This window comes from Lactuca sativa, chromosome 5 (assembly GCF_002870075.4).
Source record: "Lactuca sativa cultivar Salinas chromosome 5, Lsat_Salinas_v11, whole genome shotgun sequence".
NCBI lineage: Eukaryota > Viridiplantae > Streptophyta > Magnoliopsida > Asterales > Asteraceae > Lactuca > Lactuca sativa.
Window position 1 is genome coordinate 149,725,529 of NC_056627.2, and position 72,089 is coordinate 149,797,617.

Genomic DNA, 72,089 nt, shown 5'->3' on the forward strand with positions numbered 1-72,089 from the left:
GATGCTGGTTTCTCCAATGATGGTGTGAGTTTCGTTCCAAAAGCCATCAATACTTTTACCTTGGAGTCTCCCGTCATTCCAAACTTGGTGAGCAAAGTCTTGGTATATGCTTCCTAATTAATAAAAATGCCTTCGGGTCCCTGTCTGATATTCAATCCATGAAAGAAATTAATTGGACCCATTGAGCTCATCTCAAACTTAGTTTCCATCAACTATCTGAATTCAGTTGTTAAGCTAGGATTCGTGGAGCCAAAGATGATGTCATCAACGTAAATTTGGACTATCATAAGGTGGCTACCTTCTCGCTTACGGAAGAAGGTTGGGTGAACCGAACCTTGTTTAAATTTAGACAATTTTAAGAAACGAGTAAGAGTTTCATACCATGCTCTGGGAGCTTGTTTCAGGCCATAAACAGCTTTGTCGAGGATATAGCAGTGATTAGGATACTTCTCGTTCACAAATCCCGGCGGTTGCTCAACATATACGGTTTCTTCAAGTTCACCATTAAGGAAGGCACATTTGACGTCCATCTGATAGACTTCAAAGTTCTTATGAGTAGCGTACGCTAGAAAGATACGAACAGATTCCAATCTAGCCATTGGAGCGAAGGTTTCTTCATAATTGATTCCCTCTTCGTGACAATATCCTTTGACCACCAGCCTAGCTTTATTACAAATAACATTTCCTTCTTTGTCCATCTTGTTTCTGAACACCCATTTGAGACCGACAACCGAAGCATCCTTTGGTATTGGAATAAGACGCCATACCTTGTTTCGTTCAAACTCATTTAGCTCATCATGCATGGGTTGAACCCAGTCTAAATGATCAAGAGCTAAATTAACAGTCTTTGGCTCGATTTTGGACACGAATGAATTGAACATACAAAACTCGACTTTTGAAAATAGAGCATTCTGTTTCGCTTTGATTTCAGATCGTGTCAACAACTTTTCAGAGGATTCCCCAATAATTTGAGTCTGGGGATGATCTTTCGTCCATTTCACAAGTGGAGGAAAATTTGGATCATAGATGGGATCCAATTCAGCATTGACTTCTTCTTCGAGTTTAGACAAATTGTCATCTTCACTAACTGTTTTCTCCCCCTCGAAGAATGATTCCTGTTCAGGACAAGCATTTGTACCTCCTTCATTTGTTGGAGTTTCAGTGGAGGTGGATGTATCTGTGGATGAGTCCTCCCCCTGGAAAGAAGAACCTTGATCATGATGAGGAGAAGAACCCTCCCCCTCGACAGTAGGATGGTCACTAGAAGGTTCGCTTCCGTCTGCACTTTCGGTTCCTTTGGATTGATCATCAGCCATTTTTCTAGCAGCATTATCTATAACTTGTTTTATGTTGTCAACTTTGTTGTCTTTCGCAGTTGATTCTGATTCAATTGCTTTTTGAGACTCATCAAACAAGAGCATGAATTGGTCGAAAATATTTGAGATGGAGATAGTAACCTGACCATTCTTTGGAGTTCAAGGAGTAACCCAAGAAAATTCCTTCGTCTGCCTTAGCATCGAACTTGTTTCGATTATCTTTGGAGTTGAAAATAAAGCATCTAGAACCAAACACATGAAAGAATTTCACGTTTGGTTTTCGATTATTCAGAATCTCGTAAGGAGTAATGGAGAACTTCTTATTCAAGTAAGATCGATTTTGGGTATAGCATGCAGCCGCAATTGCATCAGCCCAGAAGTATAGTGGCAGGGATGCAAAGCATAACACGGTACGAGCAGCTTCACACAAGGACCGATTTCTCCTTTCAACAATGTCGTTTTGTTGTGGAGTATAGGGGGCTGAGAAATTGTGAGTTGTCCCCTTTTCAGCAAGAAAGCTTTCAAAATCTTTGCTTTTGAATTCCAGGCCATTATCGCTCCTTATATTACGAACAATCTTTCTGAGTTGCGTTTCTGTCTGTTTAATGAAGAGCTTGAACTTTGTTACAGCTTCAGAGTTTTGCTTGAGAAAGAAGGTCCATGTGAACCTTGAGAAATCGTCTACTTGAGAAAGAAGGTCGATGGACGATGGACCACATAGATCAATATGCAGTAACTCCAATGGTTCTATTACCTTAGTGTTGATTATTGAAGGATGGATCCGCCGACTCTGCTTTCCCATTTCACATGCTGCACATAGATGTTCTTTATCGAATTTCAGAACTGGCAGCCCTCGAACATGATCGCCCAAAACTAATTTGTTGATGTCTTTGAAGTTTAGGTGAGAGAGCCTTCTATGCCATAACCAACTTTCTTCGGAGTGCGCCTTTGAAAGTAAGCAGATTGCTGGTTTACCTCTTATCGGATTGAGGTTCAGCGGATACATTTCTCATTTTCACTTGGATCTTAATAGAACATTGCTAGACTTCTTCTCGACAATTTCTGAGCCTTCATCATCGAATGATACTTTTAACCCGGTACCAACCACCTGCTGTGATACACTGATGAGATTGTGTTGGGGCCCTTCAACGTATGCAACCTTCCTTATGGAGAATTTGCCGTTTGTGATCATTTCGTAGTCTTTAATAGTTCCAAAAGAGTTGTTGCCATACTTTACAATACCGCCATCTTTTAGAGAGCGAAACTCCCTTAGTTCCTCCTTCCTTCGTGTCATGTGATGCGAGCAGCCACTGTTAATGTACCATTCTTCGTCAAACTGCTCGTCGCGTATAACCTGCAAAAAATTAAACAGATTTATTAGGAACCCAAAGTTTCTTGGGTCCTTGTGAGCCTTTTACAGGACATGGTATAGTAAGAGAAATATCAACCATATATGTGTGTTTAATTAAAGATGTTTCATCTTTTCTTTTGATAGTGAAAACTTTAATTTTTGTTGACTTAGGAGGGCTAGGGCTTTTGACCGAAGGACTTGAATTTAGGGATTTGGAATTAGGAGAGACGTTAGGTTCTTGGTTTTTGTGATCAGTCTTGTAGGCTAGAGGACCGAAACCTTTATTTCGGTTGGAGTTGGATGAGGGGCCGAAACTTCTCTTTCGGTTGGAGTTGGATGAGTGACGGAAACTCTCCTTTCGGTTGTTTATGGATGAGGGACCGAAACTCTCCTTTTGGTTGTAGTTGGAAGATGAACCGAAACCACCCTTTCGGTTGTTGATGGGTGATGGACCGAAACCGCTCTTTCGGTTGTATTCACTTGATGGACCGAAACTACCCTTTCAGTTGCAATATTTTGAAGGACTGAAACCGCTCTTTTGGTTCTTATTGTAACTGTGCTTCTGGTTCCTTGAGTTTTCCTCCAATTTAGACTTTCTTTCAATCCTTACAAAATCAGGATGTTCAGAGTTCCAAAATCGTTTTCTTTCAAAGAGATTCTTCTTGTATCTTACGTTCCGTTGATGCTTTCGATCGGTGACCTGTTTGGGATTTCTATGAATGTTGGCCTTTTTTTTAGACGCATGAGCACATCATTCACTCCTTGTTGAAGAAGTGTCACTCGTAGTTTTCATCTGTTCATCCACATATGGTTTAGTTCCACTTGTGCTCGACACATCGTAATTTGTAGGCTCATTTAGTGGTTCAGGTATATATCTACCTCTCACTCTCCATGAGGTTTTCTGAGAGAGACCCTTCATCTCGTCTGCGTTATCGATTGGGGCTGACCAAAAGTATTCATCACATCCACCAGCATTGTCTTCTTCTACCATCGCAGTTAACTCTGTAGTTTGTTGTGGAGTGACCCCCGGCACAGTGTAAACTTGATTTGGGGTAGTTTGAACTTTTTGGTACACAACAACTTTAGCTTTGAGAGTTTTGGACTTGTCGGTAGAGGAACGAGCAAACTCAACAGAGTTTTCAGAAATGAGTTTCTTATTGGACTTTGGTTCATTCTTGGCTAATTTGGAACACTCTACCAAATCTTCTACATAAATTTCACTCATATCATCGTCCTCATTAAGTTCAGATGTATTTTCAACATCAATTTTATTATCTGAACTTAAGTTGGCATTCAATGAGTCAAATTTTTGTATAGTTTCGGCCCTCAGTTTCAATCTGTCATTTTCATCTAGTAGATTTTTGAGCATGTCCTTGTGGTCCTTGGACTTTATGTAAGATTCAATTTTGTCCAGACCAATCTTATATGCTGGAGACACTTCGTCAGAGGACACAACACTTTCACAGTTGTATGCTTCTGCATCGATTTCATCCTCCTTTAATTCAAGGAAAGGTAAAATCATACGATGAATTTTCTTCCTTATTTCACAATCAAGATGCAACTGAGTAATGTTAAAATAAAGCCTCTTAGCAATTAAACAAAAAACATTTCTCTGTTTGAGAAGTTTAAGATTGTCTCTTTGCAAATAAATAGAATCATCTTTTGATCTAATTAATTCCTTTTCCTTTTGCTCAATCCACATTCTTCGTTCCTCACTCTTTGAAGCAATCCTGTTGATTTGATCATTTAGGTTAGAATTGGTGACACGGGTTTGGGTGAGACTGCTACTTATGCTAGAGAATTTAGACTTCAAATTATTTAATTCCTTTTCATAATTATTAGCAGGTATTTTTAGAGAAGCAAGAATATCTTGTACCTTTTTTATCAACTCATCGCATTCATTGATCTGAGCACTGATTGGCTTGGCAACGAAACATTTGTCCTCTCGCTCTCTTTCTTCTTCCACTCCCCCATCAGTTGTGTATCCTCTCATTTGGGACACACCCTCGGTCACTGCAAAACATCTTCCCATTGACTGTTCTGCTTTTTCCATCATCGCTTTTCCATGAGTTGGCTTCCTAACTTCATCATCCTCTGAATCTGTGGACCAGACTTCCATACCTCCAAACTCGTCACTGTTGGTTGAACCCTGCACAATTAAAGCATTCATTGTAGAGCTATTAACAACATACTTCCTTTTCTTTATCTCCTCCAATCTTCTCAGGAGGCTCGCTTCCTCATCATCTTCTCCTGTCTTCTCTTCTTTCTTTCTCAGCATGCAGTCTTTGGCAAAATGATTTTTGCCTCCACAGTAATGACAATCAAATCCTGAGTCGCCTCCAATTTTTGCTTCCTTCTTTGACTCTTCGGATTTTGATCCCATCTTCGGTTCCTCCTTGACCCGTTCGGCGCTATCACTTCCCTGCCAATTTTGGTTTTTGCTGGCTGGGAATTTCTTCTTGATGAATTTTCTGGGGTTTGACACCATCATTGCATATTCTTCGCCGGTTAGATCAAAGTTAGCAAGATCAAAGGGAAGAGTTTTGAACTCATCAATTGGCTCTGATACCAATTGATGAGTTCAAAACTCTTAGATCGTTTAGATCTTTCACAAGTACGATAAAAGAATCCTAACAGTTAAGAATAAATTAAGAACGAACACAGAACAGAGTCAAATATGAGATTATGATTCAAAACTGTGTCACGCCTCAACAGAGCTCGATGAAGAACTTCCGCAGTAGAGGCGAGCTAGGGTTTACAAGCTATGAAAACAAAAACAATAAAAGCCTATCTTCTAAGTCTGCATGTATGCAGCTTATATACTAAACCCTAATGCAAAATAATGCACGGCTGGACAGGCCCAATACCGGCAACTAAACTAGGCTATGGACCGAGCCCATGACGCAATCCAATAGACTCAACAATCTCCCCCTTTGCGTCAAATGAGGCGAGAGATTATTTCTTCTGAGCAGGTCTCACCGTCTTTATAACTTTAAACACCATCATTTTATATTCTAAATGATCCAATTGATGAGTTCAAAACTCTTTCCTTTGGAGACAAGAGCCAGAGAACCAAGACCCGAAACTACATTCGTTTCCTTCGATAAGGCATTCTCATGGGATTTTAAAATACCCACAAGTTTTGCCAAAGAGTATGATTTGAACAGTTCATGAGCTTTAACAGTTGACACAACGACCATCCATTCAGGACTGAGACCATTCATGAAAGTGACCTTTTGTTCAATCACCTTTCTTTCAATACCATGCTTTATCATCATGCTCAAAAGATGATTGAAACGATCGAAAGTTTGGATAAGCTTTTCTTCAAGCTTTTGCTTAAAATCACCAAACTCTGATAATAGGAGGGTTTGAATAGAGTGTTCCAGATCTTCATCTGTGGAATACAATTCCTTCAATCTATCTCAGATCTCCTTGGTTGTAGCACATGAACTAACCAAACGAAATGTATCCGATTGCAGCGCAAACCTGATCATCCTTAGAGCTTTGATGTTGCAATGGAACTTCTCTAATTCATCCTGAGGAATGTCTTTGACGTCATTAACAAGCTGATTGTATTCCTTTTGCATTTTAACAATCTTTGATGTGCTAGAATGAGCGAATGGGCCTGAAGTGATTGCTTCCCGGATTAGATACCCATTGTCTTCTGATACAGTCACGTAGTCTTCAAAGTGATCCGTCCAGACTTCATAGTCTTGCTTATACAAGATCGGGATTCTTGTTGTAGACCCTATGCTGTTGGAGATATTGATCGGATTGGTTTGAGAATCGTCCATTGACATCCTTATTCTTTTGATCGAAAACCTGCAAAAGATCAGACTTGTAATTTTTCAATTAGGGTTAGACTAACAATTAATGAGATACGCCAATAAGGAATAAAGGCTCAATAAATATCAATCAATGCAGAATAAAAACCCTATGAACTTCTTCGACAGAAGAGGTGTGTATAGATTACACAGTCTCCTGCTCTGATACCAATTGATGAGTTCAAAACTCTTAGATCGTTTAGATCTTTCACAAGTACGATAAAAGAATTCTAACAGTTAAGAATAAATTAAGAACGAACGTAGAACAGAATCAAATATGAGCTAATGATTCAAAACTGAGTCACGCCTCAGCAGAGCTCGATGAAGAAATTCCGTTGTAGAGGTGAGCTAGGGTTTACAAGCTATGAAAATGAAAACAATAAAAGGCTATCTTCTAAGTATGCATGCATGTAGCTTATATACTAAACCCTAATGCAAAATAATGCACGGTTAGACAGGCCCAATACCGACAACTAAACTAGCCTATGGACCGAGCCCATGACGCAATCCAATAGACTCAACAAATTCCATATGGTTCAGCTTGTAAAGTAGTTGTAATAACTGCGTTCCAAGATTGTTGCTTGCTTGGGAGTTTGTTGAGGTATTGGATTCCCGGGGTTTTCGAGGATTGTGAAAGTCTTCTTATATTGTAAAACTCAGTGGCTCAAGGACTCGTTATTGGTCGGGGTGCATGAGTTTCGTTAAGATTGGGTTAAGGATAGTAAGGGAAGGTAGTCCCCTGAATGAGCCCACTTTTGTTTCAGATCAGGTTCCAGGGAGAACCGTCTGAGTAGCCCAAGGTGAGATGCGAGATCACTACCCTTAGTTGCAACAACATACTTCGAGGATGAAGTCTGATTTAAGTGGGGGAGAATTGTAACATCTTGATTTTCAAGTATTTATCTTTTAACCCTCTTAGTATGATAATTGTTTGCATTTTGGCCCTTTGTGACGTTTTGGTGATTTTGGCTAAGGACTTAGTATGTGGGGCATACCTTTTATATGTTCGGCGTTCTTGGGCGGATCTTAGTATGAATTATGATGGGGGTACTCCGCATACACAGGGCGTACGTGGTGGATCCTCAAACCCTAAATTTTAGGGTTTGGTCCTTATATATATACAACATTAACTGCTCATTTCTCATTCACCCTTCAGCCTCCATTTGGAAAGTCTTTCCTTAGCCTACCCTAATCCTATCTAGTGTATTTTTGAGCTTTGGTGTATATTTTGGTGTCCTTGAAGGAGCAAGTTGGAAGAGAAGATCATCCTTGAAGAGTGGAACACTTTGGATCCAGGATTCCACACTTTTTTGACACCCTTTGGGGGTATAAAGTTCTAAACTTGATGTTGATTTTATTTAGATCTTGTTAGCCTTAGATTTATAGTTATTTTGGTCCTGTGAGCTTCATATTATGAATATATGGTACTCTAATCCTTTTGAGCTATCCTTTCAGACGATAAGGAGTGTCTTGAAGCATAAAAATGTGATCTTGAAGGTGATATGTAGGCTATGCATGTGTTAGAGGATCTTAGTAGGTTAAGAACATAGGGTTTGCACACTAAGCACATACTAGTCGTGCAAGACCATAAATTTGGAAACTTTATGGCTAAGGATGCTAGTTTAAGGTTGGATCTAGAATTTGAGCAAAAGGGATTAAGGAATAAGCTCTTAATGGATGAATGGAGTATAAGCAGCATACGCTAGGCGTAACCCAGGTACGTGTTAGGTTTTATACAAACAATCATATGTGTGCATGCAACCCTAATTGGATCTATGTTTTCACTATTAAACATACAACTTTATGAACACAAAAATAAACCTGGCATGCTTCTACAATTTTTGAAATTCACATAGAAGAATAGAATACATACCTTTTGTTGTTATGTAGTAATAACAACTTGTTTCTTGAATCTCCTTAGCTTTGAAAGCAAGTACCACAAGTGTAGTACCTCTAATAGCTCACAAACACACTTGAGTGAAAGGATGAATAAGAGAAAGTGGTTTGAGGGTAACAAAATCGGCTCTGCTAGGGTTTCTCCAAGGGGTAGCCAAGTTTGAGTTCCTTAGAGTGCTATTTATAGTTGAACTCAACTAGGGTTTCAAGGTGAAAACCCTAATCCCTTAGCTTAGGGCCTAAGCAAACCCATGGACTCCTTTCCTTAAGCCCTTGGCCGAAGACTCCTAAATCCTTCTAGGATTTTCGGCCAAGCCTTAATAAAGGTGATCCAATAGCCTAAAGTCTCAACTATCAAATAACTACAAAACAACCCCTACACTATTAATTAATTCCTTTAATCCCAAAATTAATTCCAAATTATTTTCTGATTAAATATTAATTAATAATATGATTTCAAATTAACATTAATTAAATATTAATTAATATTATTCATGTAATATATTAACAAATCATATTTATACCGCAATTTATTATTCTTAACAATAAGTCAGCCTCTCTCCTTAATAATCATCTTGTCTAGTCACCAGTGTGAAGGCAACCCAAAAGGACCATGCTACAAACGGATCAAGTACATATATCAAATATAGTTATGGACATAGACACTACTCCAATAGTATGTCGTGCGTACCGATTCAACCAACCCATAATTTGGGTCAACACTCATGTATGTGGGGCATACGAGCTGAGTATGTTGGGTGTACTCCGAAGCATTGACCAAATTCGACTTTTGATTTTCCGACTTTAACAAGGGTTGACCAAGCTTCACTTAAGGGAATTTTGGGTATTCTGAGCCATGATTTAGCTTTGGTGTCTATCCGTTGAATAGGTGACATGTAGATAGGCATACTCAATCAACCATAGACTTTGACTTTTGTTGAATATGTTGATCGTTGACTTTTGACCAACGTTGACGTTAAGTCAAACTTGAGGGTTTTGGCTGGATATTAAGATTTTATTGATTCTGATGTTAGTGGATCCACAGGAGCAAGCAGTGTAGTAGGGAACATATCGTCGTGCTCTCAGGTATCTTCATTTCAGATGACTTTCGCCTCATTGTACCATGGGTCAAAGGCATTAATGTCGGCCCACTAGTTTTGGTTATCTACTTTTAGAGTGATACCTTAGGGACTGTATATAGTCTTGTAGGATAGACTGAGGACTCTTGGTCTATGCTATCTTACTTGTTCCTTGTTTGGTTGTGGTTATAGAGTAGGACCATCTGTCTGGGTGGCTATCTCACCTCTAAATATATACGGACATGCATTCCGTGGAGTTTGATACTTAGTATGTTTCTATGTTGTAGTGATCTGTTAGATTTGTATCTTGGTATCAAGTATGTTGTTATGCTGTAGTGATCTGCTAGATCGGTATCCTCTTATCAAGTATGTTGTTGTGCTGTAATGATGTGTTAAATCTATATCATGGTGTCGAATATGTTTCATTGCCATAGTGATCTGTATAACCCGATGTTATATGTACTGGTTATGCTCTGGTGGAGTGCCCTAGGGACTATCTGTTGTCATGTAGGATAGCATGTGAATTCTTGATCTAGGCTTTCTTGCATGTTCCTTGTTTGGTTGTGGCTTTAGAGTATGATCATCTGTTCGGGTGGCTATCTAACCTCTGGTTACTTATGGTTATGCATTCCATGGAGGATTGTTGGTAACATTACTGTATGTTGTGAGAGGGCTTGTAGCCGGTAGTGAGTTGTAGGTTTGATGTTTTCCTGTATTATGTGCCTACTTCATCCTTGTTTTTTTATATGTCAACATATGGTAGTGGTAGGTTCAGGTGGTCTTGCTTTGTGCTGTAGGCCAAGATACCCGATGCGGCCCGACTGTAAGCTGGAGGCTCGAAGGTTCTGGAAGAATGGTTGGGTTGAGGCAGTAGACTAAAACAAACCTGAAATATTTCAATCCGATGGCTAATTATATCTGTTGCATGTTGGCATTCCAGTCCAAGGGACTGATTGGGCCTGAGCATTCCAACTGGGAGGTGGTGCGCCATTATACATGCTTGTATTTTTATCATATGGGGTATTTTGGGGAAAAGTCCCCAAGCTTCATACTTAGTCGGTTGTTTATTGTTTCAGGTATCATCAGTGATTATATGAAGGCGAAGGCAGGACTGTACACACTCATCAGCAACAATGAGGATTTCATGTTCTTCATAATACTCTGATTTTGAATAAATCTAATTTAGAATAAACAATTTTCTAAATAATGAATTTATAAATTGGAAAGTTTTACCTTAATAAAAATGAAAATTTTGGTTGTGAAAATAGGACGTTACAAGCTAATATCAGAGTCCTGGTTTGAGTGAATTGGAGAAACACTTGCGTGAATCCAGTCTGAAACTAGGATCTGAGTGTTTTTTCAAAACGTTTTTGAAAAAGAATTTATAATAAAAAGGGTTGGGTTAGGGACATAGGCTCGGTCTCTTGTCATGTTCTTGTATGATTTTTAGCTTGGGATCGGGTCGTGGGCTTTGACTTAACTTTGACTTTTTCAGGAAGACGCAGTATGTATAGTCAGCCAGAGCCCGAACAGAAGAGTGGTTCCCAAAATACCCGTACTTGTTATGTTTATTGAGTTTTGATTTTGCTGATATATGAATTCTTTGAGAAAGCATGCTAGTGGATAAGGTTTTTTTAGAAATTGTTGGATAGAAATGCCTCATTATGTGATGCCTTATGATATAGGAAGCTGCTTGCTTGATTTATATTACTTGATTGTGAGATTGTTCCTTGTATATTGATTAGTTGTATATGGTCGGATTGAATAGCCATAGAATGATCCACTTGGCCTTACTTCTTCTTCATAGTTTGGTTGTGGACTTACGGTAGATTTGATTATTCGACAATCAATTTGATCTTGTATTATGTACAACAAGCATGCACAAAAGCAACCGGTGGTGTAGGAGCGTGGATAATCCCAGGAAGAGTACCTCTGAAGTTAGTTGTAGCTCATAGGAGAAGTAGGTGTTAGCACACCTAGTAATGGTCTAGTGAAATGACTTAGGACCTTGGGATGAATTCTAAATCAACTATAGATAGGTGTGGAAGGTAGTATGGGTCAGTACTACTTAAAGCACGGGATCCGTAGAGATTAAGGCAAAAATTTGAGGCTGCTAAGGAACTAATAGGAGTAGGACCTGGTGTGTTGAGCATTGTATTATGATTTTTGATATTTCCTTGATATATTTTCAGCATGGCGACTATTAGAGGTTATGGGTCAGGAGTCGGAGTTGATGGCTAGGATGGACCAGGATTGACAGAGGACCAGGTTACAGAGATCATTCGTGAGGAGGTTGTTTCTATTGTCTGGGAATAGATACTGGAGCTGGTTGGGTCTATCAAGACTGCTATGGTGGAGTTCTTTGATGATCGATATGTTGCACTTTCTGATATTGCCGCTGATGCGGCTACCGCGACCGTCGCTATGGTCGGGGTTCGTGCTGTGAGAGTGTTCTAGTAGTGGGACTTCAACAATATAAAGCCATCGGTGTTTGGCGGGGTTCAGGATCCAATCAACACCATGAGGTGGTTGTCAGATGTTGAGGGATGTTTCTTTACTTGCTCTTGCCAAGCTGACCAGAAGGTCAAGTTCGCTCTAAACAGTCTTCAATCTGGAGGGAAGGATTGGTAGAGGTTGGTTACTAGTTCATACACCCCCAGAGCACCGAGTTGCGATATCATGGGAGTAGGTCTCTGAAATGTTCCCCACAAGATATGTCCCATTGGTGGAGCGAGAGAGACTGGCTTAGGAGTATTTAGATCTGAGACAGGGTACTCAATCGGTGACGAAGATCCCCAACATGTTCATAAAGAGAGCTTTGTTTTTCCCTAAGTTTGCTACTTCTGAGCAAGCTCAGATGACTCGGTATTTATGCATGCTCAAGGAAGATATTCAGGACTTTGGCTCCATCCAGCGCTACGGTTTTCTCGTTGAGCTTTAGGGTGCCTCAAGGAGGTGAGCAATTAAGATAAAAACAAGGACAAGGGAGCAGCGTTAGGCTTTTAATTAGTCCAAGCCTGCAGTGAAGTGGTTCAAGTTCGCCGGTCAGTGTTCGGGATCAGTAGGAGGGAGGTGTCGATCATTTGTATGTCGCAGGTGTGGTGAGGAGGGTCATTTTAAAAGAGAGTGCAGGCGGAGTGTATGAGTTTATTTTGATTTACGATCAGGAAGGCCATATCAAATCTCATTGTTCTTTTCTAGTTTTCGGTGAGAAGTTGGATCCTACACCCATAGCTTGACAGTTGCCTGATGGTCGTCATGGGACGGCCGAAGTCCTGGAGACCGAGAGTTGAGTTGGCAGTTCTTCTTTTAGCAATTATTGTGGTATTGGTAGTAATCAAAAATTATTATTTGTGTTTCAAAGTTTAGTTGTAATCTTCAATGGTTATTTGAAAGGAATTATTTTAATCAACCTAGTTGAATTTGACTTTTATTATGAATTGATTAATTATTATTGTTGTCAGATTGTATGTGGTGAGATTTTTGAATGTTATGTAGGTTCATATTTTTACTGCGTATTGGGATATTAGTGATTGGGATCAAGTGTTGGAGTTCAGGTTAGTCAGGGAATCGACGGATTTTAAAGTTGTCAGATTCTAGCATAATTTAAGTGGGGGAGAATCGTGATACCCCCGTTGTGCCATCGTAGGTTGTTCGACCAAGAGTGCCCACTTTTTAGCCGTCCGAGAGAGCTCTTTGGCCGAAAGGTTGACCGATGTGTCTATTCGGGAGTGGTTAAGAAAACCCACATGAACCAACTTATTTGGATAAGTGAGCAGTGAAGGGTTATTGAGAGTATCAGTCATGCCTCAGAATGTCTCATGTGGAGTGGTTGCGTTATGAATATCCATCCTAGAATACGGGTTATAAAGTTTAGATCTGATGGGCTTCTGTTTCAGAAAGTATATTGATAGAGTTGATTTAGTGATTGTAGTTTCGAGATTCCCTGGCTCTGTGGTTTTTGCTAGAAGTTAGGTCTTATGGTTAGGAAGTTATGGGATATGTTGGCATTGTATGTGTTTTTCTGCAGCAGTTATTTGGCCGAGGCTCATGTTGGGAGTCGCCATGTTTTTGGTGAAGGGTTAAATCGCGGTGAATGGTTAGTAGTTTCATTTTCCAATGGTATCAGAAGTTACTTCAGGTTTGAAAGCATTCCATACGGTTCAACTTGTAAAGTAGTTGTAATAGCTGCATTTTGAGATAATTTCTTGCTTTGGAGTCTGTCGAGGTATTGGATTCCGAAGTTTTGGGAGGATTGTGAAGTTCTTCTTTAGTTGTAAAAGTTAGTGGGTTAAGGACTCGTTATTGGTCGGGGTGCGTGAGTTTTGTTAATATTGGGTTAAGGATAGTAAAGGAAGGTGTTAGTGTCAAATTTTTTGTAATGTGTTGAAGTATATCTTAGTAGTTTCGAATAGTATGTTATCTATTTACTAAGGCATTTTATGTCTCGAAGTCTAGATGCTTAGTCCTTAGTATTCTTTGTATGCTTTAATTTTTTCCTATAAATAGGAGTTGTTACTTAGAGATAGATAAGAAGTTCAAGTCTGTTTTGTCTATTTTCTCTCTGTAACTGTGAAGCATAATATGAGCTGAAACAAGATCTTATTTACTCATTGTGTTCTTAATTCTCATTACTCTGATTTTGTTTTGACTTCTCGATTCAACACTTCATCAATTGGTATCAGAGCGGGAATCATATCTCTACAATCTGATTTTCATTTTAATCAAAAGGCTATTGAATCAATTCTGGATTCAAAAATTTTCGCACCTTTTGTTTTGAAAATTGTTCTTGATCTACGGTTGTGATTCAATTCTACAACTGATTTGTTGATTCGAATGTTCTGCTTAAAATCGTTGATCGTTTTAGCTATTTTTTCCCAAAATCTTTGAAGTTTTTCTAAAAAAAAATCATTCATACATTCATGGCTAATTTTACCATGAATTCAATGACTTCTTACTCTCATTTGCTAGGATCTTCAACAAAGATTCCTATGCTCATCCCTGAATATTATGATCAATGGGCTGATCGTATGGAAGACTACTTGAACGGGCTTGATGAGGAGCTTTGGTCATGTATTATTGGAAATGGTATTCCTCCACCAAATGTTAAAAAAATTGGATCTTCATCTGGTACTGCAAGTGTTGTTGATCAATCTGATAGACTGAAGAAGAATGAGAATAGTTGTATGAGTGAATTGCGTGGTGCATTGCCTCCTGTGGTTAACAACTATGTCAGAAGCTGTAAAACTGCAAAAGACATCTGGATCACTCTCAAAGAAAATTTCAAGGGAGTGAGAAGACTAAGATCAATTACATGAAACACTGTTTGATTGAATTGAAAGAATTCAAATAGAAGGATGGCGAATTGATTGATGGATACTACGATCGATTGAACGAATTTATCTACAAGTGCAATCGCCATGGAATTACTTGAAAAACTATGGAATTCAATCTGACCTTCATCATGGGTTTGCGTAAATGACGGAGGAATGTGACACTAATTGTGAAAACTCAGCAAAGCTTCGACACACCAATGTTAAATGACTTGTATAATCTACTAAAAACTCATGAAGGAGAAGTAAATGAAGTTGCAGAGGAGGTGAAAATGAGCCTTGGAGGACCATTAGCTTTGATGTTGAAAGTTAATGAGAATGAATCTGTTGAAAAGGAAGATTACGATAATGAAGGATTGTTGATAAACTCTGACGATGAAGCTAATTCATTTTACTCGGATAATAAGGTAAAGAAGTTCTTCAAGAAACCGTTTAGTTCAAAGTCGAAAATTGGTGATGGAAAAGGAAAGTTTGTTACAAAAGTTGGAGGAGAAGAGAAAAAGAAAAGCGAGAAGAGTGATGTAAAAGAAGAAGAGGTGAAAGTTGAGAAGAAGCTTACAGGAGACTCGGGAATCGATTGTCACTATTTTCATGGTGCAAACCACATGGCAAGTGACTGTATGCTTCGAAAGAAGGAAGAAAAGAAAAACAAGGTGAAAGATGAAGCATACTATGTTGAACGTTTGGAGGAAGTTCAGGCTAAAGCAAAAGGAATTTGTCTTGTGGAAAAAGGTGAGGATGATGAGGAAGGAACTTACCAAATTTGGTCTTTGGGTTCAGATGATGAGGAAATGCATAATCCTACGCATGGAGCTATGTATGCAATGTTTGAGGAGGAAGATGATGAAGTGGTGACTGGTCGCTGTTTTATGACCAAAGGAGGAGACAAATCATCAATGACGACAAAGGTACGTTCTATTCTTCAATCTTTCAATATTCCTTTAAATATTTACGATTTTGAATTAATTGATTTTGATGATACTGTTGCTTATTTCGATACTTTGGTTATCTCTGCTAGTAATGAGGCTAAAAAATACAACACTCAGTTACTTGAGGTTCAGAAGCAGTTAGACTCCAAGAAATTAAAAGTTGAATATCTAGAGTTACAGATTACAACTATGATGTGTGATAGAGATTCGTTAAGTAGTGAAGTAAAGTTGTTGCTGGCACGACGAAACATCTATTGTAATTTTGCTAAACGACTTTATGAAAAACTGACTGTTTGGCATCATTCATCTGATATTAGCAAGGACCAACATAGGAAATTACTACCTTTTCTAGCCTATGAAAGAGAGAAGGTTGATAATATTTCTTATGATTGTGAGAAAACCATCGCTCAATTTGATAGAATTCTTGATGATAGGTATGCTTATGGAATTGTGAAAATAGACGAATATCTTGATGCAGATGAATTAGTTGATATTGTGAATGATACCTTGACCAAAAATAAACAAATTAAAATTTTGAAAAGGACTGAAAATTCTACATATGATTCTCAATCTAATTTTGCTAATATCAAAGATAATTCTGATAATATTACCAAAATTAGTGATATTGAGCATGTTGATTGTTCTTAGTTGTCTATTGTTATTGTTACATCTAAGTCTAAAGGAAAAGAAAAATGTAATGATTCGGTGGTTAAGATTGACACTGACAAACCCTCAACTTCAAAAGTTTGTGATTTCGATCATGTGAGTGTCAGAGATACTCAAACTGAAAGCAGTGATGTTGAAAGTGATGATGAAGTTTCGCACAAACCAAAATCAACAAACAACAAAAATAATTTTCAAAATCTATCTTCTCAAAACACATATGTTGAAACCAATGTTAAAAATCGAAAAACTGAAAAAATTTCGTCCTAAATCAAATGTTGATTTTACTCCACAACGTTCAAATTTACCAAATCCATATGGGAAACAAAATTCGAAAGTTTCATACACTAATGGTTTATCTAATGTGAAAAATATAGATCATTGGCTTGAAGAAATAGGAAATATGTTTCAATCACGAAAGTTCTCACAACAACAAATTCAAGAAGCTTATGAGAAGTATCTGAATGATTCTTCAAAAGGAAGTTCATATTCGAAAGAATCAAATATTTATGTGAAAGCTTGGAAACCAGTTTCGAAAGATAAGCCAGTTGAAAAACAAACAGAGAAGAAAAAGGCGAATGTCAGTGGCAATACTAAACCTTCGAACCTTTATGTTTCTGTTCCTTTATCTAATGATGTGGACTTAATCGATACTTTCAGATCAAAAGTTCGTGATTGATTTTTAGGTTCTTCATTTCACTCTGTCTTTAAAACTAATTACGAAGGAACCAAATAGCCTTGGGTACCTAAATTCTTTCATTAATTACAGGTTTTATGTGACGAGCAATATGATGATAAACGGTACAATGATAGTGGTTGCTCTCGTCACATGACTGGAAAGGATGAGAATTTGTGTGATTATCGAAGTTTAAAGAATGCAGGACTGGTGAAGTTTGGAAATAAATGTGTCATGCCAAAAGGATATAGCAAAGTCAGGAATGGCAAGTTTAATGTTATAGAGTAGCATATGTCGAAGGTCTTCAACATAACATGGTAAGTGTTTCACAACTTGTTGTGGGAATTGGCAATCAAGTGTTGTTTAATGAAGTAGGTAGCATAATTTCGAATGTCAATACACCATAAATTTTGCTCAAATCCAAAAGAAAATGTGACATGTTTGCTCTGGACATCAATCCTATTATTGGTAAACCTTCAGTGTGCTTACTTATGAAAGCTTCATCAGATATTAGTTGGCTTTGGCATCAAAGACTTTCACATTTGGACTTTCGAAATTTGAACAAATGGGTGGTTCAAGATCTGGTAAGAGGTTTACCATTTTAAAGTTTGATAATGATACACTGTTAGCAACGTGTAAACAAGGAAAACAGCATAAACAAGGTCATCCGATTACCATCGATTCAAAAATTTTCGAATCGTTGGAATTACTTCACATTGACTTATGTGGTCCATCGATAATTGAAACTCTCAACAAGAAACGGTACATTCTAGTTATTGTTGATGATTTTTCTCGATTTACTTGGGTTTATTTTCTTAGGTTGAAATCCGAACTTGCTCAAATAATGATTGATTTTATCAAAAAGATGGAAACAAGCTTAAAGAAGATAGTTCGAAAAAGCAAGAGGATAATATTTCCAAATTTAAGAACAATGTTCTTGATTCGTTTTTAGTTGACAACGGAATTTCGCCTAATTTTTCGTCACCCTACACACCGTAACAAAATGGTCTTGTTAAAAGGCAAAATCGATATCTTTACAAAGCAGCACGAACAATGCTCATTTATGCCAACCTTCCTCAATATTTATGGGTTGAAGCAGTCTCTACTGCAAGTTTTACTCAGAACATATCTTTTATTCATCGAAGATTTAACGTCACTCCTTATGAAATTATCAATAACTGAAAACCTAATGTCAAATTTTTTCATGTTTTTCGCTGTAGGTGTTTTATCATGAATCTCAAAGATAATCTTTTGAAATTTCAGTCCAAACCCGACGAAGGAATTTTCTTGGGATATTCTCATAATTCGGTAGCATATCGAGTGTTGAATAGACGAACAAGGAAAATTGAATAAACTTTCAATCTCACGTGCGATAATTATTATATCAAACAAGCTGACAAATGTTTCGAACAAAAACCAACACTTAATGAATCAAAAGATCCATCTGCAAGTCTAGATTCATGTGATTTTGATTATGATTTAATTTTTGGTGCTCCTGACAGGGCTGCGGATACCGAAATAAATGTTCAAGATAATCAAATTCCAGATTTGTCAAAACATTTTGATTTTTCGACATCTACTCCAGATGTAGCTAATGAACAATTACTATCATCTTCTTCTACAAATGGCAAAATTATGCTTAATCATCAAATGGATGGTAGCACTTGCATTTGAATTCTCATGTTGAGGGGAGCATTCTTTCGAGGGGGAGAATAGAAGAATGGATGATAACATCGAGGGGGAGCAACATATGTCAAATAACAATCAGGATGAAACTTTTCATGATCTACTTGATAATGTTTCTGTTACAGGTTCTGAAACTGAGGATATGTTCGTGGATGCACCTTTAGATTTTGATCCAACATATCTTGCAATGGATAGATGGGTTAAAAGTCATCCTAAAGAACAAGTGATTGGGAATCTTCATGAAGGAGTAGTGACAAGTGCTCAAATATGTGCAAAGAATGAGGTAGTCAATACTCATCAAGAGTTTTTCATGTTTAATGTTTTTATTTTGAAAATTGAACCAAAGTCAGTTATGGCTGCAATGGAACACTCTAACTGGGTTGTTGCAATGCGATTTGAATTTGCTGAATTTGAAAGAAATTAGGTTTGGAGATTAATTCCTAAACTAAATGATGTTTCAATTGTCGGATTAAAATGGATTTTCAAAAATAAAACTGACAAACCTGGTAATATTGTTCGAAATAAAGCTAGGTTTGTTGTAAAAGGTTATTCACAACAAGAAGGTATGGATTAGGAAGAAACCTTTGCCCATGTCGCAAGACTCGAGGCTGTTCGAATATTTTTAGCCTATGTAGCTGATAAAGATTTCGATGTTTATAAAATGGATGTCAAATGTGCATTTTTAAATGGTGAACTCGAAGAGATAGTGTATGTGGAACAACCTCTAGGTTTTATTAATGAAGAATATCCTGATCATTGTTACATTTTAGATAAGGCAGTATATGGGTTAAAACAAGCACCAAGAGCATGGTATGGAACATTAACTTCTTTCTTAAAACAATAAAAATTTAAACAAGGATCAGTTGATTCGACTCTCTTTCGAAAGAAAGTTGGGGATCATCTAATACTCGTTCAAATTTATGTGGATGATATTATTTTTGGCTCTAATGACCCTTCTTTGTCTAGTGAATTCAAAAATATGATGAAAAGCAAATTTGAGATTAGTATGATGGGAAAAATTAACAACTTTCTTGGATTGAATATTTGTCAAAGTAGAGAATGAATCCTTATAAATCAAGAAAAATACACAAGGAATCTGCTTGAAAATTTTGGATTGACGAATAGCAAAAAATTACTAGTGCCAATGGTTGTGGGAACAAGGCTCACACTTTCGTTAGATAAACCTGCAGATGATCTTACTTTATACAAAAGCATCATAGGTCCGTTACTTTATCTAACAGCAAGTCGACCTGAAATTATGTTTTCTTTTTATAATTGTGCTAGATATCAATCGAATCCACGAGAACCACATTTAACAACAGTGAAGAACATTTTTCCATATCTCAAAGGTTGTATTTCGTTAGGATTGTAGTACCCTTCGATAATCGGATTCTTCATTCAAGCATATTCTGATGCGGATTTATGGATAAGCAATCTGCATAGAAAAAACACAAGTGACGGATGTCAACTACTTGATGGGAAGTTGGCAAGCTGGCAATCGAAAAAGCAAACACGCATTTCGATTTCAACGGAAGAAGCAAAATATGTTGTTGCTGCAGCTTGCACTTCTCAAATTATTTGGATTCAAAGCAAATTACGCGACTATGCAATCAATATGAAGAAAATTCCTTTGTATTGTGATTATCAAAGTGTTATACAAATTTTTGACAATCATGTGCAACATTCAAAAACTAAACATATTGCTCTTTGATATCATTTTATAAAAGATCATGTTGAGGATGGAAATATCAAAGTTCATTTTGTGAAAACAACTGATCAACTTGCTGATATTTTCACAAAGCTACTTGATGAAAAATCATTTGTTTGAATTTTAACAGGATTAGGAATGATCGAAGGAGGTTCAGTTCCAGGATGTGATTCAAAAGAATGATAAGGTGAAAAAGGATGACAGTTGTCGGAGTCAATGGTTACGGTTCATACTCAATGCTTCGATACGCTTCGCATTCGACATCTTGGTGAATGACTACAATGAAAATCTTCGCGAGTTTAGTACATTTAATTTGACTGTTTTCGATTTTTTTTCTTTTCGAAAAATCATAACCACCAAAAAGATTTTCCTTTTGTTTTTTAATTTATATTTCAAAAAATCAAAAATACCAAAAACATGCTACTTTTGTTTTGTCTTTATTTTTTGAAAAATTCAAAAATACCAAAAATATTTTATTTTTGTTTTGTCTTTATATTTCGAAAAATTAAAAACTCCAAAAAGATTTTCTTGTTTGTTTGTTGGTTTTTTTTCTAATTATTATAACAACTTAATGTGAAGATCATTGATGGTTCTTGCTTGTAGTTCTAGGGTCAGGTATATTTTCGAAAAACTTTGTACTAGTTAGAGTGTCCCTAGAAGCATGCTGCAACATGTTGACTCAAGTTTCCTTTGACTCCATGTGTGATTTAGAAGCCTTAATGAAGTTTTCATCATGGAAATTTCTACCCAATCAGGTTGTATTCACATTAGTCCATGAGCTACCATACTCTACTCAAATGAGTTAAGAGTAATCTGCTTGGTCCAACAAATAGCAGTGGTACATTCAAACTTCTGTAACCAATATTGTTCATCCCAAACTCTTACACTTTCACACACAATGACATATGCTCAAGAGATCTCTGGTACAACTAATCAGGATTTAGACATATCAACATTATGTGTTAATGATCTAACATCATGAGATCGTGATGAAAGTGAAACCCTAAATTTAAAACTCTTTAAGGAATTAACAGGGAACATTGTTCCGGATTTAATGAAACATTTTTTTATGTAGACATCTTCGATACTCCAAATCATATTCAATCGTTTTAAGTGGTCTTAATCAAATGTTCGAAACCCACGACATTTGTTTCCTAACAAGATCCAACTAATATTTTCTTATCTTAAATATAATTTTCGTGTGAGTATTATTTGTTTCTTGAAGTTACTTACAAAATTTTTTCCAAAGCCTACTTGTCACTGACTATACTGGTCAAACAAGTAATTTCTGTTACAATTACTCACATTTATGTTAAGTGTTGATATGTAACGAAATATTAAACCACCCATGAAGCTTATTAGAAAGAGGCTATTCGATATTTCTTAACAAGTATTTGATTGTAATTCACGGGACACCACACAAGTTGTTAGTCATCTCTCTTGATGAATAACAGAGCAATCTTTGCCTGGGATTTATCTGCTTTTATGTCTAAGATTTCATGTTTCGACATCACATGTCCAAATTTTTCTTTATTTGCTTCTAATCTTTTTCTTTGATACACTGCTCTCACGAAAACCTTAAGGTTCTAAGTATTACCAACTCAGGCTGATGATTTCGACAGTATGGCATATGACTTCACTTTTCCACCCAAAAGTGAAAGAGCCTTGCCTCCATTTCGAAGGTTTGTGACGGTTTTTATTCCATTGGGGCATGTTACCAGGCTGTATGACTAGACATTTTGTAATACGTCTGGGTTTCAAGGAGAGGTGATGTTCACTTTATCACGCATTGCTACTTAATCGGCGTATGGGTGCATTTTTCAAGGTGCCTTATCAGCTTTCATTTAATGTTGATCCCGCTTCAATTTCAAATCCAAGGGTCGCCTATAAAAGGGGTTTCAAGGGTTCATTACACGGTTACACTTTCTGAAAGTTCCCAAATCACAAAAGAACTATTTGATCATTCATTCATCTTCAAACCCTAATCATGGCTAATCCCGCTACAGTTGATGCACTATCTCAAACCACAGAAGATGTTTCTTCCCAACCCATCATGAAACTTCAGATCAACAATTATCAAGTAAAAAGTGATGTTACAGTTTATCCTGAAGAACTATAGATGTGATTGTGGCTCTACAACATTTTATTTTGAAGATGACGATGTTCAGTTCTTATGACTTTTGATGTCTTGGTTATCACTAGCAGGTTCTACGGCCACATATAGCAAAACCTTAGATCACATCACCTTCAATTTGATCAATGATAAGAAGTTCCGGTAAACTAAGAAGCTTTCTGTCAAATACCAAAAATACCTAACTCACCTCCTTTCTACAAAGTCACCAATGAGCAAGTTTTACACATGTTCAACGAGATGGCTTATCAACCCACTCTTACAAAGATTAGTGAATTCAAGAAATCCAGCATTCCTTGTATTTGGATTTTTTTTGGACTTTTATCTTTGATGTCTTACTAGCCGGAATGTTGGATTGGATAAAGGAAGATTAGAACTTTATGCCATGGTGGCTGGTATCTATTATGATCTTTCTTTAGATTATGCTACACAGCTGTGGAGGGAGTTTCTCAAGAGTGTGGAAAACACCAATGTATTGGATGGAATTTCATGTGCAAGATACTGGAGTTTAATTCTTCAATTTGCATACGAAAAGGAAGGAATACAAGTACCTGTTGATGAAGCCACAACAAAGTTATTAAAGTATAATTTTCCAAAGGTTGTTGAGGATAATGCTGAGGAATTTCCTAGTGTTGCTAGGATTCCTGTCACACCCCCAAAACCAAGAACGGAGGAAACGTTCCGGGGTGGAGGACGTCATGTGAAGTATCATAACAGTGTAAAGTAGTAAACAAGCAACAACATCATCCATTGCATTAAAAGTAAAGTTTTAATACATGTGTGTTCTTTCATAATGAACAACAATAAATCGAATAATCAAAATAAGACGAGTCTTGTCTGTGCTCCGTCTTCTCAAAACCTGGCCATCGTACCTGTCTAACCGGTGACCTGAGAATACAAGTTATTTTGAAAGCGAGTATCAGCCTAAAGCTAGTGAATTCATAAGTATTTGTCATTGTCTTGTTTTGGAAAGCTGTTATGAATGCCATGTAAATCTTTAAATGAAACAGTTGATATAAGTATGAAAAACCCTAGAAAATCCCATGTTTCCTACTAGTATGAAATGTAGTCTTTTACCAAGACCCGAATGTTTTGTTATGACAATGTAGTCTTCTACCGAAACCCAAATGTTTTGCTATGATAATGATAGTTTTTCCTTCTTTTTGACTATTACAAACAGTACTTAGTCTAACTCATCGTTTATGTGAATGTATCACAAAATAAAGTAAATAGGAAAAGAATATAATAGTCTTCTACCAAGACCCAAATGTTTTGCTATGATAATGATAGTTTTTCCTTCTTTTTGACTATTACATATAGTACTTAGTCTAACTCGTCGTTTATGTGAATGTATCACAAAATAAAGTAAATAGGAAAAATATAATCATGTAAGTGTTACCCTTTTATATTAGGATTAACATGACATCGCGATTTGCGAAATGTATAACCTTTGAACATCCGTAGATTGTTCAATTTTCCTCTGTAGCTACAGCAGGTGGGAGGAAGGGTTAGTCCCGTAAACAATTTCCTAATATAAGTATTAACTGTAGGCATCCGTAGATGTTCATCAACCTCTGTAGCGAACAGTAGGCTCGAGGAATGGTTAGTCCCGTAAAAGTATTCTAATATAAGAAATAACTGTAGTCATCCGTAGATGTTCATCAACCACTGGTGCTAACAGCTGGGCTTCGGAATGGTTAATCCCGTCTAGATATCCCATTGAACTGGGATAGGCAGGACAATTTACACAGAAGGTATTAATAAATCATCCTAATGAATCGAGGTACAAGTATCCATGTAAATGTATACAGGAAAATGTATCTACGTAAAGGTACTCATGTAACGTATTCATGTAAGGTACTCATGTAATGTATTAATGTAAGGTACTCATGTAATGTATTCATGTAAGGTACTCATGTAACGTATTCATGTAAGGTACTCATGTAATTTATTCATGTAAGTGTATCCATGTAACATGTAATGTATAGTGTAGACTCATGAATGAACTGACTCTGATGTAATTCCTTGTAATAGGAATAATGTTATGTATCTCCTAACTATCCCTATAATAGTTAACTGGAAGGTAATTGATTGTCCAAACAGGTTTATACACCTTTGATACACAAGAGTGTGGGAAACTGAGTGAAGGATGAAAACTATAACATCAATACATATAAAAGAACATAAGTGTATAGATATAGTTTTGTTCAAGAAGGTAAAAATGGTTTTGTAAGACATCTAAAGTTTTGAGCAATAATTAACAATGACTTGATGTGATTTTAATAAACATTTCAAATGTAATACTTTTGCTATCAAGATATTTTTAAGATATAAAACCATTTCATGCATCACACTTTGTAGTATGTGAAATCTGCTGAATGAAAACACAGTTATAAATACATACGATTGATTTAATAACATGTTGTTTTCTAACTTTATTCCCCTATTTAAGCATTTAAAATCATCTAAAACATTGATTAAGGGGTATGAACTCACCTGTTGTGGATGATACTGATGAACTGATGAGGTAGGATTTCTAGGTGTCAAGTGAAGTCTTGAACACACTCTATGATCCTAGTTAACATATAATATCACATATATGTAACAAATTAGTCTATAAACAACTAATAAATAAGTCAAGACACCCTAGGACATGCTAAACACCTTTATCAAGTGTTATTAGCCTCTAGGATTGCATGTAAGTGTTTGTATGGGAAGTTATTGTGTGTAGGGCTCAAGGAAAACTCCACATGAAGTTCACGGCCCTAATGACACTACCAAAGGAGTTTACGGTCGTAAACTCATGAGTTTACAGTCGTAAGCTCACACTTATATGTCTATTTTGTGTTTGATGCTCTACAAGACCCTGAGAAGCATTTCTACTTAATGGCCTGGTCTATGGAAGATTTTAGGGCATTATATAACTCCTTTTAGGAGTTTACGGCCCTGGGACCAAATCCCATGGAGATTACGGCCGTAATCTCCCTTGGATGGGTGTTTTTGGTGTTTTCAAGTTCCTAATTCAACTAGGAACTAAACTAGGCTAGTGTACAAGGCTTTAGAAGAGTTTATAGCACCATTTGGCCCTATTGTTTGGAGTTCACGACCCTGGAACTTCTTGGGTCGTGAACACCTTACTCTTGGTTTTCTAATGGTGTTTGCTAGTCCTAAACACATTAGGGTAAAGTGCTATGCTAGTCTCTTGGCTTAAGGATGACATTTGGGGCATTTTGACACCTTAAAATGGAGTTCACGACCCAATAACATCCTTGGCTGTGAACTCACTTCTAGTCTTTGTTTCTTAATGATCTTGTGGTCTAAACGTGTCATGGTAGTTTCTAGGTTGAGTTCCAAGGCTTGGAGGGACATTGGGCACACTTTGGTCCTTATAAAACAGTTTACTCTCCAAGTGTTCTTGGGCGGTAAACTCTCAAATCTTGGGGTTTTGATCCGATTTTGATGTTATTAAGCACAATCTAAAGTATATAATACAACTAGATGGAAGTACTCACGATTTGGGATGAAAACCCAAAGATCCGTGAGAGAGAATTCGGGTTTTCTCTAGTTGAAAATGTAACTAATGAATAAATATGGTTCAGAATCCTATATATAGTCTTGGGATTTTTGGCAGAAAATATTTTATTCACGAAATGAACTCTAATATCATAGAGTTTTGGAATAACAGAGTTGCACCAAATCCTAGTGCATCCACTCTCCTAATATCTCCTTTAGTATAAATCCTCAAAAACTAAAACTTATTCCCAAAAGTCTGGAAATTCACTGTAACTGTTCAAACTTCTATTGACTTGATATGGTTTGTTCAGAATGGAAATTTCGGGTTGTCAGAATTCCTGATGGTATGCTTAAGAAGGTGGATTCTTCCGATTCAGTTTTACAGGCTTACTTGAAAACTATCAATCCCTCTGTTGAAACAAACATTCTATTGTCTCGATCTGAGGAGGGTCCTTCCAAACGTTCTAGACGTTCAAAGAAGGTGGAGGAGAGTCCTACGGAACCCATTCAAAAGAAGAAGAAAACAAAGTCTCCAAAGAAGAAACCAAGAGACGAAGTCATTGTTTCGAAGCCTGAGGCAACAACTGGTGCTACAAAGACTGATGAACCTTCAAAGGAGGTGGTTCCTTTGAAAACTAGAGTGCTCAAGAGACTCAAGAAGATTGCTCATAGGTCATGAAGCTCTTCTGATAGACCTCAAAGTTTTTATCCATCCATGGTTCGAAAACCACATGTTACGAGGAAAGGTCTGGTGATTCAAGAAATTTCAGTTCCTATTTCACCTTCGTCAAAGAAACGTAAACCCGAAGATATGGCTACACATATTTTGAAGAAACAGAAGAAGAAGCTTTGAAAATTGGTGATAAATGACGAATTTAACGAAAACGAAGTTCTTCAGGATCCACCAGTGACAACATCTTGTAGAAGAGTTTAATCGAGTGTATGATTAAAATCAGAGTAAAACAATGTAATATGAACACCAAAAGTAAATAAGATCTGGTTAAGATCATATTACATTCAATGAACAAGAGTACAAAACTGATAGTAATAAGTGGGAAGACTCTACTTCCAACTCTATGTTCGGCTCTTATTTATAGGAGACTAAAAGTACAAAAAATGCTAAGGCTAGAATATTCGGATTAGAAACAAAAGATGCCTTAGTAAATACATAAGAAAGCATATGAAATTAACAAATACATGGACTTCGACATATTAGAAGATATTTCGACTCTATAATCTCCCCCTTTATAATCATGTCGAACTTCTCAATTTGTGAGAATATGTGCAGCAAAATACATCATCCTTCGTATCTCTGAGTACCATGTCAAAATTTTCCTCAACTCCTTTTTATCTCCTTGATTATTCTTCAAGCAAATATTTATACGAACAATGAAGTTCATATATTGGTATGTAGTATATCTTTCCACTTCGCATGCTTAAAACAAAAACCTCTTAGCTTTGCCATTCTTCTCTTTTCCTACAAAGACCAATCCAAAAGGTTTTAAATATATCTCCCCATCAACATATTTCTTCAGTCCAGCTTGGGTCTTCGAAGCTTCCATAGCAACATCACTTCATTTCCCATTGCTAATGCTAATTCCACATCAGTCAATGCTAGACAATCATATTAATTGTCTAAGAATATTTCGATATGTGCAAGACCAAGCCTCAAAACATGTAACGCCCCGTTCCTAAGAGTACCTAATTGTGAGTCCTCGGGAATTAAGAGAAATGGTATTTTGATCATCTTGTGGGAAAAGTGGAATAATGAGGGCCAAGTATAAAATTTGGGGACTCGCCGAGTACGCCCAACGTAAGGCGTAAGTGGACGCGGGTGCAAGGTTGAGTACGCCCAGCATACTAGAGGTACGCCCAGTGTACTCTCAGAGTTCTAAAACCCTAAAATTAGGGTCAGCCACAGTATAAGGAACATGTTGGTGCATACCCTAGCCTCCATAAGCTCTCCCTTAACCTCAGAAACCCTAGATAGCCGTTCCACCTCCATTGTTGGGTGTGTTTGGCCTTGAAAAGCTTATTTTGGTAAAGGAGAGGCTAGAAGAAGAAAGAGGAAGTTGTCAAGGAAGGAGCTGAGTGGCTGGAGCTTCTAGATCTAGAGAGATACCATCCTTTGGAGCCTATTTGAGGTATAAAGCTTCTTGCTTATCAATTATTTTGCATAGAACTAAGCGTTGTGAAGTTTTGGCATCATTCTTGTCCCAAAAGTCCTCATCTTGATGCATGCTTTGAGTTGGCCAAGATTATCTGTCCTTTCAGACCTTTGGAGAGGTCTTGAGTGAGAAAAATGAGGTACCAAGGGTTGTGGTTGTTCCATGTGTGAGATATGTAGGTCTTAATGGATTAAGACCTTGGATTAAGAGCTTTATGAACGTCCCAAGTGATAACGTTTGAGACTTTATGAATCTTAGGCATATTTGGCCTAGGGATCTGAAGTTTGGGCTTAAGAGCTTAAGCCATTAAGAAGTTATGAGGACTTAATGAGTAGCGAATTTACGCCCCGCGTAACATGTGAGTGCGCCCCGCGTAGCGAGTAAGTGCCCCGATCCCCTGTTGCGAATCGGCGTGTACGCCCAGTGTACCAAGGAGGGTACGCCCAGCGTACTCCCTCTGCTGGGTTTTCTTTTTGGGCCTTAGGGTTTGGGCTGTTATTTGGGCTGCTGGATTTTGGGTCGTGACTGGACATTATGGTTAGAGTATTGTTGGCCCATTGGTTGTTATGGATCATGAGTTTAGGCCCATTTGGTGAGGTGGGCCCAATTTAGTAAATTGGGCCAATAGTGGGTTTTGCTTCGGACTTTTGGACTTTGGGCATATTGGTGGGCTTGGGAGTTTACCTAGTGTTGGGCCGGATTGAGTTAGGGGTAAAATGGTCAATTTACCCTTGGAAGAGTATTGCGCTTGGCCTAATGTTTATTTGTGCTATGTTGGCTAGTTCGGGATTTTCGGTGAGTCGGTGATTCGAGAATCTGCTTCTTCAGTTCAGAGTTTCGGCAGTGCGAGGTGAGTTATCCTCACTATATCAATAAGGTCTAAGGCACCAAGGCCAGCCCTTTATCGGATTGAGATCCGGGTATTGTTGTTATGTTATTGCTTTGATATGTTTGCATCCTGGTAGCTACGATGGTGTATGTTAGAGACCTGGTTGAGGTCGGTATCCTGATATGAAGGGTGATGCTATGCTAGTGACCGGTTAGGTCGGTATCCTGGTTAGGATGATGATATGCTATGTGATCTGTTTGATCGGCTTGTTGACTGTGAATTGTTATATGATTGTATGTTTATGTGCACATGGTTGTTTGGACTGGAGTTGGGTTGAGGCGGGTCCTGCTTTGTGATGTAGGCCAAGATACCCAGGGCGGATCGAATGTGCCGAAGGCCCAACGAGCGGTCCGGATAGGCTGTAGGCCCCAAGAGGGCGGACCAGACGTGCCGAGGCTCGGAGAGTGGACCAGACCGACTGAAGGCCCGGTGCGGGCAGACCAGTGATAATGTAGACTCATAGAGTGGACCAGGTGGATTGAAGGTCCGATGCGGGCGGACCAATCACACTGTAGACTCGGTGTATATGGCTAGACTCGGAGGGTGGACCAGGTGGACTGTTGGCCTGTGCGGCGGACCAGTCACACAGTAGACCCGAAGTGCATGGCTGTTCTGTGATCGAATATGATGTGGCATGTTATGCGTGTATGGTATATGTGGTTGGTATTTTGGGGATATCTCACTAAGCTTTCGGGCTTACAGTTGTGGTTTTATGTTTTTCGGATTCTTCAGGAGACCATGGCAAGGCGAAGGCGTGATCGTACCGCTCCTCATGTTTATGTTGTGATGTGATTCTGGGAATACTCTAAATAAATTGTATTGAAAACCTTTTTGTAATAATTTAATGAAATCGGGTTGTTTTTGAAAATTTTAAATTGGTTGGAATTTTTCGGTCGTTACAAGTTGGTATTAGAGCCTTGGTTTGAGTGAATTGGAGGAACACTCGTGTGACTCCAGTCTCAAATCGGGGAGGGTTTTCAAAAGAGAATTTAAAATGGTTTTCAAAATGAGTAAAGGAGGACGCAGAGGTACGATCAGGCAGAGCCAGTAAGTAACTCCAAAATACCATACATGATATTTGTTTTGAGCATTGATAGAACAGCATGCTAGTGCTAGGCTAGGGATCTTCAGGATTTCATGATAATGTTGCCTGATTTATGATGCCTGTTAGCCTAGGGTTTCCTTGTGGGATATTTCTAGTGTTCCTCTAGTAGTGATGGTTGAGCGCTTGTTTTGTATGTTTTCACTAGGGTGTTGTGGTAGTACTTCATACAAATATGGGTAGGTGTGGAAGGTAGTATGGGCCCGTACTACTGAAAGCACAGGACCCATACGCGTATCTGGGAAACCATGACCTCTAGGGTTGGGTTGAGAGTTGGTTCCCGGGTTGGTGGGAAGTGTCTGAGATTTTGTGGTGTTTTTCAGTATGGGGATTCTGAGGCATGCTAGGAGTGGATTCGGGTCAGGATCGGGAGTAGGAGAGGGAGTTCCGGGCGGGTCATTACCGCCCGAGGTTATTGGTCAGATGAGCACGTGCGAGTTGGATGCGAGGATTCGTGAGATCATGTATGATGAGATTGATGCGTTGTTCTGGGCTGAGTAGTCGGAACTGTTTGGGTCGATCAAGACCGCCATGGTTGAGTATTTTGATGAGCGCTATGCAGCTCTCACAGAGACGGCTGTCACGACGGCTACAGCGGCTGTAGCAGCGGCAGGGGGAGGAGCTAGTCAGGGTTTTCAGTATCTGGACTTCGATAATACGAAGCCTCCCACCTTTGATGGAGTTCAGGACCCGATTGTTGCTATGAGATGGTTATCGGACATGGAGGGGTGTTTCTTCATGTGTTCATGCCCTGCTGATCAGAGGGTGAGGTGAGCTCTGAACCTGTTGAGGCTCGGGGCGAAGGATTGGTGGAGATTGACCACGGGGTCATATTCGGATGCGCAGAGGGCTGCGGTTTCATGGGATCAGTTCAGAGTGATATTCAACACTCTTTATGTTCCGTGGGTTGAGAGAGAGAGATTGGCTCAGGAGTTCCTTGAGCTGAAGCAGGGTTCGGAGTTGGTGACTGAGATCACTATGATGTTCACTGAGAGGGCGATGTTCTGCCCTGAGTTCGCTTCGGAGCAGGCTCATATGTCTCGATATCTGAGCATGCTCAAGAGGGATATCAGACAGTTTGTGTCTACGCAGAGGTGCGAGACTTTGTTGGAGTCCCAGGAGGCCGCCAGGCGGCGTGAGTTAGAGATTGAGTTGCAGTTGCGTGAGCTGAGGCAGGCTCCGGTGCAGTCGCAGCCGGTGCCAAAACGGTCCAAGACCGTTGATTCTAGGGTGGGAGATAAGAGCATCCACGCTTGTGGGAAGTGTGGGAGGGGTCACATCGAAGTTCGTAGGTCCGGTGGTGCATGCCGCAAGTGCGGAAAGGAGGGGCACTATGCGAGGGATTGTCGGTAGTCAGCGTCGGTTCGGGATTTTAGGAGTTGTTATCATTGTCATCAGGTTGGGCACTTGAGGGTCAACTGTCCACAACTTGTTGCAGGACAGGTGCAGACTCCAGCACCGGCCACTTTGAGGATCACGGGTGGAGGTCAGGGTGGAACGGAGCCCCCAAGGGCTCAAGGTCGTGCTTTTCAGCTTACAGCAGAGGAGGTCAGAGCAGTGTCAGATGCAGCCGCGGGTATGTTTCTTTCTTGATGTCTTGATTATCTTGTGGTTATTGTGGAGTATTGTTTATCTGCTAGTCTCATTGTGTGGTTTTCGGTGTGGTATTCGTTGTTTTTTGAGGCTTATGGTTTGGTTATGGGTTAGTGATGGGAATTTCGTTGGTTATCATTCATGAGGGTTATTAGTGGAAATCTGGCGTTGGTCTGAATGCCGGGTAGCATCTGCTTTCTGAGGAGTGGTTAGCTGCAGATTGAATTTCTTTCGAGCTCGGGATGATCAGTGTTAATATGTGATTTTGTGAAGGTTGTTTGTGCTTGCGGGACGCAGTTCGCGTGTAAGTGTTGTGGTGTGTAAGGTTGTTGAGGGAGGTCGGTGATGGCGACCGGTGATTGATAGTCAGTGCTATATGTGGGGGACAATTGGAAAATTCTCCGGAAGATCGATGAGCATGTGAGGTTGTTTAGCTGTTTGGGATTCAACAGTGTTCTGTTAGCCAAGAGCGTAGGCTGGTATGAGTAAGTGGCAGGCATGCGGGGCGGGATATAGACCAGGGGTATTTGATTGTGGAGGGCCTGGGATCAGGCCGGGATTGAGTATCTATGATGGAGATAGAGTTCGGAACCCCTAGAGGGCTAGAACAGTATGCATGGGAGGATTTCCCGGAGAGATAACTCGGAATGATGAATGCTGGTTGAGCGATCCGGATAGACTGGAGGCCGGTAGGCGTACCAGTCAGGTCGAAGGCTCGGAGGACGGCCCAGCCAGACTGAAGGCCCTGGAGGGCAGTCCAGATTGGCTGAAGGCTCTGAGAGCGGTCCAGATTGGCTGAAGGCCTGGTAAGGCGGTCTAGTCATGCTGAAGACTCTGCAGGTATTGTTAGATCGGTTCGAGGAAATGGATTGAGTATGTTGTGATGTGTTAGCATTAGAGGGGTGGCCTCGTGTATTGATCTTGATTAGTGGAGATGGTGCATGGACTCGAGAATCCTTGCGAGCAGATTCAGAGCATGTGTGTTGCATGGATAGCGTTTATGCTATAAGGGAGTGGTGTAGCGTTGGGCGAGCACCGTGGCACTTGTCGTAGTGACAAGGCGGCCAAGTGGATTTCCTTGGTAAGGAAAGAGAGAGGAATGTAGTTCCGAGAGGGAGTGTAAGTTCACGGAAGTGAAAGCAGCAGCGCAGAGTTATGATTGGAGTGGTCCAATTATGGTCATTGATCAGCATGATTGCGGTAGTGGTATGGGATCACATCCGGATTAGATGTCTACTGAGGTCGCAGAAGGGATTCTGCGGAAGTAGAGCCAAGAGGCTCGGAAGGGGTGCAGGGATGGGGTCTTAGATTCCCAGTTTGATTCTGATCAAGGAATTGTGTATGTAGTGGTGATTCATCCTGGGGGATGTTTGGGGGTGTCGTCAGTGTGACGGGTTTCCCCAACCGAGGGTGCTAGAGCTAGTTCAGTATATGCATGCGATTGCAAGAGGAGAACTCATGGGAGTTGCTTTGAGGCTGAAGAATGTGTCATTCTGTCAACATGGGATGGACAGAGTTGGACTCGGATCGGGAACCTGGTGGTTCAGGGTTATATCTAGCTCGTAAGAGCCAAGTGATTGTTGTGATCAGGATCGAGAAAAGTGCCATCGAGTGGTACTCGGTTGATAAGTGTAGAATTTGATAAGTGTGGTTATCAAATGGTGAAGCCGGTGGCCGGCTTGAGGCGGTAGTCAGGACCCAGCTAGAAAGGAGAAAGCGAGTTTCGGGTTTTGATGGTTACGTCTTGAGGAACCTGGTTGGGTTAATGCCAGGTGGTGCGTGGCGGGAGAAGTTCTGGAGTAGAGATGCCGAAGGCTTCGAGGGCGAAGCCTAATTTAAGTGGGGGAGAATTGTAACGCCCCGTTCCTAAGAGTACCTAATTGTGAGTCCCCTGGATTTAAGAGAAATGGTATTTTGATCATCTTGTGGGAAAATTTGAATAATGAGGGCCATGTATGAAATTTGGGGACTTGCCGAGTACGCCCAACGTAAGCTGGGATTACGCCCAGCGTAAGGCGTAAGTGGACGCGGGTGCATCGTTGAGTACGCCCAGCGTACTCTCAGAGTTCTAAAACCCTAAAATTTGGGTCAGCCACTATATAAGGAACATGTTGGTGCATACCCTAGCCTCCATAAGCTCTCCCTTAACCTCAGAAACCCTAGATAGCCGTTCCACCTCCATTTTTGGGTGTGTTTGGCCTTGAAAATCTTATTTTGGCAAAGGGGAGGCTAGAAGAAGAAAGAGGAAGTTGTCAAGGAAGGAGTTGAGTGGCTGGACCTTGTAGATCTGGAGAGATATCATCCTTTGGAGCCTATTTGAGGTATAAAGCTTCTTGCTTGTCAATTATTTTGCATAGATCTAAGTGTTGTGAGGTTTTGGCATCATTCTTGTCCCAAAAGTCCTCATCTTGATGCATGATTTGAGTTGGCCGAGATTATCTGTCCTTTCAGACCTTTGGAGAGGTCTTGAGTGAGAAAAATGAGGTCCCAAGGGCTGTGGTTGTTCCATGTGTGAGATATGTAGGTCTTAATGGATTAAGACCTTGGATTAAGAGCTTTATGGACGTCCCAAGTGATAAAGTTTGAGACTTTATGAATCTTAGGCATATTTGGCCTAGGGATCTAAAGTTTGGGATTAAGAGCTTAAGACGTTAAGAAGTTATGAGGACTTAATGAGTAGCTAAGTTACGCCCCGCGTAGCGATTCAGTGCCCCGATCCCCTGTTGTGAATCGGCGTGTACGCCCAGTGTACCAAGGAGGGTACGCCCAGCGTACTCCCTCTATTGGGTTTTCATTTTGGGCCTTAGGGTTTGGGCTGTTATTTGGGCTGCTGGATTTTGAGCCGTGACCGGACATTATGGTTAGAGTATTGTGGGCCCATTGGTTGTTATGGACGATGAGTTTAGTCCATTTGGTGTGGTGGGCCCAATTTGGTAAATTGGGACAATAGTGGCCTTTGCTTCAGACTTTTGGACTTTGGTCCATTGGTGGGCTTGGGAGCTTACCTAGTGTTGGGCCGGATTGAGTTAGGGGTAAAATGGTCAATTTACCCTTCGAAGAGTATTGCGCTTGGCCTAATGTTTATTTGTGCTATGTTGGCTAGTTCGGGATTTTTGGTGAGTCGGTGATTCGAGAATCTGCTTCTTCAGTTCAGAGTTTCGGCAGTGCGAGGTGAGTTATCCTCACTATATCAACAGGGTCTAAGGCACCAACGCCGACCCTTTATCGGATTGAGATCCGGGTATTGTTGTTATGTTATTGCTTTGATATGTTTGCATCCTGGTAGCTAGGACGGTGTATGTTAGAGACCTGGTTGAAGTCGGTATCCTGATATGTAGGGTGATGTTATGCTAGTGACCGGTTAGGTCGGTATCCTGGTTAGGATGATGATATGCTATGTGATCTGTTTGATCGGCTTGTTGACTGTGAATTGTTATATGATTGTATGTTTATACGCACATGGTTGTTTGGACTGGAGTTGGGTTGAGGCAGGTCCTGCTTTGTGTTGTAGGCCAAGATACCCAGGACGGACCGGTTGTCCTGAAGGCCCAACGAGGGGTCCGGATAGGCTGTAGGCCCCAAGAGGGCGGACCAGACGTGTCAAGGCTCGGAGAGTGGACCAGACCGACTGAAGGCCCGGTGCGGGCGGACCAGTCATACTGTAGACTCAGAGAGTGGACCAGGTGGATTAAAGGCCCGGTGCGGGCGGACCAATCACACTGTAGACTTGATGTATATGGCTAGACTCGGAGGGTGGACCAGGTGGACTGTTGGCCGGTGCGGCGGACTAGTCACACAGTAGACCCGAAGTGCATGGCTGTTCTGTGATCGGATATGATATGGCATGTTATGCGTGTATGGTATATGTGATTGGTATTTTGGGGATATCTCACTAAGCTTTCGGGCTTACAGTTGTGGTTTTATGTTATTCAGGTTCTTCAGGAGACCGTGGCAAGGCGAATGTGTGATCGTACCGCTCCTCATGTTTATGTTGTGATGTGATTCTGGGAATACTCTAAATAAATTGTATTGAAAACCTTTTTGTAATAATTTAATATAATCGGGTTGTTTTTGAAAAATTTAAATTGGTTGGAATTTTTCGGTCGTTACAAAACATCTTTATCAGTCCCTCGAAGTTGTGAAGCCTTCATGTCTTTCAAAATTAATGCAAATTTAATCAGGTCATTCAAGTTCATTAGCGGAAAATCAACAACTGAGAAATCACACACTTGATTTTCGCCCTTACAACATGATACCGAAAAATTTGTATCATATTTTCGAACAATACATCTTTCGTTATACTGATAACCTTCTTGATCTTCACCAATGACCATATTTCATCTGGTTCTTTCCCAAGAACAGCATGATAAACATCATTTCATTCACTGTAAAATCAGGCTGACACATATCAGTGTTAGTGATAGAATAGCTTTTCTTTGGTTTTTTTTCAAATGCATACATGTGATTGAAAGCAATTATTGCTTCAATACTCTCATAGCTATAAACCTTCTTTGGATCTCCCTTATCCTTACCAGGTGGATCATTTTCATGAAGTCTTAATATACTTTGTATCTTCCTTTGTTTATCCATTTCAGCTTCAACTTCGGCCTTTATTTCTTCTTTTGATTTTTCAACCAAAATTCCCTTCCCTTTTCCATCGGCTTCTGAAGGTTTTGGTTTAGAGGAACTTGAACTTCCTCCTTCATTAGAAGAACCAGTAACAATTCCCTTCAGAATGAGTCTTGTTGTTGCCTTGATGGCTTCTGTTGTATTCCCCTTTGAAACTATAGGTGTTGGGACTTGAGTAGATACAACTTTCGTTAACTCATCAGTGGTTACAATCTTCTCAATCTTCTTTGTCTTTTCAACCCCTTGAATTTTCTTTTCTCCCCCTTGCACCCCTGTGACAGTAGGAGGGGCATTTTTTGGTAAAAGATTGAGAATTAGGGACAATGGTGCCAGTAGTTTATGAAGGACTGACTCAAACAGAAGAAACTTTTGAGATAAGAATTCTGGTGTAATCAGATGACATGAGCCCAGCTTAGAGATTAATGCTTTCAAGTCATTTAACAAAGCTGTGATCTCCATGAAGCTTTTACTATCATCAGTAGATAGTTGAGAAATTTAAGGACTCAAGGGATCATACAGTTTGACAAACTTCGTGACCACATCTGCAATAATATCCATCTTCTGATTAAGAGAAGCATAGTCTTGTTGTGTAGTAGCAATCTCTTTGTGCATGTCTTCACGAAGTTCTTGGATTTTCAAATTAACATCCTCCCTCACCTTTTTCACATCTTATGCAAACAAAACATGATGTTCTTTAGAAACCGTCTTGAAGTCTCGAACTTCGTCATTAAAATTTGAATATTGTGACTTTATCCTGAGTAAATTATTCTTATCATTAGTATCCAACTTCTCAAGGATTTGAGATTCAGAAGCACTAAGCAAATTAGAAAATTTGTTGAACAATCGAGCTTCATGTGCTTTGAGCATAACATCCACTTTTATACTGGACACAAAATTGCTTACCACTGCATCTGCTTGGGATTGAATGATTGAGTTAATCTTTTTGTTCAGAATCTTGAATTGTTTTCCTGACATCAGCATGTGATCAGGAATATCTTCTTCTTCTGGATCAAACTGAAGTTCATCAAAAGTTCCTCCAAATCCTCCATCATCATTGTCAGTATCATCAATGGATTTTAGTGGATCAGTTGATTGGTAAGAAAATAGAGGAGTGAATGGTTGATTGAGAATTTGAGTGAATGTTGGTGAAGATGAGATTGGGTGTGTTGGAATGATAAAGGGTGGTAAAGAAACAAGAGTACTTGAAAGAGGTTCGGAAGAAGATATAATAGGAATACCTTGAGATGATTGAGCAATAGTTACCGAAACATGTGCACCCGTATCAGATACGTTTGCAACAATGTTAGAAATTGGAACCTCCTCAGAAACTGATTTGGTTACAACAATTTCGAGTGGAACTGTTGTGGTTGGCAATGAAAATGGTGTGAGGATTAATGGTTGTGAGGGTTTTGGGGAACTCGAACCCAAAGGTGTTTTTGGGACAACCTTACCGTCTGATGACTCTTCACAAACCACCAACTTTCGAGTCTTTCTCTTCTTGGTAATATCTTTTGCCATATCTGCAACTCTTCGCTTCTTTGAGGATGGTGAAACTGGTGCACGAATCTCGCGAACTTTCACTCATTTCCTATTATGATGAGGATTACGAATAAAAGGAGATTGATCTTCGGATGAAGTTCGTTTCTTATGAGATAATTTCCTTAAGCTTTTTAACAAACTAGATTTCGAAGAGATCACTTCCTTCGGAGATTCAGCAACAACCTGCTCCTCGAGCTTCTTAGTTTCAGTTGTAATCTTCTTAGGAGACTTAGACTTAACTTGTTTCTTGAAGCTTTCGTGATCAACATCATCAGCTCCCTTCTTTGATTTCTTAACTTTCTTAGATGAGCCGTCAGCACTTATTTTCAGCAAAATCCTAGTTTCAACTGAAGGATTAACATGTTTCAAGTATTCCACCAATATTGAATTTGTTGGATCAACTTTCTTCACCATCCCATAAAGGAATTTGAGCTACATTTGGGAATACTTCTGAATCATCTTCAACAGTCTTTGGAAAATGATGTTTCATGAATTCTACCTTAGCCTCATCTGCAGGAATTGGAATACCTTCTTTCTCATATACAGACAGAAGAATCAAACTCTAGTAATGTTCACACGAAATTCCTTTTACCACATTCATGTTTTCCAGACTCTTTATAAACTCTTTCCAAATCTGAGTGGCATAATAACCATTGAGATCGTAGTACAACCCTGCTACCATAGCAGAAACTTCCATTCTCCCCTTGTCAAGCCCTACACTTCGCCCAGTTAAGCAACGAAGGTATATTACGAACAAGAAATTCCATAAGCAAGGAAGTTCAGACTTCTTAAAGGTACTGATCTTGACAAGTGGTGGCTGATGACCCATTTCATTAAACATGAACATAACCTCAGCACTTGTAGGTTGAAAGAATGGAGAAGAATTTGGAATAGCCAATATTTGAGTAAACATCTTCTTCGTGAGTTGAATTCGCTTTTCATTCAGCAGATTGAATGTGATTACATCACTGGCTTTGTTGTAAGACATAGTGGAACCAGCCATTGATAACCATGACATCAGAACTTCAAAAGCATTAAACATCGCTGTAGCAAGACCTGAATGTTGAAAAGCAACAATCAGCATCTTGAGTTCTTCAGGATATAGTGAGACATCTCCTTTAACCTGATAGTTTGTGCTTTGAATCTTCATAATAGGTTGTGATACAACTTCCTCAGTAATAATATTTGTTGGATTAGGTGTCTAAGCCGATAACTATTATTGGTATGTATTCGACCCGATAGTAGCATGGTCCATTTGGGTTGCATATCATCAGGACAATTTGTTAGGATGGACTTTTGAGAGAATGTTATTTATGGTTTATTAATGTATTATAAGTTATAATATATTAATATGAAATCATATGTTTTAATTAGTATAGATCAAGAATTAATTTACAATTAATTTAGTAATCAAAAGAGACTAATTAAATCTATGGGGACTAATTATGATAATTAGTTATATTTATATGTGTTGGGCTTATGATCCATGTTGGACCAAGTTTATATATGGATACATAAAGATTTGGGTCACATGAACCATGGATCATAAAACCTACGTGTATGGATTTGGGTTATATCCATGACCCTAGAAATCCCACATATAAACAGATATTTCATTGCCCAAAATCGCCACTTATATCTTCTTGGAGTTCATGGTGTCTTTTGTGTGCATGGAATTCTCTCTCAAGTTCATCCCTTGTCCATGGTGTGTTGTGATTCCATTTGAGGCTTCCACACTATTAGGGCTAAGCTATTTAAGGCTAAATACACCAAGACTTCAAGCTCCATCAAAAGGTATGTTATGCTAACTAGTATCTTATATGCTTTATGTTAAATGCATGCTAGTTGTAAGATTAATACCTTGGAAAGCATTTGCATGTATCATTAGTGAAAACATAGATCCAAGGTATTTAGGGCTATATGTGCACCATAGGATGTTGTATAATACCTAAACCCTACAATATTTTGAGTAGCAGCCATTGTTGAAAGCTTGAGAGTAATTTTGAAGAAAAGAGAATTAGGGCTTTTTGATTGTCTGAGTTTTTGAACGCGTTATTATAAAAGGATATAAGAGCTTCCTATTATATGTATCTCTTGAATTTGAATATGAAGTTGTATTAGCATTAAATGAGATCCGACATGGCTCCTTGAAAATCGTACTCTATCGCCAATAAACTAGCCACACGTGAAAAGAAACTATCACATCTCCTTGAAACGCGGAAGGAATACAAAGAGTCTTGTCAAACAACCTGTTTGTACATTCCAATAGAATAGTAACCGTCACTAGCCTTCGGTATGGAAGTAGGGCTCTTTCACTTTTAGGGTGAAAAGCGAAGTCATATGCCAGACTGTCGAAATCATGAGCCTGAGTTGGTATTACTAGGAACCTCAAGGATTTCGTGAGTGTATTGTGCCAATAGAATAAGATAAGAAGCAAACTAACAAAAATTTTGGATCTGTGATGTGGAAAAATAAAATTTTGACACAAAAGCAGTTAAACCCCGGGCAAAGGTTGCTTCGTTAATCATCAAGAGATATGAAAAACTGCTTTTGTGGTGTCCCGTGAATTACAATGGAATACTTGTAAAGAAGTATCAAAGGGCTTCTTTTTTCAAGGCTTCGTGGATGGCTTAAAATTTTCATTACATATCATCCTAAACATAAGGTGAGTAATTATAACAGAAATTACTTGTGTGACCAGTGTAGTCAGTGACAAGTATGCTTTGGATTAATTTGAAAGTGACAATTGAAAGAATTGATACTCACACGGAAATCATATTCAAAGAAAAATAATGTTCAACTAGATCTTGATGGGTAACAAATGTCGTGGGCTTCGAACATTTGATCAATACCACTCATAACGGAAATATATGATATGGAGCATCGGAAATTTTGGTACTGAATCAAATCTTTCATGAAAATCTAGAACATAGTTCCCCATCAATTCCTTAAAAGTGTAGAAAATTGGGTTTCACTTTCATCACGGCCTCATGAATCATGATCATAAACACAAAGTTTTGATATATCTAAGTCATGATTGATGTGATGAATGACCTCTTGGACATATGTCATTGTGTGTGAAATGTGTGAGATGTTTGTGATGAAAAAGATTGTTTCATGAATTCACGTGTACCTCTGTTATGTTTGGACCAAACAGAAAACTCTTAACTCATTTGAGAAGAGTTAGGTAGCTCAGTAAACTAATGTGAATGCAAGCCTGATTGGGAAGAAATTTTCGTATTGAAAAATTTCATTAAGGCTTTCGAAATCACACATTGAGTCAATGGAGGCTTGAGTCGACATGCTGCAGCATGCTTCTAGGGACATCCTAACTAGTACAAAGTGTCGGAAGTATACCTTGCCCTAGAAATGTGAGCATAATCCTTGAAAGATATTCTTGTATTCTGCACACTTGAAAGAAAAGCAAAATACAAAATAACAAAAATCCTTAAAAAAAATCTTTTTGGTCTTTTATGTTTTTGAAAAGAAAGAAAATATTTTTGTGTTTTTGAGTTTTTCTAAAATTAAAACAAATAACAAAAGAAAATATTTTTGGTATTTTTGATTTTTCGAAAAGAATACAGACTAACAAAAATATTTTTGGTTTTTCCAATTTTTTGAAATTAAAGAATAAACAAAAACTTAGAAATGCACCAAACTATCAAATCTTTTCTTTCCCAAATGTCGAAAACGAAGTGTATCAAAGCATTGACTATGAACAGTAGCCTTTGACTTTGACAATTGTTAAATGTTGTACTGGATTATGACAAATGTGTATAGCACTTTGTGAATCACAATACAATGGAATCTTTTTCATATTAATTGCATAGTCACGCAATTGACTCTGGATCCATATGATTTGTGAAGCGCAAGCGGCAAATGCAACATACTCAGCTTGCGCAGTCGAAATTGCAACACAATTTTGCTTTTTCGATTGCCAAATTACAAGCTTCCCATCTAACAATTGACATCCTCCACTTGTACTTTTTCAATCAAGTGTACATCCTCCCAGATTTGCATCCGAAAATGCTTGAATGAAAAATCCTGATTACGAAGGATACCACAATCCTAACGAAATTATTCCCTTGAGATAAAGAAAAATATTTTTCACTACAGTCAAGTCTGGTTCTATTGGATTTGCTTGATACCTAGCACAATTACAACCAGAAAATACGATATCAGGTTGACTTGCTATAAGATAAAGCAATGAACCTATCATACTCCTGTATAAAGTAAGATCAACAATAGGTGTGTCTGACAAAGGTCTTAGCCTTGTTCCAACCATCATTGGTACTCTTAACTTCGTGCTATTTATCATTCCAAATTTTTCGAGCAAATTCCTGGTATATTTTTCTTGATTGATGAAAATTTCTTCTCTGCTTTGAAGAATGTTTAATCCAAGAAAATTATTGATTTTCCCCATCATGCTCATTTCGAATTGGCTTTTCATCAAACACTCGAATTCACTAGACAATGCAGAGTCAGTTGAGCCAAAAATAATATCATCGACATAAATTTGAACAAACATTAGATGATTCCCAACTTTCTTTCGAAATAATGTGGGGTCAACTGATCCTAGTTTAAATTTCGATTATTTTAGGAAATTGGTAAGAGTTGCATACCAGGCTCTTGGTGCTTGTTTTAACCCATATACTGTGACAACCCGAAATTTCTATTCTGTACAACCATCCAACTCAATAGAAGTCAAAACAATTTCTGCTAACTTTCAAGCTTTTTGGAATAAGTTTGAGTAACTTATGGTTAGTATTCTCGGAGATATTAGGAGAGAGGATGCCCTAGGGTTTATTGTACAACAATAATGTTCCAGAACTCCAAGAGTTTGGAGTTTACGGCCTAAACAAAGGTGTTTACGGCCGTAAACCTTAATAGGGGGTATATATATGACACTTAGTCATTATTTACCATTTTTCACAAAATCAAGATCCAAATCTCAATTCTCTCTCAAGTATCATCCACCAATTACTCTAGATCATCAACTTTTAAGTGTTTCTAGCCCTAATAAGTTGATATATTAATTACTCTAATGATCTAACACACTTCCATCCGTGAAATCATTCAAAAAGGTTAGATCTTCAAGTTTCACCAAGAACACCAAGAACACACACTAGTGTTCTTGGACTTTGAGCACCTTTTCAAGCTTCTAACTAGTAAGTACTTCTATCCTAAAGTATTATAAGGCTTGTTACACTTCTATAAATCAAGGAAACACCGAAGAAAGTCAAGATCAAAGGTGTTTACGGTCCAAGATGTTCTTGGACCGTGAACCCTATAAAGGGTGCCAAAATGTCCCTAGTCCCTTCACAAGCCTTGGGAACTAGTCTAGACCCCTTCCCTATTGTGCTTAGGACTCAAAAAAATCAAAATACCAAATCCTTAGGGGGTTTACGGCCGTAAACCCAAAAGGAAATGGTCCAAGGACCGTAAACTCTATTTAAGAATGAAATGGTGCCCAAATCACTTCCATATGCTTATACTTCAAAGTGGAAATACTTCTAAGGACTTGTAGAGCATCAAAACAACAAATGGTCAAAGAAACATGAGTTTACGGCGGTAAACCCATGTGTTTACGAGCGTAAATTCAATGATTTATGGTCACAAAACTGTAAACTCATGTAAGGGGTTCCCTTGGACCCTAAACTCAATAGCAATGCCGTACAACACTTAGATGAAATCCTTAGCACTTATAACACCTATATAAGGTGTTTAACATGCCCTAGGATGTCTTAACTTTATTATTTAGTTTTTTAAAGACTAATTGGATACATATATGTGTTATTACATGTTAACTAGGATCATAGTGTGTGTACAAGTCTTCACTTGTCACCTAGCATCCTACACCATCCGTTCATCCAAACCGCCAACTACAGGTTAGTTCATACCCGTTAATCAGTCTATTAAATGTTTTTAAATGCTTTTATGGGGGGGGGGAGGGGAATACAAGTTGAATCATGCTAGTTATCATATCAATCACATGTGATTAATAACCAGTATACAAATGGATTTACTACACTTATAGCTGTTCTACCAAACAGATTCTTTAAAGGGCTTTCTGAAACGTTTTTACATGTTGAACTCTTTAAAAAACTGTCTTACAAACTGTATGTTTCCTTTCAAAACCTGTTACAATTGTGTTTCAAACAAAGGTTTTCTTACCCTTAAACCGTCTTGTCAAACTGTTCTCAAATTGTTTTATAAACTAACATCAAGTCATAAATTCTTAGTTATTAATCTTTTCAAAGGTTTTACAAAACTTCTTTTATACTTTTATAATGTCTAAAGGACTTTGAACGGTTAGCTCACCTGATTTTCCTTTTTAGGGATGTGGCTTTAGGGTATCGGTTATTTGACTGAATGTCGTCTAAATATTAGTTATATATCATGTATACCTATATAGACATAAAAGTTCCATCAGTTAGTTCAGTTCCAACACTCTTGGGTAGCAAGGGTGTATAAACCTACTTGGACATTCAACTTACATTCCAGTAAACTATTATAGGTATAGTTTAGGAGATACAAAACATTATTCCTATTACAAGGAATTACACCAGAGTAAGTTCATTCATGAGTCTATACTACATCAACATGAAGAGATACTTTTACATAGATACATCAATATGAAGAGATACTTTTACATAGATACATCAATATAAAGATATACCCTTACATGGATACCCTTACATGGATACTCTTACATGGATACTGTTACGTAGATAATATATGATGAGATACTATTACATATTATATGTGTAGGTATTATTATATTACTACCTTTATTTTGTGACACATTCACATAAACTGTGAGGTAGAATAGATCTGTCTATCCTAGTACCAAATGATACTGTAAGGGATTAACCATTCATACACCAAACTGTTAGCCACAGAGGTAAATGCACATCTAGGGATGTCTACGGTTGATACCATTTTAGGTATACTTTAAGGGACTAACTATTCCTACACCCAGCTGTTCGCAACAGAGGTAAATGCACATCTACGGCGAGTTTCCACGTCGTGTTTATCCCTAGTACTTATATATTATATCATTACCTTTAGTTTGTGACTCAGTTACGTAAACGACGAGGTAGACTAATACTTATATATTATACTAGAATATCCTTGTACCAAAGGATAATACTTAAGTTATTAGGTCATTACCTTATTTTGTGACACGTTCATAAAATAGATGATGTAGACAATGTTTGAATAATAATAGTTGTGTAAGGAAAAACCTTCACTTATGTAGAGGTTCAAACTTTCAAAACATTCGGGTCTTGGTAGTCGACTACCTTTTATACTAGTAGGAAATATGGGATTTTCTAGGGTTTTCACACTTATACTAAATGTTTCATTAAACATTCACTTGTCTTTCATAACAGCTTATCAAAGTAATGACACTAAAATACTTATGAATTCACCAGCTTTATTGTTGATATTCGCTTTCAAAATAAGTTGTATTCTCAGGTCACAAATAGATAGGTACCGATGCAAGGTTTAGAGAAGACGGAACGGTCAAAACTCGTCTCTTATTTTGAGTAATCATTATGTTGTTTTATACTATGAAAGAACACACTTGTAAGCAAAATTATACTATTAATGCAATGGATGATGTTGTTGCTTGTTTACTACTTTACCTTGTTGTGATACATTAAGTATACGTGCCTACATTCATACTAAAATCAGTGTCACAATGACAAGAACAAAAGTATTACGATTGTTGAATATCACAAGTAAGCTTGGGGACGTATGGCCAGTCCCGGGAGTAGCATAGCCTGATCAACTATGCTGGTCCGAGTAGTGATTAGCATATGCCCAAGAATGGTTGTGATGTGGCAAAAAGTCTAAAAACTTACCAACACAACCACAATGAAATACCATAGGGGTATTTAGTGTTACTGTAATTACTTATCTAAGAACTAAATAAATTTTTATTAGTATGTCAATACTTTTTTAGTGGATACACTAAGGTTATATGTAATAGGATGTCATAGACTTAGAATCTATGGATCTTTGCTTTATGTCCTGTCCTCGTTGGGTTGGGGGCTTAGGGTTAGGGTCACTTATTCGAATGTATATCCTATCCTAACTACATATAACTGGTATGCACTAAACAAGTATTGAAGCAACTGATAAAGATCATATTGTAATTATCTTAGTTAGTTTGTCTATTTAGTTAGTTCTTATTAACCCTTTTCTCGCGTAGATATCATGGCAGGATTCCATCCCCACGACAACCCGTACTACCCTAACCACGGAAATGTTGGATGGCTCGGAGAGGAGCCAGAGAATGATCACCCAATCCCTATGGATGGTCACCAAGCTGAAGGCTTTGCTGATGGTTCTGACTCCGAACCTGAAGTGGAGAACCTACCCCCGATGGCTCATGTTCCAAATCCTAACCCTCGTCCGACTTTTCATGGTCCGACGCCCCCTTGGGTAGGATGTTTGGAGACATGGAGTGAAGAGCAAGATCATCCTATGCCGTTTGATGGAGACCGAAGCTTCTACAACACAAGCAAAGGAAGCTCAATAGACAGAATTCTTCCAATTCTGGTCCGTAGAGTTGCCCGAAACGAGATTCAGGGCAGGCAGCTCTCCATCGCATCATAGAGGTTGATGGCAATGCAAGGATGCATACCATCCACACCAATCGCCTTGAACACATTCATGAGATATCTGAGAGAGACCATGAAACCCTGCTGCAAACACTGGCTGAAACACGAGCCGAAGTCATAGAACTCCGCGTACGCCAGAGAGTGTACGAAAGACACCTGCTTGATATGGAACGTCAATTGGCTTAACTAAGGGTTCACTAGAGGGATGACCGTTACTAGTAGTAGATGTCTTACTTTCTTTCCCTGTTAAGGGGGAATCATTTTCCTTTCTATGTCCTACGTGGCATCTTTCTATGTAACAATCTTGTACTATAAGTACTTTTAGTTAGGCCTTATGCGACCAAAACCCTTCTACTCCGGATATGATGTAAGACCTTCTACAAGGTCAATTTTTCTAGAACTTGTTATATCTTAGACATCAATGATATTTTCAGTCGGCTAAATTCTGTGTCACTCTTTGTTCAAATACTTTCATCATACTTTCATTGAGGTCTACTTGAAACTCACTCTAGTCAAGTTATTAGACTAGGGTAAGCTAACTTTCGAATCATTTTCAAGCCTCTTTCAAAGGTTGGACCATATTATCCACCAAACTATAATACTCTGGTTGAACGAAAAACATCATGAGACCATTCTATGAACTTACTACTACTCTGTACTAGGACTACATCATAGGGATGTAGGTCAAACCCTCAAGAACTTATTTTTTACTCTTTACATGAACGATCGGAATACATCTGGTGTCAACTATAATCGCTCATGAACTCCTTATCTTTCGTATTACAGAATCATGTCGTCATCCGAAAATAGTCAGCTGAACGACGAAACCCCTATCCTTCATATCGATGCAGCTACCTTTCAAGTTGCAGTCTCAGCTGCCATGACAGTTGTTCTGACTCACCCTAACGCTAGCAATGCAAATGTTAGTGGAATGGGTATCAATGATTCCAACCCCAGTGACAACCAAGTACATCATCGGGTAACGAACCACCACAATACTCTGAATCTCAAGCTCAAGAGTAACAAACGGAAATTCTGGGATAGAGTTAAAGGCAAATCACCCCAATGGGCGAACAAAAGACAACAACCTATGGCAGCCTTCGTGGCCAAGACATCTGTACCTCCCACTGCTATCCCTACTAGTATCCCAATTATCCCTAACCCAACCAGACAATATGGTGGAAATCTCCCAGAGTGCAGCAAATGCAACTCTCACCATCATGGACCTTGTCGGGTCATACAGTGCTCAAACTGCAACAAAAAGGGACACACCATTCGTTACTGCAAGACTCAGATCCAACACATTACTTCAACCACAAATGTCGAAATTTCCTGAATATACCGTCTATGTGGCATAATGGGACATTTCAAAAGGGACTGCCCAACAGAGAAGGGTGATGGGGGAACAGGAGGAGTTTGAACCCCAGAACCTTACTGTAACATAGGTTCACTTCCTATCGGAAGTATTTAAGTATGCTTTCAAACTGTTTAATACTAGTGCAACTCGAGTCTTATCTTTTGCGAGATCCCGTCAGTAGAGGGATCCTCGTGTTGCGTATACTTGTCTTTTGTGGTATACCTTGTTCGTAGCAGTAGTCTTGTAATTAATCTATGGTACTGAAACTCTGTTAAAAGTTGCGCTCTTGCATTTCGTCCGTAACACCATTATGATCTAATCTAATGTCTTTATTATTCCGAATAGTACGACATTGTCATTTGACTAGAGTCCATTCGATCCTCATAATACCAGTTTCGTGCGTAAACCTCTTTCTCCGAAATCGTCTTCCTGGCGAAACCGTCATACAGAACATCCCGAATGTACGCAACTTTCCCAAAACATTTCTAGAATAACTCCCAGGGTTACCACCACAACGCCAAGTCGATTTCAGAATTGACTTAGTGCCAAGGGCTACTCCCGTAGCCAAATCTCCATATCGTCTGGCACCAGCTGAGATGCAGGAACTTTCTAGTCAGCTTAACAAAATTCTCAAGAAGGGATTCATTAGGCCAAGCTCCTCACCATGGAGAGTTCCGTTCTTGTTCTTCAAGGAGAAAGACGAATTGTTTTGTAGGTCCATCGACTACAGAGGCCTCGACAATATCTCCAGCAGAAATCATTATTATCTGCCTCGCATAGATGAATAGGCCGACCAACCGCATGGGACGATGTACCCTTCAGAAATGGACCTGAGATCCGAATATCACCAGTTGCGAGTGTTGAGAATGATGTCCCGAGGAAAATCATCCAAACTCGATGCGGACTCTGTGAGTCCGTAGTGATACCCCTCGGATAGGAGCAATACGCCCGTAGTATTCCTAAACTTATTGAATAGGGTACACCATTCTTACTAGGATCAGTGCATCATTACCCTTGTAAATGACTTACTTATCTACTCTCGTAGTAAGAAGAAAACCATCAAGAACAGCTACCACAAACCATGGAAACAATACGATCAGAGAAGCTTTACACAAACTTCTCTAAATACGAGTTTTGGAATTGAAGTGTCAAATTCCTAAAACACACTTTTAGTGATGTGGGAATTCTGGAGGACCCTTTCAATTAACCAAAACCGTTGAGAATTTGGCAAAACACCGAAGACGCCAACTGTAATTGTCACACCCCCAAACCAAGGATGGCGGAAACGTCCGGCGGTGGAGGACTTCATGTATAGCATCATAACAACAATTGCAATAGTGATTTAAGAAAACACAACCAACATATATATAATTGAAAAGGTTACATCATTCTATGAATTACATGTTTCCAAATCAATTACAATATGTTGACAAAATGGAAAATGTTTGACGCCTTAACGTCCCATCCTCAAATGCACTTGTTTACCTGTTTAGTGATTTCCTAAGAATACAAGTTGTTTGAAAAAGTGTCAACACAAATCTTGGTGAGTTCATAAGCATTTGTAGACAGTTTATGAAAAGTTTTTTCTTGTAAAAGTAGTGTTTGTTCCAGAAAAATCCATTATTTTCCTTAATATGTAAAAGTAGTCTTAAAACCCAAAGACCGAGGTGTACAAGTAATTTGTTATACTTATGATAAAATAATGCAAGTTTAAATCTATGTAAACTCGTTTGATCTATATTAATTCCCCGTAAATTTTACGTTTGTTAATACTTAATGTGAGCTATTATAACCATACTATGACCTAGTTGGCCTGAAACGACGTTCTTCAGGCATCGAAACTGTTATGACATTTGTCACCACAGACCTGCCGGTCTAGCTATTGCAAGCAGCTTAGGTGTGGGTTTGTCAATTCCAATATAGATCTATATACAACAATCACGCTCTCCCTCCAGCAGACTCTGGTTACAATACAAGACTTATTGGTAAGGTGAAGCGAATGTCTCACAAAAGTGATTAACGAATTCACGTGTAATGCATTGGAAATTCCTTTTTGTATAAATGTACCCTTTTTGTATGAGTGTGTTATGTGATGTATCATAAACTATACCTATTATAGTTTCTCAAAACAAGGGTAAAAGTGGTAATGTACATAAACTATACTTAACATAGTTTATTCAAATGTTTGTATGTAATAGATGTGCTTTGATTATAAGAAATCGTTATTTCTATGCTTTATCTAGCAAACTCCATTTGTTAACTGATGTATGTCTACATACTAAGACAATAATGTCATATATTACAATAACATATAATCACATAAAGATATACACCTTGCTCAACATGTTACAATGTGAAATGAAATTGATAGTATTTTTCTGTTTATAACATTTTCTATCCCTATTCATAGAAAATTTGTAGAAAAATCATCAAAGGTCCAAATCAGAATCCAAAAATTCTGAGAGTTTGGAAAATGAGTGTAGTTTCTCTATAATTTTTCTCATGATTTTTAGTGACCTCTAACTTGTGTGAACAAGTCCATAATCAGAGACTGGTCCGAATTGATATTTGAAATGATAGGCAGTTTTGTAAAAATCGCCATAAATTGTAGAAAAATCGTATGGAGATGTGCAAGTAGTAATTTTAAATTTAAGAACTTGAACTATTTGAACCTAATACAGTTTTGAAAACTAAAATGTTTAAGTTCTCCAAAACAGTCTGTGAATGGAGTCCAACTTTTCTGATGAAAGCTGTTAGAAAAGTTTAGTTATGTTCTTGGTTTTTTAACTTGTATTCCCCCCCCCCCACCCATAAAACTTATGAAAACATGAAAATACAGGGGTATGAACTCACCTTATGTGATTTCAGTAGATGAATGTTGGAGAAGGGAAGTGTTCAACTCAAGAACACTTGAAGATGCCATGAAGATTTTCGAGAATCTAACATCAAAGTGATGGAGTTTGTGTAAGCAATCGATGATTGGAGTAGGATGAAGTGTAATAATCACAATAAGGATGAATTATACTTACCAAGAGTATAATAAAGCTTGATGATCAGCCTTGGAGTCTCGAACTAGAGGAAAAAGTTTGAGAGAAAAGTTGTGTTTGATTTCTGGTGAAATGAGAGCAAGGGAGTGTAAATGAGGAGAAAGGTTGACTTATTCCAGCTCTTAGAACATAGGAGGGGCTGATAATTGATGGAAAGGTACAAGGAAGTGACAAGGGATGGTGGGGAGGAGTGTGGGTTAGTCATAGAGTGGGTATGGTCGTTGCTTGTGTCATAACACAAAGAAAGTCAACACTCAACCTTTGTACTTCACCCACTCTTCATGGATAAGGTTTTATCCCCAAAATCGTGGGAAATTAGTAGATATGGGTCCCTAAATGTTAAAATAAAGTTTTGGGTGAAAATCCCGCATTAAATTGATAAAAAACGGGCTTAAAACGCAAAACTAGTCGAAAACCGGGAAGAAAAGCGAAGTCTGTGAAGCCTCTCGCATGGGACCGAAGGTGCGAGGGTTCGGCCCTGAGAAGGCTAGAACCGAAAGCGAGCTTGTCAGAAGCGAACTTGTCAGAAGTGAACTTGTCAGAAGTGAAATAGACCGAGAGGAGCTTGTGTGAGGTTCGGGCCAGAGAGCACCCTTCGGGTTCGGTCCTCCTGGTTTCAGTTCAGCAGCCTTTCGGGTTCTATCCAAGAGGGTTCGGTCCCTAAGAGGACTTTCGGCTCCTTAAGAGGGGTTTCCGCTCCTTAAGGCTGTTTTTCGCGTAGACTTCCGTTTTCGAGCGGTTTTTGACTAAATTAAGGGCTGGGATGCCCCGAGTGATTTTAGAGAGATTTGGGAGAGATTCCACATTCTTGGAGAGATTTGGGAGAGATTTGACATACTTAGAGAGATTTCACATACAGAGAGAAATTTGAGAGAGATTCCACATATTTGGAGACATTTGGCATTCAGAGAGATATTTGGGAGAGATAGAGTGAATACGATTGGGAGAGGTTTTGTTTGTGATATTTTTGAGTGTCAGGCTTCGCAATGCAAGTTCCGTAAACCCCATTAAGCCATGTTTTAGGATCTTACACACTCCAGATGAGTATGCAACATTGTTTTATCGGTTTGGTTCATTGTTTAGCACTAAGGCTAAGGAAAATTAAACACATGAATTTTCCAAGTGATGTTTTCTCATTAAAATAGTGAGTTGTAAAGTAATTACATAACGTAAACCCTAATATACAAGGTTTAATTGAGTTGACTGGTTTGACTCGTTAACTTTGTTTGACTTTGACTTGACCCGAAATTGACTATTGTCAAATCATCCCCCCGTTAGATGGAATTTTGTCCCGAAATTTACATTCTGACAGGGAGAGTTTGGGAAGAGATGCGGGTATTTTTGTTTCAATTGATCTTCGTGTTCCCAGGTGAACTCAGGTCCTCGTTTCGCATTCCAATGAACCTTCACTATGGAAATACGACTTTGTTTCGTTCTTTTGACCTCCCGATCCATAATCTCAACTGGTTCTTCCACGAAATGCAGACTCTCATCAACTTCAATTTCATCGAGAGGTATCACGAGAGTCTCGTCGGATAGGCACTTTTTCAAGTTGGATACGTGGAAGGTAGGGTGTACGTTATTAATTTCTTGTGGTAATCGGAGTTTGTACGTTATGGGACCAATCCTAGCAAGGATTTCAAACTGTCCGATGTACCTTGATTTAGTTTCCCACGTTTACCAAAACATATCATTCCTTTCCAAGGGGAAACTTTTAGTAGTACTCGATCACCGACCTGAATTTCCAAGGGTTTGCGTCGCTTGTCTGCGTAACTCTTTTGTCGATCACGAGACGCCTTCAGTCTTTCCCGAATTTGAACAATCTTTTCTGTGGTCTCCCTTATGATTTCAGGACCAGTAAGCTTGCTATTAGGGACTTGCTCCCTAGCTAGTTGAGTGTCCCATACTTCTGCCCAACACAAGGGTGATCAGCACTTACGTCCATAAAGAGCTTTGAATGGGGCGACCTTGATGCTAGTGTGATAGTTGTTATTGTAGGAGAATTCAATAAGCGGTAAATGGGTATCCCATGCCTTACCAAAGTCTATCACACAGGCTCTCAATAAGTCTTCTAATTTCTGTATGGGGCGCTCGCTTTGCCCGTCGGTTTGTGGATGGTAGGCCGTTCTCATATCTAGCCAAGTTCCCAAAGATTTCTGTAGGGACTGCCAAAATCGCGAGGTGAATCTACTATCTCGGTCGGCGATAATGGATATTGGTACACCATGCAGTCGCACAATCTCCTTGATGTACGTCCTGTTTAATTTCTCCATCTTGTCGGTTTCCTTTATCGGCAGAAAGTGCGCAGACTTGGTTAATCTGTCTACGATTACCCATATTGTATCAGGCAACTTGGTTATAAAGTCCATGGTTATCCGTTCCCACTTTTACTCAGGTATATCAGGCTGTTGTAGTAGTCTTGAGGGTTTCTGGTATTCCACCTTGACCTTGGCGCAAGTCAGACACTTGCCCACATAAGTCGCAAGCTCGACTTTCATGTTCGGTCACCAGTATAACTTTTTGAGGTCTAGATACATCTTGTCTGACCCGGGATGAATGGAATATCAAGTCTTGTGTGCTTCATTCATGACGACGTCTCGGAACCCACCAAACTTTGGCGTATAGATCCGATTCATGAGATAACGTGCTCCATCATCCTTGACTTCTAAGTTTTTATCCACCCCTCTTAATGCCTCACCTGTCACATTTTCTGGTTTCAAGGCTTCTAGTTAGGCTTCCTTGATTTGCGTAGCCAGGTGGGAATGGATGGTCATGGTTAAGAATTTTACTCGGCGGCCCGAATATTCCTTCCTGCTTAGGGCATCAGCCACTACATTGGCCATGCCCGGGTGGTAGCGAATTTCACACTCGCAGTCGTTCAGCAGCTCAACCCATCTTCGTTGCCACATGTTGAGCTCTTTTTCATTGAGGATATGCTGAATACTTTTGTGATCAGTGAAGATAGTGCATCTTGTGTCGTAGAGGTAGTGCCTCCAGATCTTTATGGCAAACACTACCGCTCCCAGTTCAAGTTCGTGGGTAGTGTAATTAACTTCGTGTGTCTTAAGTTGTCTTGACGTGTAAGCGATGACTTTCCCTCTCTGCATGAGCACGCATCTGAGGCCTTGATTTGAAGCATCGCAATATACCACGAAGTCATCAGTTCCTTCTGGAAGAGACAAGACCGGTGCGCTGCACAGGGCTTGTTTTAACGTTTGGAAGGCGGCTTCTTGTTTATCTTCCCACTTAAACATCACACCTTTTTGACTCAAGGTGGTGAGTGGTTTAGCGATCTTGGAGAAGCTTTGGATGAATCTTTGGTAGTATCTAGCGAGTCCTAAGAATTTTCGGATTTCTGTCGGCGTTGTAGGTGCTGACTAGCTTTCGATCGATTTGATCTTTGAGGGATCCACATGTATCCCTTTCTCGCTAGTTACGTGGCCAAGGAATCCCACTTCTCGGAGCCAAAATTCGCACTTTGAAAACTTAGCATAAATCTTCTCACCTCTTAGAGTCCCCAATATTAGTTGCAGATGTTGGTTGTGCTCTTCTTCGCTTCTCGAATAGACCAAAATATCGTCGATGAACACGATCACGAATTTGTCTAGGAAGGGTCGACACACTCGGTTCATCAGATCCATGAACACCGCAGGCGCGTTTCTTAATCCGAATGGCATCACTACAAATTCGTAGTGCCCATAGTGAGTTCTGAATGCCGTCTTGGGGATATCTTCTTCTTGAACTCGCAATTGATGGTAACCCGACCTCAAGTCGATTTTTGAAAAGTAGCTTGCTCCCTGAAGTTGGTCGAAGAGTTCGTTGATTCGGGGTAGGGGATATCGATTCTTGATGGTAAGTTTGTTTAACTTCCTATAATCAATGCACATGTGAAAGGATCCATCCTTCTTTTTCACAAATAGAACTGGTGCTCCCCAGGGTGAAAAGCTCGGTCTAATGAATCCCTTGCTTAATAGTTTGCTCAATTGACTAGACAGCTCTTACATTTGTGCCGGTGCGAGGCAATATGGTGCTTTGGCTACGGGGGTAGCACCGGGAACCAAGTCGATTCGGAATTCAACTTGTCGTGCGAGCGATACACTGGCAGATCTTCTAGGAATACGTCGGGGAAGTTGCACACTTCCGGAATGTCTTTGATGTCCTTTACCCCTTGATTCTTATCTACGAAGTGGGCTAAGAAGGCATGGTATTCCTTTCGGAGATACTTTTGAGCCTTGACGCAAGAAATGATTTGTAGGTTTGTATTGGGTTTATCGCCGTAGACGAGAAGAGTTTCTTCATTTGGCAGAGTGAGGCGGACGGCCCTTTCGTAACATAAAATGTCGGCACGATTAGGACTTAACCAATCCATACCAATGATGATGTTGAAAGTTTTTATTGTGACTGGCATTAGATCGATTTTGAACGAATGGTTGTCTAGAGTGAGGGTACACCCTACGTAAATATCATTAGCGCGCTCAACCTTTCCGTTTGACATTTCTATGACGTATGAATCTTTTAATGACTGGGGATTTTGCTTAAGTAAATGTATGAATTGGTGGCTCACGAAACTCCTTTCTGCCCCACAATCGAAAAGTACACATGCATAAGAGTTATTGAGGAGGAACATACCAGTAACCACCATAGGATCCTTGACTGCTTCCCCGTGTCCTATTGCCAGGACCCTCCCTACACCACTAGCATTAGAAGCTTGTGCCTTGGGGCAGTTTCTCCTGAAGTGTCCTGCTTCACCACATCCATAGCAGGTTTGGCTTGCCCCTGCATTGACAACTTGGTTGCTCGGTTGTGCTGGCGCTTTACAGAAACGAGCGGTATGCTCTTTCTTGTCGCAACTTTTGCAGTGCATTTCCCGAAAAGCACCATTGTGGTGGTAGTTGCACTTGTTGCACTTAGGGAGATTTCCAGCATATGGCTTCGGTGGTGTTGGAGTGGTAGCAGTAGTGGCAGCACAGACAGCAACAATTTGTTGCTTCTTTGCGGGGTCCAGTGTCGGTTGCATCTTTTTATGGTTCCAGAACTTCTTCTTGTTGTTTCCTCCTTTTGCTTGGTCGGTGGTGGCGATCACGGTACCACGGCTGGCCCTGTGATCGATAAGTTGCTATGCCAATTCCTTGGCACTCTCAAAGGTAGTGGGTGTTGAGGCCAGTACACTATCTTGAATCTGGGATGATAGTCCCCAGAGGTATCGTTCCACCTTTTTCCCCTCTGGAGTGACCATTTATGGACAGAGGAGCGCTAGGTCATTGAACCGGGCAGTGTAAGTTTCAAGATTTGTGCCCGACATTCTGAGGTTCCAGAGTTCTTCTTCGAGTTTTTGTATCTCGCCCCTCGGGAAATACTCCTTTAGCATTAACGCTTTCAAATCTTCCCAGCTTATGGAGTTAGCCACTGCGGGAATAGGTGATTTAACTCGGCCATTCCACCAAGTGAGATCCCTAACGGTGAAAGTGAATGCCACGAACTTGACCTTGCTTGCTTCGGGACAATCACAGATTTCGAAGACTGCTTCGTTCCTTTCGAACCATTGCATCAGTGTGATGATGCCCCCGCTTCCATTAAAGGTATCGAGTTTGCCATTTGTGATGTCCTTGTAGGTGCATTCCTTTATGCACCCCGAACTGTCATCCTGCTTAGAGGGTGTAGCACCAGATCCAGATCCACCATTGCCATTAGGGCCGATTTGTGACATAGCTGCCACCATAGCTGCTGTTACTGCAGCCTGGAACATTGTTGGGGCAAATTGTGGCGGCGGCGGCGGAGGAGGTGGTGATGCGCTACTGGCAGGTCTTGGTCTTTTCCTTGGTCGCATAGCTATGTCATAATTTTAAATGACAAGTCGGTAAGACTTCAATAGTAATAACGAGTCGAGTATTATCTGTTTTATCTCATTTGTATTATATCCCGACTTTATTACATTAGCAGGTAATTCATAGAAACGTTTATGCAATTAAACATATGAATTAAATAGTGTTGACCCAAACAGAGTCATGTGCTTGGTTCCGTGTCTGACTCACTCCTAAGATTTGCTCGATGTGACCCAGTTATGTGTAATTAAAATTTTAATAATCTGTTGATACTAATGAGTCTGCCTTAAGTCCACAACCAAACAAGGAATAGGTCCTAAGGTGGACTCACCATTTCTAAGTCGATTACTTCTCTAATTACACATAACAATGAGGTACACTAAAAAAAATCTTAGAGTTATTAGTTGTAAATTTGTTTTTAATACAACATAGTAAAAACTCATGTCAACATCAAATGATGTAAAATGCATGCCAAATTCATTGATAAATTTTTAGTACATATTGTTTTGGGTGAAAGTTTGACCTCATAGGGGTCCACATTACATCAAAATAAAAGATGATCTTTAGCAGCACAAAAGCCCTTTGACTAGTGTAGACACTTAATTGCAGGGCCAACCTATCCGCGAGAAAGAGTAGCACCAACGCATACTCGAAATCCTAGTTTTATAACATAACATGAGCAGCGCGAGCACTACTTGTGGTGGGTGGCATCTGGTCCCTGGTGGCCCTGAGATGAGGTCGAGGCTCCCTGAAGTTCCGCAATCCAGCGTTCGGCTGCGATCACTCTCTCCTCGAGAGCTGCGTGCCTCTCTTGGTACTCCGTTACCACCACTCGAGCAGTGGTAAGGTCCTAGATAAGTTGGTTCATTGGATATAAATCCCTCTCCAAATCCCTGGTGCGTGCATCGGTGGCTTCCGTAACAGCGCTGCAGTTTCGAACCTGATCTACCATTTCCCTACTCTGGTTCCCCAAATTCATGATGTGTTGGACCATGACAGGGAGGGCTCTGTCAGCTGGTCCCCCGTGGCTGAGGTCATAGTAACCACGTTGGTCGCCATATGGTGACCGTTGGTGTTGTTGTCGGCTCCACCTCTCGATCGTTGTTGCCCAACGGGGCTCAGGCCCATTGTAGCCATAGCGGTTTGCAGGCACCTTGGGGATGTAAGGAGGGTTGAAGACTTCTGGTTCTTCTTCACTTTCATCCTCATCCATGTCTACCTCGTTGTCTTCCTCTTCTTCTTCTTCATCTACCTCCTCTTCTTCTTCTTCGGGTTCCTCTTCGGGATCCTCTTCAATTGGTTCTTCGGGCTCTTCTTCAATCCATCCGGCATTTCCCTGATTGGGAAAGTATGGATCTCTTGGTAAGTGGAATCCTGCCATGTCGTCTGCGCGAGAATAGGTGTGTAAGAGGCAGGTAATGGTTAATAATAATAACATTGCGCTATAGCAACATACAAATACTCCTATAGTATTCTAAATGTTTAGGTTTGGTTCTTAGATCATTCTTTGTAAAGTGAAGTTAGGTTATTAGATTTGTTGACCCTACGACTATCCCCCGGTATGAGTAAGTCACTTCTCGGACAAATATAGTTGATGATGCTATATCCTTCCCAGAACTCATTACTCATACCAAGGCATACTCGTAGCGTTCAACTCCTCTTCTTTTACTTTATGTTCTTCTAGTTATGACACTACGCGAGTATGTAATGCATGTAGGTATACTTTTAAACGAGAAAACAATTTATTTTCTGAAAGTATAACCCGTTAAAATGTTTTAAAATCAGAGACTTTTAGTCCCAAATGTTTTTATAGTTTGTATATCCTATGTGGTTTGATATACTTAATTCACTATAAACCGTGCTCTGATACGAATCTGTCAAACCCCCAAACCAAGGATGGCGGAAATGTCCGGGGGTGGAGGACTTCATGTATAGCATCATAACAACAATGTCAATAGTGATTTAAGCAAACACACCCAACATATATATAACTGAAAAAGTTACATCATTGTATGAATTACATGTTTCCAAATCAATTACAATATGTTGACAAAATGTAAAATGTTTGATGCCTGAACGTCCCATCCTCAAAAGCACTTGGTTAGCTGTTTAGTGATTTCATGAGAACACAAAGGTTTAGTGATTTCATGAGCACTTGGTTAGCTGTTTGAAAAAGTGTCAACATAAAGGTTGGTGAGTTCATAAGCATTTGTAGACAGTGTATGAAAATCTTTTTCTTGTAAAAGTAGTTTTTGTTCCAGAAAAATCCAATATTTTCCTTAATATGTAAAAGTAGTCTTAAAACCCATAGACCGAGGTGTACAAGTAATTTGTTATACTTATGATAAAATAATGAAAGTTTACATCTATGTAAACTCATTTTATCTACATGAATTCCCCGTAAATTTTATGTTTGTTAATACTTAATGTGAGCTATTATAACCATACTATGACCTAGTTGGCATGAAACAACGTTCTTCAGGCGCCGAAATTGTTATGACATTTGTCACCACAGACCTGCCGGTCTAGCTGTTGCAAGCAGCTCAGGTGTGGGTTTGTCAATCCCAATATAGATCTATATACAACTATCACGCTCTCCCTCCAGGAGACTCTGGTTACAATACAGGATTTATTGGTAAGGTGAAGTGAATGTCTCACAAAAGTCATTAACGAATTCACGTGTAATGCATTCGAAATTCCTTTTTGTATAAATGTACCCTTTTTGTATACCTATTATAGTTTATCAAAACAAGGGTAAAAGTGGTAATGTACATAAACTATACTTAACATAGTTTATTCAAATGTTTGTATGTAATAGATGTGCTTTGATTATAACAAATCGTTATTTCTATGCTTTATCTAGCAAACTCCATTTTTTAACTGATGTATGTCTACATACTAAGACAATAATGTCATATATTACAATAACATATACTCACATAAAGATATACACCTTGCTCAACATGTTACAAGGTGAAATGAAATTGATAGTATTTTTCTGTTGATAACATTTTCTATCCCTGTTCTTCGAAAATTTGTAGAAAAATCCTCAAAGGTCCAAATCAGAATCCAAAAATTTTGAGAGTTTGGAAAATTCTTCTAGTTTCTCTATAATTTTTCTCATGATTTTTAGTGACCTCTAAGTTGTATGAACAACTCCATAATCACAGACTGGTCCGAATTGTTGTTTGAAATGATAGGCAGTTTTGTAAAAATCATCATAAAGTGTAAAAATATCGTATGGAGATATGCAAGTAGTAATTTTAAAGGTAAGAACTTGAACTATTTGCACCTAATACAGTTTTGAAACCTAAAATGTTTAAGTTGTCCAAAACAGTCCGTGAATAGAGTCCAACTTTTCTGATGAAAGCTGTTAGAAAAGTTTAGTTATGTTCTTTGTGTTTTAACTTGTATTCCCACGCCCCCCCCCCCCCCCCCCCTTAAAACTTAAGAAAACAAGAAAATACAGGGATATGAACTCACCTTATGTGATTTCAGTAGATGAATGTTGGAGAAGGGAAGTGTTCAACTCAAGAACAATTGAAGATGCCTTGAAGATTTTCGAGAATCTAACATCAAAGTGATGGAGTTTGTGTAAGCAATCGATGATTGGAGTAGGATGAAGTGTAATAATCACAAGTAGGATGAATTATACTTACCAAGAGTGTAATAAAGCTTGATGATCAGCCATGGAGTCTCGAACTAGAGGAAAATTTTTGAGAGAAAAGTTGTGTTTGATTTTTGGTGAAAGGAGAGCAAGGGAGTGTAAATGAGGATAGAGGTTGACTTATTCCATCTCTTAGAATGTGGGAGGGGCTGATGATTGATGGAAAGGTACAAGGAAGTGACTAGGGATGGTGGGTAAGAGTTTGGGTTAGTCATGGAGTGGGTATGGTGGTTGCTTGTGTCATAACACAAAGAAAGTCAACACTCAACCTTTGTACTTCACCCACTCTTCATGGATAAGGTTTTATTCCCAAATGTTAAAATTGTGGGAAATTAGTACGTATGGGTCACTAAATGTTAAAATAAAGTTTTGGGTGAAAATCCCGCGTTAAATTGATCGAAAACGGGCTTAAAACGCAAAACTAGTCGAAAACCGGGAAGAAAAGCGAAGTCTGCGAAGCCTCTCGCATGGGACCGAAGGTGCGAGGGTTCGGCCCTAAGAAGGCTAGAACCGAAGGCGAGATTATCAGAAGCAAAATAGACCGAGAGGAACTTGTGTGAGGTTCGGGCCCGAGAGTACCCTTCAGGTTCGGTCCGCCTGGTTTCGGTTCAACAGCCTTCGGGTTCTGTCCAAGAGGGTTCGGTCCCTAAGAGGACTTTCGGCTCCTTAAGAGGGGTTTCGGCTCCTTAAGGCTGTTTTTCGCGTAGACTTCCGTTTTCGAGCGGTTTTTGACTAAATTAAGGGTCGGGATGCCCCGAGTGATTTTAGAGAGATTTGGGAGAGATTCTACATTCTTGGAGAGATTTGGGAGAGATTCCACATTCTAAGAGAGATTTGACATACTTAGAGAGATTTCACACATGGAGAGAGATTTGGGAGAGATTCCACATATTTGGAGAGATTTGTCATTCAGAGAGATATTTGGGAGGGATAGAGTGAATATGATTGAGAGAGGTTTCGTTTGTGACATTTTTGAGTGTCCGGCTTCGCAATGCAAGTTTCGTAAAGCCCATTAAGCCATGTTTTAGGATCTTACACACTCTAGATGAGTATGCAACATTGTTTTATCGGTTTGGTTCATTGTTTAGCACTAAGGCTAAGAAAAATTAAACACACGAATTTTCCAAGTGATGTTTTCTCATTAAAATAGTGAGTTGTACAATAACTACATAACGTAAACCCTAATATACAAGGTTTAATTGAGTTGACCAGTTTCACTCGTTGACTTTCTTTGACTTTGACTTGACCCGAAATTGACTATTGTCACAGTAATTCTCCAAATTCTGGTTCTCACTAACCTACTGTCGTAGTTCATTTACAAGTTCTCGCAAATTACGGAACCCCTTACGACTTTGACCCAGAAGGGAGCGACCCTTGACTGGGAAGAGAAGCAAGAGGGAGAAACCCTTGGAATTCCAAGTGAGAGACCAAATTCTTTTGGAAGTCTTACTTTGTGAAGGCTTAATACGCTTCGAAAAGCATGGAAATCTAAAATCCAAGATAGTTACAACCTCCGAGATTATGGTCAGAGTCGGCCCTGCAACTCACAAATCCAACCTACCCCGCGAACTTAGTAACGTACATTCTACCCTCCATGTCTCGGACTTGTAAAAGTATCTGTCCGACGAGACTCTTAAAATCCCACTCGACAAGATCAAGTTCCACAAGAGCCTCACCTTCGTGGACGAACCGTAGTGACCATGGACCGAGAGGTCAGACGAACAATTCAAAGCCGCTTCCCATTAGTGAAAGTTCGCTGGAATGCCAACCGAGGACCTGAATTCACTTGGGAGCGCGAAAATCAATCGATTAGGAACTATCCCCACTTCTTGGCTCAATTATCCATGCCTACTCCTTACCTAAATTCTAATTTCGGGACGAAATTCCCTCTAACGGGGGGATGATGTGACAACCCGAAACTTCTATTACGTACAACCATCCAATTCAATAGAAGTCAAAACAGTTTCTGCTAACTTTCAAGCTTTTTGGAATAAGTTTGAGTAAGTTATGGTTAGTATTCTAGGAGATATCAGGAAAGAGGATTCCCTAGGGTTTATTGTGCAACCATAATGTTCCAGAACTCCAACATTTTGGAGTTTACAGCCTAAACAAAGGTGTTTATGACCGTAAACACCAATAGGGGGTATATATGACACATAGTCATTAATTACCATTTTTCACAAAAACAAGATGCAAATCTCAATTCTCTCTCAAGTATCATCCACCAATTACTCTAGATCGTCAACTTCTAAGTGTTTCGAGCCCTAATAAGTTGATATATTGCTTAATCTAGTGATCTAACACACTTTCATTCATGAAATCATTCCAAAATGTTAGATCTTCAAGTTTCACCAAGACCACACACTAGTGTTCTTGGACTTTGAGCACCTTTTCAATCTTCTAACTAGTAATTACTTCTATCCTAGAGTATCATAAGGCTTGTTACACTTCTACACATCAAGAAAACACCGAAGAAAGTCAAGATCAAAGGTTTTTACGGTCCAAGATGTTCTTAGACTGTAAACCCTATAAAGGGTGCCAAAATGTCCCAAGTCCCTTCAAAATACCAAAACCTTAGGGGGTTTACGGCCGTAAACCCAAAAGGAAATGGTCCAAGGACCATAAACTCCATTTAGGAGTGAAATGGTGCCCAAATCACTTCCATAGGCTTATACTTCAAAGTGGAAATACTTCTAAGGACTTGTAGAGCTTCAAAACAACAAATGGTCAAAGAAACATGAGTTTACGGCCATAAACCCATGTGTTTACGAGCGTAAACTCAATGAGTTATGGTCACAAAACCGTAAACTCGTGTAAGCGGTTCCCTTGAACCCTAAACTCAATAGCAATGCCCTACAACACTTAGATGCAATCCTTAGCACTTATAACACCTATATAAGATGTTTAACATGCCCTAGGACGTCTTAAATTTATTATTTAGTTTTTTAAAGACTAATTGGATACATATATGTGTTATTATATGTTAACTAGGATCATAGTGTGTGTACAAGTCTTCACTTGTCACTTAGCATCCTACATTATCCGTTCATCCAAACCACCAACTACAGGTGAGTTCATACCCGTTAATCAGTCTTTTAAATGTTTTTAAATGCTTTTATGGGGGGGAATACAAGTTGAATCATGCTAGTTATCATATCAATTACATGTGATTAATAACCATCATACAAATGGATTTACTACACTTATAGCTGTTTTACCAAACAGATTCTTTAAAGGGCTTTCTGAAACATTTTTACATGTTGAACTCTTTAAGAAACTGTCTTACAAACTGTATATTTCCTTTCAAAACCTTTTACAGTTGTGTTTCAAACAAAGGTTTTCTTACCCTTAAACTGTGTTGTCAAACTGTTCTCAAATTGTTTTATAAACTGACATCAAGTCATAAATTCTTAGTTATTAAACTTTTCAAAGGTTTTACAAAACCTCTTTTATACTTTTATAATGTCTAAAGGACTTAGAATGGTTAGCTCACCTGATTTTCCTTTTTAGGGATGTGGCCTTAGGGTATCGGTTATTTGACCGAATGTCGTCTAAATATTAGTTATATATCATGTATACCTATATAGACATAAAAGTTCCATCAGTTAGTTCAGTTCCAACACTCTTGGGTAGCAAGGGTGTATAAACCTACTTGGACATTCAACTTACATTCCAGTAAACTATTATAGGTATAATTTAGGAGATACAAAACATTATTCCTATTACAAGGAATTACACCAGAGTCAGTTCATTCATGAGTTTATACTACATCAATATGAACAGATACTTTTACATAGATACATCAATATGAAGAGATACTTTTACATAGATACATCAATATGATGAGATACCCTTACATGGATATGCTTACATGGATACTCTTAAATGGATATTGTTACGTAGATACTATATGATGAGATACTATTACATATTATATGTGTAGATATTATTATATTACTACCTTTATTTTGTGACACATTCACATAAACAATGAGGTAGAATAGATCTGTCTATCCTAGTACCAAAGGATATTGTAAGTGATTAACCATTCCTACACCCAGCTGTTAGCCACAGAGGTAAATGCACATCTACGGATGTCTACGGTTGATACCATTATAGGTATACTATAAGGGACTAATTATTCCTACACCCAACTATTCGCAACAGAGGTAAATGCACATCTACGGATGTCTACAGGTAATACATTTACGGCGACTTTCCACGTCGTGTTTATCCCTAATACTTATATATTAGATCATTACCTTTATTTTGTGACTCAGTCACATAAACGACAAGGTAGACTAATACTTATATATTATACTAGAATATCCTTGTACCAAAGGATAATACTTAAGTTATTAGGTTATTACCTTATTTTGTGACACGTTCATAAAATAGATGAGGTAGACCAGGTTTGAATAATAATAGTTGTGTAAAGAAAAACCTTCACTTATGTAGAGGTTCAAACTTTCAAAACATTCGGGTCTTGGTAGAAGACTACCTTTTATACTAGTAGGAAATATGGGATTTTCTAGGGTTTTCACGCTTATAGTAAATGTTTCATTAAACATTCACCAGTCTTTCATAACAACTTAATAAAGTAATGACACTAAAATACTTATGAATTCACCAGCTTTATTGCTGATACTTGCTTTCAAAATAACCTGTATTCTCAGGTCACAAATAAACAGGTACCGATGCAAGGTTTAGAGAAGACGGAGCGGTCAAAACTCGTCTTTTATTTTGAGTAATCATTATGTTGTTTTATACTATGAAAGAACACACTTATAAGCAAAATTATACTATTAATGCAATGGATGATGTTGTTGCTTGTTTACTACTTTACCTTGTTGTGATACATTACATGACGTCCTCCGCCCCAGAACGTTTCTGTCGTTCTCGGTTTTGGGGTGTGACATATACTGATTTATTTAAAATACAAATATGATCAGGATATTTTTCATTTATGAAACCTGGAGTTTGTTAGACATAAACTGTTTCTTCGATTTCACCATTAAGAAAAGCACACTTCACATCCATTTCATAAACATCAAAATCTTTGTGAGCCGCATAGGACAAAAATATTCGAACAGCCTCAAGTCTTGCGAATGGGGCAAAGGTTTCTTCATAATCGATATCTTCTTGTTGTGAATATCCTTTAACAACTAATTGTGCTTTATTTCAAACAATATTTCCATCCTTGTCGGTTTTATTTTTGAAAATCCATTTTAATCTGACAATCGAAATATTTCCAAGCCTTGTTTCTTTCGAGCTCAGCCAGTTCAGATTGCATTGCTACAACCCAATCTAAGTGTTCCATTGCAACCTTAACTGTCTTTGGTTCTATTTTCGAAATGAAAACATTAAACATGCAAAATTCTTGATAAGCATTCAGTACCTCATTCTTTGCACAAATTTGAGCTCTAGTCAAAACTCCATCTTGTGGATTTCCAATGACTTGTGTGTTTTGGATGATTTCATGTCCATTTTTCCAAAGGTGGATATGCTGGATCAAAGTCTAATGGTGCATCTTCGTACATTTCTTCATTTTCAGAACCTACAGCAAAATTATTATCATTTAGTTCATAAAATTCATCATTTTGATTAAGATTTATGGTTTCAGTATCATTATGCTCCTCCTCAACATAATTGTCATCTTATTGCTCCCCCTCGAAACTTTTATTTCCACTGTTATTTTTCCCCTCGAAATGATGCTCCCCCTCAACATTTGAAGGTATATTCAAGTGCTCCCCCTCACTTGTCCATCTAGCATACTTTCACCATTAGCAGTTGTATCTGATGTAATTGTCGAATCATCAATATGTTTCGTAGATTCAGAAGTTTGATTATCAGCAACATTTACTTCAGCATCAGTAGCCCTGCCTAGAACACCAAAAATTAAATCATAATCAAAATCAGATGAATTATAGCTTTCAGACTCATCATTTGATTCGTTAAGAATTAGTGTTTATTCAAAACACTTTTCAACTTGTTTGACATAGTAATCATCAAAAGTGAGGTTAAACGTCTCTTCAACTTTCAGTGTTCGTTTATTTAAGACTCTGTATGCAACCGAGTTATTTAAATATCCCAAGAAATTTCCTTCATCAGCCTTAGCTTTAATTTCGAAAGATTATCTTTGAGATTCATGATAAAACACCTGCAACCAAAAACATGAAAGAATTTGACATTAGGTTTTCGGTTATTTATTATCTTATATAGAGTTATATTGAAATGATGATGAATAAAGGATCGATTCTAAGTAAAACATGCTGTCGAAACTGCTTCTGCCCATAGGTATTGAGGAAGATTCGCATATGTCAACATGGTTCTTGCTACTTCACAAAGAGACCTATTCCTCTTTTCAACCACACCATTTTCTTGTGATATATATGGTGATGAGAAATTATGTGAAATTCCTTTATCAGTTAAAAACGAATCAAGCACATTGTTTTTAAATTCGGAACCCTTATCACTTTTGATTTTTCGAACTTAATTCTTTAGGCTCATCGCAATTTTCTTGATAAATTCGATCATTGTTTGAGCGACTTCAGATTTTAGCCTGAGAAAATAAACCCAAGTAAATCGTGAAAAATCATCAACAATAACCAAAATGTATCGTTTGTTGTTGAGTGTTTCAACAGTTGAAGGTCCACAGAGGTCAATACGAAGAAGTTCCAATGGTTCAACAATTTTCGAATCTATTACAATTGGATGCCCTTTCCGATGTTGTTTTCCATGTTTGCAAGCTGCATATAAAGTATCATTGTCAAACTTTAAAACTGGTAAACCTCAAACAAGATCTTCAACTACCAACTTATTCGGATTATGGAAGTTAAAATGCGATAAACTTCGATGCCACAACCAGCTAACATCAGATGGAGCTTTCGAAAGTAAACAAACTGAAGGTTTCCCAACAATAGGTTTTATGTCAACAGTGAACATCTCGCCATATCATGTTGATTTCAGCAACACTTCGTTCGTTTGAACATTGGAAATGATACTTCCAACTTCGTTTAACACAACTTGATTGCCAATGCCCACAACAAATTGTGAAACACTTATCAAATTATGTTGAAGACCTTCGACATAAGCAAAACGATTTACAGTAAACTGTCCATTCATTACATCCCCATATCCTTTTACTTGACATTTATGATTGTTCCCGAACTTCACAACACCAACATTGTCCAAACTTCTAAAATATCTCAAATTATCCTTTCTTCTAGTCATGTGACGTGAGCAACAACTATCGATGTACAATTTCTCATCATATTGGTCGTCACATAATATCTGCAATCATTAAAAGAATTTAGGTACCCAAGGTTGTTTGGGTCCTTGGTTATTAGTTTGAAAAATTAAAAGAAGTTTAGAACCTAAAGCCCAAGTTCAAACTTTTGTTTCGAAAGTATCAATTAAGTCGACATCATCAGTTAAAGGTATCGAAACATAATTGTTCGACAGTTTTGGACTTTCACTGACTTTCTTCTCATGCTTCTCAGTGTGTTTGTCTGTTGAGATTGGTTTCCATTTTTGAAATGGAGTATTTGATTCTTTCAAAGATGAACTTCCAGATGAAGTATCATTCAAATACTGTTCATAGGCAGTCTGATTTGATGTTGAGAAAACTTTCTCGATTGATACTTTTTCCCTTTCTTCTCAAGCCAAAGATTGATTGTTTCCACCTCAAATGTACCTTTTGTGTATGAAACTTTAGTGGCTTGTTGTGCAGATGGATTCAAAAAATTTGGTTTTTATGGACTAAACTTTGCAAATGTTTTGGAATAATCATTCACAAATGTTTGATTGTCCGCAAACTTTCGAACTTTTTCAAATATTTGAACATTCTCAAATTTTCAAACATTCTCAAATTTTCGAATATTTTCAAATTGACGAACATTAGCAAAATGTCGATTTGTTTTATTTTATGAAAATTTGTTTTGTTTGTTTGATGGTTTTGAAAAATATGAATTTGATGTTGAAAACTTTTGTTAGCTTTTTGAATGAAAATTTTTTATGTTGAGCATTTGTTTGAAAATCCTTTGAAGATGACGATTTTGAAAATTTCGTTGAAGTATTTTGAGAATCAGTCGAAAATGGTTGAGCGGGATTTTCCGTTTTATCCAAACGAGTTGAAAACTTTGTTTGTGCTAATTTAGACAACCCTTTTCAAACATTTTCTTGGATGTTATTTTTGATTGCTTTTAATTTGACACTAACTGCCAAAAAAATTTCTTTTTTGTCTGTCTTTTCGAAATTCCTTTTTCCTTCCGGCCATCCATAGCCGGTGTTGTTGCTGATGCTGGCTCCACTGTCGGCGGTACTGCTGCTGCTGCTGTCAACCTGGGACAATTTTCCTTTTTATGGCCCCTCTAATTGCAATGGAAGAAAATTAGGTCTGATATCTGAACCACAGAAGTAGGGGCAGTACAATCTCTGCCAAAATGCCCAACCTTGCCGCACTTATAGCAGCCTGAACCCGGCCCAGTGCGACAAACTCCCTCATGTGACCGACCGCATTTCCCACAGCGGTCCCACCCTCACTGGCCTTTCGGCCTACCATCGGATCCCTTGGGCTTCTTCCCCAAAGCCCCCATTGTCTGCCCCTCAGCGGCCTTCATCTTCCGTATGTGCTCCAAATCAATCTCTCTCTCCCTAGCCCTGGCAATCATGGAATCCAGGGTAGGGCAAGCAGAGAAACTAACATGCTCCCGAATATTAGCCCGTAGCCTGTCATGGTATCGGGTCCTCCTCGTATGCTCATCCCCCGCATACTGGGGTACCAACAAGGCCCTCTCTCGGAACTTGGCGGTGATCTCTGCCACAGTCTCAGTCGTCTGTCTCATATCCAGGAACTCACTGGCCAACTGCTGAAGCTCCACCGCAGGTGCGAACTCAGCCCTGAACAGGGTCACAAAATCCGGCCATGTCATAGCCTCAACAGCCGAGGCTCCCAGAGAGTCACCAACCGACTCCCACCGATCTCTGGCCCTGTCCCTTAAGCATCCGGCTGCATACCTCACCTGCGATCCCTCGGGACAGAAGCTAGTTAGCTGTGCAGACTCAATGTATGCAATCCATTTTCTGGAAGCAATGGGGTCCTTCACCCCATGGAAATCTGGCGCACCGCTCCCTCGAAAGTCCTTGAAGGACAGCGTGCGCGTACCCACCTGGCTAGACGCCATATCACTCCTGAATGCTCGGAGGTGATCATCCATCAGATCCACAATCCCTTCCTTGATCAACCCGAAAATGACAGGGGTCGACTCAAGAATGCCTCTCATGATCACAGACGCGATGAACTCGCGCAGTCCGTCATCAGCCTGCTCGGGATCCTGCACCCGAGCCTGATCCTGATCCTGATCCGGAACCTCCTGCTCCATGTCGCGTAGTCATCATGCTGAAAATACACGCATAAAATGTCAGGATCATACATACTCTCGAGAGGTCTAACACACTCCCCAAGGTTCATGGTTCGGTCTCAGCCTTCCTTGATTCGAGTACGGGTCGTCTACTTTCACTAGTACGGGCCCATACTTCCTTCCATTTCTTCCCGTGCATTCCTCAAGGATTGCTTCGACTTCTCCAAGTCCCTTTTACCGATACCCTTTCCACCGACCTCATCCTAGGCTTCCCTAGGGCACTCTCCGACCTACCCTCCGCCATCAGTTGCACTTGGAGTCCCCACCACCTCCCCCTAACTAGCTTGCGGATACTGTTACATGTACGTTCCTTAGTTAGTTGAAGATGGCCAAAACCCCCATAGCACAAAGCAAGTAGCATTCGTGCATTAGGTAACCAAAAATCAGGCATAACCTACTCATGCCATCCTACTGTTGACTAAACAGTCCTAGCATATAGCTCATACAACAGGCATATAAGGCATCCTCCCTAGACCCTTAGCCCTAACTAGCATGCAATTCTCAGAATCATATATCAGGCACACAAGGCATCCTCCTAGATCCTTAGTCCTATTCTAGCCTGCAATTTTCCGAATTAGAACCATATAACATAACACAGCAAGTATGGGTATCTTGGGGAAAACTTACTTGAGCACAGCCAGTCGCATGCATCACACACTTCATCTTTCTCAAAATCCTTCCTTTTAGATTTTGAAAACCATTTTCCTTGTAAAAAACTTTTAGTCCCTCAGTTTGAGTCCAGGCACTCCAGAGGGTGCGTCTGAATCCCTCAAACCAGGGCTCTGATACCAACTTGTAACATCCCAAAATTCAAGCCCAAAAATTTCATTTTTTGAATTTAAAACATTCTACCAAAACATTGTCGATAAAACAACACCGTACAAAATCATAATGTTACGTCTCCAATCATGACATCAAAAGTAATAAAAATCAGAGTACAATCCCAGAAGTTCAATGCGGAAACCATGTGTGCATGTGATGCGCTGCTACACCACCAACTCCTTCCCCTTCGACGAAGAGGTACCTGAGACCAAAACCAAAACTGTAAGCACGAAGCTTAGTGAGTTACCCCATCATACCACATACCATACAATATCGTCGGTATCTTTCAACCGGTAACCTTCTTCGGTATCTTTCAACCGGTAACCTTCATCGGTATCTTTCAACCGGTAACCAACATCGGTATCTTGCAACCCGTAATCAACATTGGTATCTTGCAACCGGTAATCAATATCAGTATCTTGCAACCGGTAATCAACATCGGTGTCTTTCAACCGGTAACTGTGGACTATTTCACCCCCTATCACTAGCATACAATCAACAGACATAAACATATAGTCAGGCATATCAGGGTACTGACCTACCCTTGGGTCCTACGGACCTCAATTAGGGAAACTAATCCCTACTATAAACATAACATATCATCCAAACAAATCTCATAACCGAAACATAACCAAACCAAGATAATTATCACAAAGACCATTATCTTATGAATACCCCTTACTGGTGGGCCATGATTGTGGCCTTAGACCCACCCCTACTGGAAGGTAACTCACCTCAATGTCGTGTAGTGTTTGAATTATCTTCGGTGCACTAGTCGACTCTCTTCGACTCTTCGATTCCTACACGACAACCTTCAATTCAACACACAGCAGGTACAACCCCAGACAGGGTTAGTCCAAGTCTAGTCAAAGTCAACTTCAAGTTGAACCGACTCGCCGAGTTGACTCGTCAACTCGCTGAGTCCCTCACCCTTTACTTTTCCTTATCCATGACCTGACTCGTCGAGTTGGGCCATCAACTCGACGAGTTCTACCCTCACATGAACATCTTATGAAACTCATTCGACTCGCCGAGTTGATGAACAACTCACCGAGTTCATCTTCATCCTTAAGAAGATTGCCTTGGACTCGCCGAGTTCGTTCTAGCACTCGCCGAGTCCCATGAACTCCAGCTCTTAAACTAAGTCCAATGCGTTGGGTCATTCTTTCTGTCCTGCTACAACCTTTCTAACACCCCACTGAGTTCTTTTGACCCCCAACAGATATGGGACTCAAAGTCTTGGACTCGCCGAGTCCTAAGAACGGACTCGCCGAGTCAGTCATGTCTACAGTCTAAA